This window comes from Heloderma suspectum, chromosome 5 (genome assembly GCF_057233095.1).
Source record: "Heloderma suspectum isolate Gila_16-S chromosome 5, 16-S_ref, whole genome shotgun sequence".
In the NCBI taxonomy this organism is placed as follows: domain Eukaryota; kingdom Metazoa; phylum Chordata; class Lepidosauria; order Squamata; family Helodermatidae; genus Heloderma; species Heloderma suspectum.
Window position 1 is genome coordinate 23,803,927 of NC_139462.1, and position 72,089 is coordinate 23,876,015.

General features: G+C 45.5%; 2 protein-coding genes across 3 annotated transcripts; both read left to right on the plus strand.

Annotated features, from left to right (window-relative positions):
- The first annotated feature begins 5,948 nt into the window (after positions 1 to 5,948).
- On the plus strand, positions 5,949 to 27,125 carry IBSP (integrin binding sialoprotein). Of its 2 annotated transcripts, XM_084860226.1 has the most exons (7): positions 5,949 to 6,002; positions 7,580 to 7,630; positions 7,729 to 7,800; positions 10,501 to 10,563; positions 22,135 to 22,174; positions 25,377 to 25,459; positions 26,544 to 27,125. In XM_084860226.1, the coding sequence occupies exons 1-7, from the start codon at positions 5,949 to 5,951 to the stop codon at positions 27,123 to 27,125; spliced, it is 945 nt and encodes a 314-aa protein (XP_084716352.1). The 2 variants fall into 2 exon arrangements, with proteins under 2 accessions (XP_084716352.1, XP_084716353.1); XM_084860227.1 differs by lacking the exon at positions 22,135 to 22,174 and having other exon boundaries at positions 25,349 to 25,459.
- Positions 27,126 to 37,666: 10,541 nt separating this feature from the next.
- Positions 37,667 to 48,073, plus strand: MEPE (matrix extracellular phosphoglycoprotein). The gene is made up of 4 exons (XM_084859751.1): positions 37,667 to 37,720; positions 39,502 to 39,555; positions 43,266 to 43,358; positions 45,995 to 48,073. Exons 1-4 carry the CDS (start codon positions 37,667 to 37,669, stop codon positions 48,071 to 48,073), a joined length of 2,280 nt encoding a protein of 759 aa, XP_084715877.1.
- Positions 48,074 to 72,089: the final 24,016 nt, after the last annotated feature.

The following is a 72,089-nucleotide window of genomic DNA, read 5'->3' on the forward strand; positions in this document are numbered from 1 at the left end:
TTAAAGGGGGCGGCAGGTGGGGAGGTCGTTCCACCACGGACTCCGAGGGGGGCGGATTCCGAAGAATCCGGCCTCACTGGAGTCCATGGCGGATTTCTCCAACATCCCTACGCAAAGCAGCAACACTCATCACACGTATAAAGTCTGAATGTGTGTTGGTTGTGCTGAAACAAGACCAGGAGAGAAGGAGCAACAAATGATAGGGCCTGCAACCTCCCCATACATCAGTGTGATGGCAACAGCACTTTGCAAGCCTTGCCTCGGCAGGAAGCATCTGCAGGTGAGGGCCCACCACCGCTGACACTGATGGCCTGGGGCCCGTTTTCCAGTGCTCCAATGAGTGCTGGGTAGCTGCCATTGTGATTGGCCACAGCACTCAGAAGTGACATTGCATCACCATGGGGCATTGTATGCAGTTACAATGGCGACTTCCTGGTACTCTTCAGAAGGATATCACCATCACCTTTGCCCTCCTCCTCCTCCTCTGGTAAGCCTTCCCACGTCATGCCATGTCCAGGCAGAAACCAGGAGGAGGAGGCGGGGCAACCTATTGACATGGGATTGGGGAGAGGCCAACAACAATGGGTTACACTAGATGGTCCCATGCTGAGGCCCCCCAGAAGTTGGCCCCATCACTTTGGAAGAGGGTTCTAAGGCAGAAGACTCAGTTTCCCTCTCCTACCTCTATGATCTTCAGCCCTCATTCAAGGCACTGCCATGTTCTGCAGGGTTGTCCATACAGGGTTGTCCATACAGATATATGAAGGCAGGCCTGTAAGCATCCAGCAGCAGAAATGGTGACACCTGCAAAGTAGAGAGGTGGGGGCTCTCTTACCTTTCTGTCCCACAGCTCTCTCACAAGGCACTGCAACAGCAGTCAGCATCTTGGCCAGCACAGCTCTCTCTGCCCCTTTTCTCACATGCTCGGCTCGGCGTAAGGGCTACCAGAGAATGGGAGTAGAGACTAGGGTGGCCACTTATGCATCACCCCAAAAGAGGAAATGCAGCACCAAAAAATGAAGAGAAAGGGGACACCAATTTGCAGAAAATTTGCATGTACTGATTAACTTGTATACATGCCAATTTAGAAATCCTTATTATAATTTAAATAGAAATGCAATTTCATAGTGGGGAAGACCTGTGTGCCTGCCTGTTCAGTCCACTCTCCGGGTAATAACTGGTGATGGGGAATTTCAGGACCTCTGCTCTCCCTTCTTAGGTTCTTTATTTTTAAATTGGGCATGGACAGAAAGAGCCCTTCAAATAGAGGACTGTCCTCTTGCAGCCCTTCAAATAGAGGACTGTCCTCTTGCAGCCCTTCAAATAGAGGACTGTCTTCTATTTTTTTTTAAAAAGGATAGATGGCCACTCTCAATGGAGAAGGTAGGAAGACCTTAGGTTGTAAGGTCACTGTATAACCTAGCCCACTTTGGCGCCTTATGAGAGTGACCAGATGTCATACTTTACAGAGGACAGTCCTCTATTTTGGAGGGCTGTCAGAAGACAGTCTTCTCTTTGAAGGTGTCCTCTATTTGAAGAGGTGTCCAGTCCAAGTCTGGTTTAAAGTGAAAAATACCATAAGGAGGGAGAGCTTGGGAGGGGCCTCAAAGTTGCCCTCAACCGTTGGCACCTGGACAACAGACTGAGCAGGCACACAGGTCCATTTTCTCTGCTATAGCGAGATGTATTTTATTTCTATTTAAATTGTCATCATTATTTCTACATTTGCATGCATAGATATACATTTACATTTGTAAATGTTATGCAAATCAATCTCCTCTTTTTTGGCAACATGAAAGTGGCCTTCTTCTTATGTTTCTTTCCCCCTTGTGTTCAGCCTGGAGCAGAAGTGGGTGGTGCCACAAGTGGAAAAGCACTCTGGGACGGGAACACACCTGTGGCCAGCTGGGGCACTGGCCTTCTTCCTCCTCTCTTCTCCATGCTCAGTCTGAAGCAACAAAGTGCTAGTGCTCAAGCATAGTAGAGGAGGGACAGAAAGGAAACGCGTTTCCCCTCAATTTTAAAAATACGTTTCTTGATCTTCTGCTCAGTTGAATACCTAGTACAGTTGCATGTAACATTGTGGTCAAATGAAAGCATTGATCCCATGCTACCTTTAACCACAGGGGAAACTTGAACAGGATTTTGAAGCACCAAGATGTTTATTTACCTATCGCTATGTGGTATCTGACCACACAGACCTGGGGCTCTTGAATGGGAAAATGCAGCAAGCTGTGTTTCTTGATCCTGTGGCTGATGGACCCGAAAAGATCCGTCAGCTTTCTACTGACAGCATGAGTGTTTGGATTTGGAAGGCAAAAGGGCTGGTAAATATATCAACTAGTCTGTGCAACAGTGCACAGTGCAAGCTAAAGCTGGGCGGGGTGTGTGTGTGTGCATTCTCGAACATTGATCTTCAACGGGTGGGTCAGGATCCACTACTGGGTGACAGCGTGATCTTAACTGGGACACAACAGCAATATAGATGGTGAAAAGAAAAGAAAAGAAAAGAAGGCCCCTAAATGTATGTTTGGGTTTATTGTGGGTCCTCATTCTGAAAAGATTGAAGAATGCAGTGGATACACAGCTGGACATACACCTGCCAGGGATTCCATTTTATGAAACAATTTGAATGAGCAAAGCTAGTCTATGTTCCTTATCCAATATTATTTACTCAGCATTCTCTTCATCCATTCCATAATAACCACGAGGACATTCAATGATCCTTAGCAATAAGGGACTAAGGGTGCGATCCTTTGCATGTTTAAACATGCTGGCTGGGGAATGCGGGGAGTTGTAGGATTTTTTTCTGCCTAAATGTGCATAGGATTGTGCCCTAAAATTTATTCAGGAAGTTAAGTAACCCTTCCAGGTAATTCCAAGCTGAGCTGAGTTTTAAACTCTGGTATCCAAATATAATAATTGATCCACCAGCCCACAATGCATCTGAGATGTTTTAGGCCTAAAATGTCTGTCTTTGGGAGGGAAGTGGATTCAGCGGGCATTTGGTGTCATTTCCAAATTCTGTGTTCCTATAATGGTATGTATATTGTAGTATTCAGGCAGAGCAGGACAGAGAACTTCACACAAGTATCAGGAAAACCAGTACCAGAGGTGGTATGCCTATGTACACACCAGTACACTATGTACACACTAGTTCTGGGGAACATGAGCGGGAAGGTTCTATTGCACTCATGTCCTCCTTGTTAGTTTCCGTAGGCAGCTGGTTGGCCACTGTGTGAACAGAATGGACATAATGCTTTGATCTGATCTGGCACGGCTCTTCTTATGTTTTAAAAAGGATCTTATCCAAATCTGTGCAATGGTATGACTTTTCTCTCCCACCCATCTGGCCATACAAAGATAGCTTAGTCCCATGGCAACCATTTTGTGGTGGTGCCCAGGACAGTTTCTCAAGTTGCCAAATGTGTCCACAGCTCAAAAGGGTTTCCTACCCCTTATTTAAAGTTATACAAGTCCCCTTTCTCCTCACAATGTCCATCTGAAGTAGACCAGGTGGAGAGACAGGGGCCCACCCAGTGAACTTCATAAATGAAGGTGGAAGTGACAGCAGCTATATAATGTCTAAACCTAACATTATCCACTGCACCGTACCTGCCCATTTCAAAATCATAAACAGATATAGATATTCCCCACACAAGTAATGTGTATGCGATGAATGGGTTGGATCCAGACTTAGTCATGCTTAGAGGAGACCAATCAAAATCATTACTAATTTACATCCCATTGATTTCAATGGGTCTGCTCTAAGTATGACTAAGTCTAGATCCGACTCAATGTGTGGAGTGGAGAACAGAATCACACTCACCTTCGTGACCTGCATACATCAATCCAGAGCTCTGCTGTGTTCAGAGCTCTGAATGGATGCTTGGAGGTCAGGAGTGGGCCAAATGGGTGTGATTTCAGTTCCCCTCTCATGATTCATTCCATAATCCATACATATTTGTTATGTGAACAGGGCTGTGGAAATGCCTTCAATCATATAACTCGTATGAATTTATTTACTTATTTGATATAAGTAAATACCCACTTTTCCACCAAGGAAATGGAATGCAAGGCAGCTGACAATAATAAGAACCACAGTTTTAAATAAAAACTTGGTTAAAACAAGCTGAATAAGCTGAAGCTGAACCCTGACAAGACCAAGGTACTTTTGGTGGGAGACAAGAGTAGATTGGGGGATGTTGACCTGGTGCTGAATGGGGTACGGCTACCCTTGAAAGACCAGGTCCGCAGCCTGGGGGTCATTTTGGACTCCCAGCTGTCCATGGAGGCTCAGGTGTCAGCCATGAGCCAGACAGCATTGTACCAACTCCATCTGATATGGCAGCTGCACCCCTACCTTCTCAACCATCTGCTCCCATTGTTAATACATGCCCTGGTCTCCTCTCGTCTAGACTACTGTAATGCGCTCTACGTGGGGTTACCCTTGAAAATGGTTCCGAAGCTGCAGCTGGTGCAGAACATGGCAGCTCGCCTGATTAAAGGCAGCCGCCGGCATGATCACATCACTCCAGTGTTGAAGGAGTTGCACTGGTTACCAGTTGTTTTCCAGGCCAAATTCAAGGTGTTGGGTTTGACCTTTAAAACCCTATGCAGTTCCGGCCCAGCCTATCTCAAGGAGCGCCTTAAGCAACACCAGACAGGCTGCTTAACAAGATCAGCCTCGGATGGCCTTCTCTCTGTCCCATCAGCCAGGACAGCTAGGCTGGTGAGGACGAGGTAGAGGGCCTTCTCTGTGGTGGCCCCCACTCTGTGGAACTCCCTCCCTAGGGAATTCCGCCATGCCCCCTCTTTAATGAGCTTCCATCATGCACTGAAAACTTGGTTATTCAAGCGGGCATTTGGGGTGGGTTACGGTATTTTTAAATAATGTTTTAATGTATAATTTTACTGTTTTAAATTGTACTGTTGTACATCACCCAGAGTGCCAGATGGGTGATTAAGAAAGTTAATAAATAAATAAATAAATAAATAAATAAATAAATAAATACAATAATAAAACAAAGAAAAACACAATAAAACGCACACACTAAAAGAATAAAAACAGCACCCAACCCAACAGACCAGTTTACATGCCAAAGGACTTCTTGAATACAAACGTCTTTGCCTCCTGGCCGAAGGGAGAAAGAGCCAATCTGGCCTCCACTGGCAGGGAGTTCCAATGCCTCAGAGTAGCCATCAAGAAGACCCTCTCCCACGTCCCCACCAAATGCGCCTCTGACAGCAGCAATACCAAGAGAAAGGCTTCCCCTGCAGATCCTAAAATCCAATGACTGTCTTCATATCTAATTGATTCTCTTGATTAATAGTTTTATTTTTATTTTTTTAAGGGGGGAAACAACATAGACACACAATACACATCATTACAACAACACATACAGGTATACACTAAAATACATCTAAGATTATAAGGTATCTACCTTCGGCTCCCCTTATACAACAAATGCTTATTATTGTTCTCTGCTTCTTATCTTAGTTGTATATCATACATTGAGTTCACAGACATTATCTCATTTCTCTCCTAATATTTAACAAAGAAAAAAGAGAGTTGACCATCTCAAAGATCAGAATCTGCATACATAGATATCATTTTTCTCTATTTCTTGTACAAATTCTAAAAAAAGTTTCCATGCTGACATACATTTAATTGTTAATCCTTCTTTAATTATAATAGTGGGTTTTGCCTTCTCTGCTAGCTCCATCGTTTTCGTGATCCACTTATTCGCAGCTGGTATTGTTTCATTCTTCTACTTTTGTGCATACAATAACCTTGCAGCCAGATACTTTTTTACTGGGACTAATGGACAAACACATAAAAGAGAAGGGAGGAACCCTCTTTCTCTATATGATAACGGCTGCAAGGTTATATCTAATTGATTCTCAAGTGTATTTTCTTTTCTTTTTCTTTTCTAGAAATCAGAAAAATGAGGACAGCCGTACTGTTTCTCTGCATTTTGGGAATAGCATGCGCCTTCTCAGTGAGTAAAAATAACCATTTATTGGCAGCATGTTTTAATTGTAAATCATTGTGACCGTTTTTACTTTATTTTATTTTTATAGCTGTAAGTCACCTTGAGCTCTTTTTAAAGTGAAAAAGGGACCGATACGTTTTTAAAAAATCAACCAATACATCAATCAATAATTCAAGAGACTGAGGGAGCAATCCTATGGCTGCTAGTCAGCAGCTAGACGGCCATAGGCTAAGTTGGTTTCTGGGAACCGACCTTCCCACCTCCTGTGCTGCCTTGCAGGCAGCTCGGAATGGCCACTCGCTCTGTGCTTAGAAGAGGAGAGCAGAGCGGCGAAAACAGGGCATTCGGGGGGGCGTTCTGGGGCGGGGAAGGTGGAAATGCTGGTACAACACATCGTATGTGTTGTCCAGCAGCCGCCTCCCCCACTCCGCCTTCCCGTGGCTAGACAGCTGAAATCAGCTGTCTAGCTGCAAATGCAGGGAGGCTGAAGCGTGGAGGGGACAATCCCCTCCATGCCTCTCCTGCCCTGCATTGGATAGGGGGTTGCCTCCAAGTTTGGAGGCGGACACCTATCCCCATAGGATTGTGCCCTGATAGAATGAAGTTTCTCACCTGTGTTAAATTCCAAAAAGATCACCAGTTTTAGGCAATATGCATATATGTCAAATCATATTTCTCATTTACTGCATTCTTTATTCACCCACCAATCCATCAGTTCATTCCTACATTTTATATAACACTTCTCAGCCCTTTTTGCATTACAGACCTAATACCTACAATTGCCCCAATCCAGCTTTAGTCTTGGACCACTAGTTTTGCTGCAGCATAACAATATGTGGCCTGGATGGGGCAATAGTCATCTACAATTCAGAGGGACCTGGATGGTCCGGGTGCACATCTGTATCCACATCAGTTATGTGCACAGTTGTGCAAGCTGAAATGGTAGGTGGATGAGCAAATAGGATGTCCCCCAATGGATCTCACTCAAGATATGTGTGTGTGTGTGTGTGTGTGTGTGTGTGTGTATAGATAGACAGATAGACAGAGACAGAGACAGAGACAGAGACAGAGATAGAGATATATGGTCATGGATTTCTGTCCCAGTCGCCTAGCCATAGCCTCCAACCCTGAAAGTTGTGGATGTGGGGGGAAAGACATGCCATGCTCCCCAGCGTTATCCATCGGGAAATAGCAACAGATTGCCACTTGGCATCCAAGGAAGAAGAGCATGACAGGTATTTGTTCCACATGGTCAGGGGAAATTAGAGACAGAGAAATCCCCTGGGATTTTGCAACAACAACTTATATCTCATAGTCATCCTCATAAAGCCATGATCAGTGAAAGCACTGAACCGATAACTGTAGTGGATGCATCACAAAACATAAGAATTGGAGAAAACATAAGAATTACAATAGAGCATCAGAACACACATCAAAAAGTGAGGTAGGAAACACTCACGTACTCCTGTCTCAAGAGCGTGCATGTTCTGGCTAGCTACCACTGAGGCCTGCACCCAAACCCAGGTAAGCAATCACAGAAAGCAAATCATATCCACCTGACGTAATCTCTTCTCGTCTTGCAGGCAAAAAAATTTCAAAGAAGATTTAAAGCAGAGGATTCAGAAGAAAATGCAGTATGTTGTAAACCTCATCAAATTCTTATTTTGAAATTAAACATGTTGAGATTTTTCTTAAATTCAACAAATTAAAATGTTTTTTTCTGTCCTGATAGGTATTCAAGAACCGATTTAGGAATTTCCTTTATAGATATCCCTACCTCTACTCATCTATGAAAAGATTTCAGGTAAATACAATTCCTTTTTTAAAATGTAGGGGCACTCCAAACCCAGTCCTTTAAAATGTTAACCCTGATTACTGAGGGCCTTTTAATTCTAATGAATACATTATAATAGTGCTGAAAGAGTGTGGCATATTTTACTGACATGTGACCACCCAGAAATTCACAGAACCATTGAGCTCACAAACTCCATGCGAAATTCCTGCTGTAATTTAATGCCCTTGCCACATACATAGCACACTGCAAAAACCAGTGGGGTTTTGGCTGGGTGCATTTGCCAGTGCATGCAAAAAGGTGGATTGTCTGTGTGGTGGCAGTTGCACACAAGATCAGCCAGCTCAACAAAGAGCCATAGGAAAGGAGCCTGGACATGTAGAAATTTGAAGCCCTCCACCCCATCCCAGCCGTGACCTCAGGGGTGATGGGCCAATGAAGCACTGCAAGAGATAACATTGGCAAAAATCACATGGCTCAGGAAACAGCCATTCTGTTTCTTACAACATCCTGTGCTCCAGGAAATATAAAAACAGGTAGTACAACCTTTATGTACAGTTTATATACAGCCATTACTTATAGATGAATTATGATAATTGTCTCTTGACCATGAGAGAGTGATTCAGGGGGCTGCTAATTACATGTTTTCAAGGATGGCTCATGTAAGAAACTAAAAATTGTCTTGCTTCTGGGAATGATGCCTCAGCAGAATGGTGGTTTGGCATGTCTCTTGGGTACAGAGATATTTTTGTGCTGATCCATGGCTTTACATTGTTGGAAAAGAACCCAGTTCATGCCTCTCTTGCCTGTCTCCTGGTTGCAACTGTCATGCCTCTTATGAGAACAAAAGAGGCCCAAATATCTGTAGACTTCCTGGGATGTTCTTGCTCGGGTGATCTTGATTGCTTGAATGTATGGCTTGCGCATCCATTAATGCTTGGGATGGGATAACATTTCCTGGCCTTCGATGCAGGATGCTATAGGTGTCCCCAAACTTTGGGGGTTGATAGTCACACTTGGAATTTTGAGAGAGTGTTGTGGGTGCTCTCACAAAATTGCAGCCATAGGGGGAGCTTGCCCATTCATAAAATGGCTACCATGGTGGCCATGGCTGATAACAAGTAACCTTCCCAAGAACTTAAGTACAAGCCAGAGGTGGGGTCTAAGCTTCAAAACACAAAACCACTTTTTTGAACCCAAATAAAGGTGGCCCATTGAGAGCATTGCCAAGGGGCAGATTGACAGATGAACTGGAAGGTGTGTTCCAGCCTATAGCACCAAAAAGTAAATATAAAAAAGAGAGGATCGGAAGGCATATGCCATTGGAAAGGTACCTTTTACCAGGTCATACCATTGTTCCTTCTAACTCAGTATCATCTGCACTGAGTGACTGCAGCTCTCCAGGGATTCATATGGAAGTATTTCCCAGCCCTTTCCATAAATGCTGGGATTTGAACCCAGGACCTTCTGCATGCAAAGCATGTGCTCTACCACTCAGCTATGGTTTCCCAGCTCAGCAAGCCTGGCCCTATGTAATCCTCCCGGAGCCAAATCTAAACTCCTCTGAGCTCTTTGGCTGAAAGCTGGATGGTGGATAGTGTACTTTTTTCACAATCCTTGCTCAGGTTTAAAAAAATGATTGGAGGAGGAGCAAATACTGAAGGTCAAACAATAAAGAGCTAGATTTTACACTATCAACAGAGCAAACCAGAGACCTTCTGGTTTTAAACTTTGAACCTAGAACCCTACACCTAGCAATCATGTGGTCTGTTAGTAGGTGCAGGTAGCCATCCCCTTACTAACTTTGTCCATTGATGTATGAGTGTGTCTATTATGATTTACTTGATTTATTACACTTGTAGATCACTCCTCCGTAAAGAAGCTCAGGGCAGTGTACAAGGGGTTTATCCCATTTGTCCTTATAATAGGCCTATGAGACAGGGTGGTTGGCCCAGGACATTTTGCTGCATGAAACAAAGTAGCAAATGGCACTGCACCACCCAAGCCAAGGTGCACAGTACCCAAAGCCAGCCAAGTTATTCTGGAACACGAGGCAGAAAATCCACAAATGCCTCTCCCCATCCCTGGCAGTAAAATTACAATAATAACAAATTAAATACGAATTTGCTGCTGTTTCATAGTAACAACCCAAAACAGCTGCCTAAGAACCAGTTACATTAATTATGTAGTTGTCACTGAGCCATATAGTTTTATTTACTTTAGTGTAACTGTGCTTGGCCCCTATTTGGATCAGTACCAGCACACACCAGGAGGGGGATGATTAAACCTAATGGTAGGGCTGGCCCTGCTGTGAGATAGGTTAGCCTGAGACATGGTGTCAAGAGTAACTCCAGTGACTTTCATGGCTGAGAAGAGAAGACATTTGAACTCAGGCCACTTCATTATACATTGGCTCTGTCTAATTTGCATGTGGGTGGGAGATTCAAAAACTCCAACCATTACTTATCTTGAAACTGAATTATCTTGAGAGTTTCCTCTGTTTCCTGACTTTATAGTTTTCATTTCTTCCAAGTACATTAAGGGAACAGCTAGTGACAGGCCTCCGAAGCGCTCAACAGCCAACATTGATTTCAGGGGGAATAACATATGTTTTGGAGAACAGCAATGGATCACTTTCATGGGTATATAAGTATACAGTGTTACTTTGCAATAAAAATATTGGAACTGCCTTAGAATTGTCTCTCTTTTCAGTCTAACAGTGACTCATCTGAAGAAGGATATGGTGCTGATAGTTCAGAGGAGGAAGAAGAAGGGGTAAGAGACATGTTTGGCTCTGGTCAAAATAAACCAAGAGGCATAAGAAAATAACCAGGATTGTTTTTATAGACTGTACTCTGCGAGTGTCCATGGTGAGGATTACTAACTGCCCACAAGTTTCCATTTTGGTTTGCTGCAGTATTTTTGAAGCCCCAAGTCATCTAAACAAGCAGTAACCCTTGAAGACACAGTGAAAATGTTTGGGATCCAAAAGAGACAGACAGGACTTTTGTCCATTTATCCAAGCACAATTGCTGTTGCCCTGAGGTGAAACTTTAATAATATTTTGTTCATCGGTGGTTGTTTAGATCCACAGTGATTCTTTGAAAGGACAACTGAGGCCTGCATAACTTCTGAACATAGCCCACAAGCCATGAATTACAGCTGGCAGGTGGTTGATAACACTTCTGTTTTTGTAATCCCTTGCAAGCAGCAAAAACAGGAGGTTTATCAAACCCTTGGTGGACCTCCATGCATGGCTGGTAGAACATTTGCTGTGGTGGGTCACACAGTATGGAGTCCTGAATTAAGGAGATTAACTGCGTAGATCAGTGGTAGAGCACCTGCATTGCATGCAGAAGGTCCCAGGTTCAAATCCCAGGATAACTGTTTTGTGTGTGTGTGTGTGTGTGTGTGTGTTTTCTTTTTCCTGGGGGATTTTGTTGTGGTTTTAGGGGTGGGTAGCCTGCCTGATAGGTGGGAGCGAGGGGGCATGTGTCCACCTGATGGAGGCAGTGGGGGGAGTGTTGGGGGCCAGAAGATACTGAGGCTGGGCGGCAGGCACTGGCGGAGCGCTAGGGGCAGGCCATGCCAGGTAAGGGAAACAAGGGAGAGATGTGTAGTATCTGTCCCCTGCTCCGGGCCTGTCCAGAGCCAAAGGATGGCTGGGGGAGGCGTGACCCCATCTTCTGGCCTTCGTTTGCTGCTCTGCAATGCCAGGTCTGTTACCCAGAAAACCTCCCTCATCCATGACATGATCCTGGATGAGGGTGCAGACCTGGCATGTATTATGGAGACCTGGCTGGCCGAGGCTGCTGCTCCAACCCTTGCAGCCATGTGTCCAGCTGGATTTTCGTATGCACAGCAGCCGAGGGCTGGGGATCGGGGAGGGGGAGTGGCTGTTATCTACCAAGAGTCCTTGGTCTTCACCAGACCCCCTCTCCGGGAGACCAAGGTTGCTGAGTGCATGTACTGGAGGTTGGGCCCGAAGGGCAGTCTGGGGATTCTGCTCGTGTACCGTCCACCCCGCTGCACGACTGACTCCCTGGCTGAGGTGCTTGAGGTGGTCTCTGATGTGCAAGTACAGTCCCCTAACTTACTGGTGTTGGGAGACTTCAACGTACATTCAGAGGCCATCCTCACAGGAGCACCTCAGGACTTCATGGAGACCATGGCCTCCTGGGAGCTGCACCATATTCTAACTGGGCCCACCCATGTAGCTGGTCATGCACTAGACCTTGTGTTTGTTTCTGGAGAAGTGGGGAGTGATCTAGAAGTCGGGGGTATATCCACCACCCCCTTGTCATGGTCAAATCACTATCTGGTGACGTTGGACTTCTCGGTTCCACAACCCCTCCGCAGGGGTGGAGGACCCATTAAAATGGTCCGCCCCAGGCGTCTTATGGATCCAAATGGATTCCTGAACGCGCTTGGGGATTCTCTGGGGCATGCCAACGGCCACTCGGTCGAGACCCTGGTGGGTGGCTGGAATGCCGCAATCACTGGGGCATTAGATCAGGTGGCTCCGAAACGCCCTCTCCCCCTGAACAGGGCTCGGACTGCACCATGGTTCAATCCGCGGTTACGAGCTCTGAAACAGGAGGTGAGACGGCTAGAGCGCCGGTGGCGGAAGTCTCGCTCCAAAGACGATCAGACACGGGCTAGAGCTGTATCTTCAGCCTATCACGTGGCGGTGAAGGCAGCAAAAAAGGAATATTATGCTGCCTCCATCGCGTCTGCAGAGTGCTGTCCCAGGAGGCTGTTCCAAGTGGTCTGGAGCCTGGTCGGTCCTGTGGCTCCGGAACCACTGGAGCATTCTAAGGCCTCCTGTGAGGCCTTGGCAAGGTACTTTGCAGATAAAATTGATCAGTTTAGGTGTGTTACTCTGCACGCTGTGGATACAGTTAGTGAGCAAGAGGCGGCCTGTGGCAAACTGGTTTTGTGGGATCGATTCCAGCTTCTTCCTCCTGATGAAGTGGACAAGGTGCTTTCATCGGTATGGCCGACCACCTGCTTACTTGATCCTTGCCCATCTTGGCTCATTATGAGCTGCAGAGAGAGACTGGGTGAGGGGATCAAGGCGGTGGTGAACGCCTCCCTTGAGGAGGGAGTGATGCCATCAGCCCTCAAGGAGGCAGTGATAAGACTGCTCTTAAAGAAGCCCTCCTTGGATCCTCAAGTTTTGAACAACTTTCACCCAGTCTCAAATCTGCCATTTTTGGGCAAGGTGATTGAGCGGGTGGTGGCGGTGCAGTTGAAGGCACACTTGGAAGAAACTGATTATCTAGACCCATTTCAGTCGGGCTTCAGGCCTGGGCATGGGACAGAAACGGCCTTGGTCGCCTTGGTAGATGATATGAGGAGGGCTCTGGATAGGGGTGAATGCTCCTTCCTTGTTCTCCTCGACCTCTCAGCGGCTTTCGATACCGTTGACCACGGTATCCTCCTGGACCACCTGGAGGGGTTGGGCATTGGGGACACCGTATTGCGGTGGTTCCGGTCCTTCCTCTCCGGGAGGTACCAGAGGGTAGCACTGGGAGAGGAGGTTTTGGACCCGTGGCCACTTACTTGTGGGGTGCCACAGGGTTCCATCCTCTCCCCGATGCTATTTAACATCTATGTGAAGCCACTGGGGGCTATCATCAGGAGGTCTGGGGTACAGTGTCATCAATATGCGGATGACATGCAGCTCTACCTCTCGTTTAAATCTTCACCAAGGTTGGCCGTAGAATCCCTGTCCAAATGTCTGGAGACGGTGAGTGGCTGGATGGGGAGGAATAGGTTGAAGCTGAACACTGACAAGACCGAGGTACTTTTGGTGGGAGACAAGAGGAGGCGGGGGTTGTTGACCTGGTGTTGAATGGGGTACGGCTACCCTTGAAAGACCAGGTCTGCAGCCTGGGGGTCATTTTGGACTCCCAGCTGTCCATGGAGGCTCAGGTGTCAGCTGTGAGCTGGACAGCGCTGTATCAACTCCATCTGATACGGCGGCTGCGCCCCTTCCTTCCCGACCATCTGCTCCCATCGGTAGTACATGCCCTGGTCTCCTCTCGTTTAGACTACTGTAATGCGCTCTACTTGGGTTTCCCTTGAAGACGGTTCGGAAGCTGCAGCTGGTACAGAACGTAGCGGCTCGCCTGATTAAAGGCAGCCGCCGGCGAGATCACATCACTCCAGTGCTGAAGGAGTTGCACTGGTTACCAGTTGTTTTCCAGGCCAAATTCAAGGTGTTGGTTTTGACCTGTAAAACCCTATATGGTTCCGGCCCAGCTATCTTAAGGAGCGCCTCCAGCAGCACCAGACAGGCCGCTTAACAAGATCAGCCTCGGATGGCCTTCTCTCTGTCCCATCAGCCAGGACAGCTAGACTGGTGGGGACGAGGGAGAGGGCTTTTTCTGTGGTGGCCCCCACTCTGTGGAACTCCCTCCCTAGGGAACTCCGTCATGCCCCCTCTTTAATGAGCTTCCGCCGTGCATTAAAAACGTGGTTGTTCAGGCAGGCGTTTGGGGTGGGTTAGGTTATTTTAGAAAATGTTTTTATTGTAGAATTTTATTGTTTTAAACTGTTTTTATTGTATGTTGTACATCGCCCAGAGTGGCTGGGTGACCAGCCAGATGGGCGATTCATAAATTTAATAATAAATAAATAAATAAAATCTCCAGAAAGGGCTAGGAATACCTCCCATCTGAAACACTGGACAGCCGCTGCCCGTCAGTGTTGACAATACTGGGCTAGATGGACCAATAGCCTGACTCAGTATAAGGCAGCTTCCTATGTCATTCAGAAGCAGAAAAAGAAAAGGGTGCAAGCCTGTTGGGATGGCCATGTGACTCTGAACTCTGAGACTTATGACCATCCAGTGCAGACCGGGAGGAGTGGCAGATGTGATCTTCACCCCTCCACTTCTCCTGCTCGGCATTTTAGCTAGCTGCATTTCAGCCACATCGGAGAGGGAGGGAAGGAGGCTGGAGAGTCCTAGGGATACAGCATAATCAGGCCTCTCCAGTCCCCCCCTCCTGGAATGTCCCCCTTTACGCCCTCTTTTGAGACCTTGGAGAGGCAGCTGGTGCAGTTCTTTCTGTACTGGCTGCGAGGCGAAGGGGAGCACCAATTCCCAGCTCCAAGGTGACTTCCCCCAAATCCAGGAATCTGAAATATCCTGTGGCCCCTGTGGATCAATGGATTTAAAATAGGGATGTGCAAACTCACCCCCATCCGGGTTCTCTGGACTCATGCCTAGCCCCTGCCCCCACTCGCTGGTCCCTGGTGCACTCGAGCCCCTCCCACTCTTGGCGAGCAGCCCGCACTCACCCCAGCAGCCTCATTGAGGTCTGCGGTCACCATTTCTAAAAAAAACAAAATGGCAATTGCAAAAATGCGCATGTCTTTGTGTGCGTGACATGCGCCTTTTTGCAAATGCTCATATTCTCATGTGTGAAATGCACATTTTTGCAAAGGCATGCATTAGTGGGGTGTACGAAACCCCCTTACCTTTGGTCTGTGGGAGTCTGCAGGAGTCCACAGGGGTGGGGAGGCGATCCGTTCTTCCCCCCCAGAATCCTCACAGGCCCTGGTCAGCTCCGCTCTGCGGTGAGTCCACAGAGCTGCCGGCTGTCGCTGGCCACTGGGACACAAATGGCGTCGGTGTAGTGGATGCCATTTGCATCTTTCCCGTAATAGGCTACATAAAGTTTTACATAGCCTATTACTGCAAAGAACAGGGATGCAAATGGCGTAGTGGGCGCCATTTGCGTCCCTGTTCTTTGCAGTAATAGGCTACGTAAATCTTTATGTAGCCTATTACAGCAAAGAACAGGGACACAAATGGTGTAGTGGATGCCATTTGCATCCCTTCTCTTTGCCATGATAGGCTACATAAATATTTATGTAGACTATCATGGCTAAAGCAGGGATGTAAATGGCATCCGCTACGCTGGACGCCATTTGCAGCCGAGTGGTGGATGGTGGCAGTGGATGGACCCCCCTGGCCGGCGGCAGGTAGGTTCCATCCTGGGGGGATTTCAGGGGGGTGGCGGGGGGGGGGTAGTCCATTCCGCCACAGACTCCAGGGGGGCGGATTCTAAAGAATTCAGCCTCATTGGAGTCTGTGGCGGATTTGTCCACCATCTCTACATTAGTGTGTGCACAAACATTTGCATTTTCCCTAAAATACGCATTTTCTCACATACACTAATATGTGCATTCGCAAAATGCGAATTTCCACATATGTGAATATGCACATTCGCAAAATGCACATTTTCGCATGTGCACAAATTTGCGCATTTTTGTGATCGCCATTTTATTTCTCAGGAAATGGTGATTGCAAAGCTCAACAAGGCTGCCAGGGTGAGTGCAGACCCCTCGCTGAGTGTGGGCAGGGGGTGGGCAGGGGCTCGGCGAGTGGGGCTTGGGTGGGTGTGCGGGCAGGAGCATGTCCACCAGATTCCTGGACTGAATTGGACGCCCATGCCATCCCTAATTTAAAAACATTTGAAGTGGCTGAAAAGTGCCCTGGTTAGTTGTGTAGCATATTTTTGAAAAAGTATTATTAGAAAAAGTATTATTACTACCAGTTCTTGTTGGCTATCCCAGTGCCTTTGCACTCATTGGCCAGAATACTGGAAGGTTCATCTCTTACTGAGTGATTGATTAAAATATGGCCTGTCCAACCTTCCTATGCCTCCACAAGTAAAGGGACTAGAAACTTGCTTTTAAAAAGAAAAAGAAAAAAGAGAGAGCTGGAAATTCAGGGAAGGGGGCCCAACTAATATGTGAACCAAAACTCAGTTATCCTTCAAAAGTCAGACTTCTCTGAATTTTGCAATTGAGTTCTCCAGTTGAAAATGCGTATTAGAGAAGAGTGCAGGAAAGAAATGCATTCATTAGTGAAAATAGCATTCAAAAACTGTATTAGGGAAATTGCTTGCAAAATGTGTATCTTAGGCAAAACTGCATACAAAAACGCGTGTATTTGGGGAAATGCACACAAAAATGTGTGCAAACGTTCTGAAAAATCTCAGTGTTTGGGACAAACTGAAGATCAGAAATATTCTCAGCATTCAGAACGAACTGAATTTAAGACTGGAAAAGTGAGAAACTGAAATTTACAGATTCATCCATCCTTAAATAGGTATGAGCTCTGTAAGTGAAACTGGGCACAGTCCAGAGAAAGTTAGGCATGTCTAACAACCATTTTGTGTAATTAGCAGAATCTAGTGGTATAGCTTTTCCTGGATTTTATAATTTCAGATTGCAGGTGGGGGTATTTTATTGCACAATTGACTGCTCCTATTTAAAATAGGGATGTCATAGAATTTCACCACGAATCTTGGGGAGGCCGAATGCCAGCGCATTCGGCCCCCCGAAATCGGTGGCGAAATGGTCTGCCACCCCCCTGCACCCCCCCGGGATGGGACTTACCTTGGGAGAATCTCCCTGGCAGCGGCAGCTCTGGCGGCGGTTAAGTGGCGGCAGTGGCCGGTCTTCCGACCGGCTGCCACCACCGCCATTTCCAAGTAAAAAAAAAAAACGTGATAGGCTACGTAAAGATTTATGTAGCCTATCACGGCTAGATTTTAAAAAAATACTGTGATAGGCTACGTAAATGTTTACATAGTCTATCACGGCTGAGTTTAAAAAAACCCAAAAAACCGCGCGTACGCAAATGGCGGCGCCCACGGGCGCCGCCATTTGCGTTCCTTATTTTGGCATGTCTAGTCTACGTAAACATTTACATAGACTACGGCAAAAATAAGGGGAATGCAAATAGCGTAGCGTCTACGCTATTTGCGTTCCCCTTATTTTTGCCGTAGTCTACGTAAATGTTTACGTAGACTAGATGTGCCAAAATAAGGAACGCAATAAGGAACCCATGGGCGCCGCCATTTGCGTACGTGCGGTTTTTTTTTTTTAACTCAGCCGTGATAGGCTATGTAAACATTTACGTATCCTATCACAGCTGACTGCAGGGACACAAACGTTGGCGGCTACGGCCACCGCCATTTGCAGACCCAGCCGGCCAGGATTCACGGCGGGAGGGATGGGGCGCCTCCCCCCCGGCCAGAATTTTGGGGGGGAGGGACAGGATGCCTCCCCCCCTGGCCAGAATTTCGGGGAGAGGGACGGAGCACCTCCCCCCCACCGCGAATCAAATTTCGTAAAAGGTAAGTGACTTTCGTACATCCCTAATAAAAGCACACATCTCCCAACATGAAGAAAACTAGCACTTCAGGGAGAAAGATTCCTTTTCCCCTGGCGTGCTCCCTTGCTCCAGCCTCAAATATGCAATACCCACACACCTACAGCTTCATAGAATCCAGGAAAAGAGCTATCACTGGTCTTCGGTCGCATTGTAACCAATAGGACTTATGCAGTTATGTCCCCTTATGCCAATGGGCCTAAGAGATGCCTTACTTTCTTTGTATCATGCTCAAAGAGTCATCCACAACAAGACCCACCTCAGTCAAACAGAAAACAAGCCCATCAACACAAAAAGGGGCATTATGTCCATAAAGTGTGATGGCCCCTAACATAGCTCTGGGCCCAGGAGTGCATTTGGAGTGTTTGGTGTTGTGCATCTTCTCCGTGTTAGTATTTACCTCAGGATCATGTTGGCTCCCTGAGAGCTGATATAATCTCCTGAGTAAATATGTAACTTGGTATACATGCTATTTGGGAAACACATACTTTACCTGAATGGTCTATAATAGCTTCTTCAGTTCAGTAACTTTATTTTTTTTGGGTCAATATGTGCTTGGACACAAGAGTATTTATAAAAATGAAAATCTGGCTTAACTTGAATGTCATAAGTTACAAGGGTGCCACTATGTCCTATTGTATTTCTTTCTGGGCAGATGTATTCTCCCTTGTAAACTCAGTACATGCATCAGAACCAGTTGCTCAAGACACATTTGGCTCTATCATTGGCCCTTATGGGTCTAGACTATCAGGTTTTGATTTCCACAATGGATTACCCAACCTTTTGATGATTCCCTGATTACTGGGGTAAGGGTCAGCCCAAGATATTCTTCTTCCTCAGGCAATGAAGCAAATGGACATAATAGAAGTCTACAAAATTATGCATGGTGTGGAGAATGTGGATAGGGAGACATTTCTCTCCCTCTCTCATAATACTAGAACCCGGGGTCATCCCATGAAGCTGATTGGTGGGAGATTCAGGACAGATAAAAGGAAGGACTTCTTCACACGGCACACAGTTAAACTAGGGAATTCGCTACCACAGGATGTAGTGATAGCCACCAATTTGGATGGCTTTAAAAGAGGATTGGCCAAATTCCTGGAGGAAAAGGCTATCAATGGGTCTTGATGGCTGCAGTATCAGAGGCAGTATTCCTATGTACACCAGTTGCTGGGGAACATGGGTGGGAGGGTGCTGTTGCGCTCATGTCCTACTTGTGGGTTTCCTGTGGGCAGCTGGGCAGCCACTGTGTGAACAGAATGCTGGACTAGATGGACTCTTGGTCTGATCCAGCATGGCTTGTCTTATGTTCTAATGGTATCTCCCTCAGTCAGGTGCATAGTATCCAAGGGCAGTCAAATTATTTATGCATCTGAGGCTGCAAATCCCATAAGTGCCTTCCTCCCTCTCTTGTAGGATTAACAACAACAACAACAACAACAACAACAACAACAACAGCAACAGCACATTAAGACTGTGACCCTATACCCACTTTCCTGGGAGTAAATGTAAATAACTAATATTGGCTGCTCTTTCATGAAACCCAAATCAGCTGCCTGAGGCAGTCACCTCAGGCTCTGCCCAATGGTAGGGGCCAGCCTGGTTGGTTATTTATTTATTTCATTTCTATACCGCCCAATAGCCGAAGCTCTCTGTGAGGCCTTGCTGTTGTGGCTTGCCCAACAAAGTCCTTTAGAAAACGATGTATAGGCTTTCTCTGCGGCTCCAGCTCTGGTGATTTGCTTCAGAGTGGTTCTTTACCTTTCACCAAGACAAGCTAGGGTTGCCAGATCTCATGAGGCCCTGAGATGCAGGGGCAGAGTCTGGAAGTTAAAGGGCAGTACCTGACAGATCAAGGGGTGGAGCCTGATGGAGTAGGGCGGAGCCTAGTGGTGTCTGGTGGGTCAGGGAAAGTGCTTCACTGGTGAAGCAGCCTGACAGACCCAATGGGTGCTAATGCAAGTGGAAATATCAACTGCCTAAGAATCACACAGGAGTGATAAGAAACAAAGCCTTTTTATTAGATAAACCTGCTTCACACTTCTTGGCTTGGATCCGACCCTTTTGTTCATGAATGGAAAGAAAATTGGGCTCAAAACAGCGGTCCTTCCATAAACAGAACAAAAAATTAGGCTCCAAGACTCCTGCTGTCTTTCTCGCTCTTCTCCCTGTGTGTTGTTGTGCTGAGTCACCTTCCTGATAACTGTTCTCTCGCTCTCTGCTTTCACCTGTCTCATGGACTTCTCTCCTATTCTACTTTTCTAGCTTTCTTAGGGCACAATCCTATGCATGTTTAGACAGCATAGCTGGCTGGGGAATGCTGGGAAATGTAGGACTTTTTTTTCTGTCTAAACAAGCATAGGATTGTGCCTTAGAGCCAAACTAAATGTTCTTCAAATCATGCATAGCAGAGCTATGTGTGATTGGCTTATTTACTTCAGTGTAAGCATGCATGGCCTCAATTCAGATTGGGACCATGACGTTTTGGGAGGGCAGGTTTTTAGGTCGCCCCACGACCCACCCCATTTTCATCCCAAAATTCCACCCCCCTCCACTGGGGGTTGGGTGGAATTTCAGGACAAAATGTGGAGGGAGCTTAAATCTCCCCTCCAAGAGCACCATGGCCGCATGTGCCTACACTGAAGTAAGTAAGCCAGTCACGCATACTTCTGATATGTGCGATTTTTGGTCCTTACTGCATTCCACGTACAATAATGCAAAAGCTCTCGGCACAAGCAGAAAATAGCACATCTCCCAGAATCCTGGCCCCTCAGGATGAATTTTTACTCCTTCCCCTGCAGAAAAAGGCTAAAATACTGATGTTTCACATTTACTGAATGACAAATTGTTGTTGTTGTTGTTGTTTAAATATCTGATGTAAGCTGCCTTGAGCATTTTCTTTTTAAATGGAAAGGCAGGATTTGTCTTTATGAACAAATAAAACAGAATAAATAAACCTGACACTTGGCGTCCCGAGTGATAACAAAGGTTTTAGAGGTAAAGCTCTTTCCTCACCCTGCCCTGCCCTGCTGCAATAACCGACTCATTGCACATATAAGAGGTAATTCTCCTGTGTCTGTTCTTGTGGGGAGTGGGAGCCGAGGGGGGGGGCATCTGGATCAATGGGTGTACTGTATCTCCTGCTGATACTATAATATGTAGCGAACGAGCTAGTAGTTCTTATTTTCCTCAGAAGTGTATAGAAAAGCGCTCTAATTGCTTTGCTAAATCCGTGTATTTTTTTTAAATCCTAAAGGTGGGGGGGACAGGCTAAAATTGGGGTTTAAAAAAAGAAAAACAGAAAAGTTGATTTGCAATGTGAGGCTGATGTTTCTCTAGCTACTACTGTTGTCTTATAAGGGAAAATAGGAGGAAGAGAGTTAGTGCAGTCATTCTTTCTTAGATTACAAAGAGGCCTTGCTCTGAGTTGCTCGTGAGATTTGTTTTACAAAGAAAAGGCCTTCTGCGATGAAGTTGCAATAAGTGAAAAGTATTTGTTTCCTGTGGAACTAGGGGGTTGGATCCAACTTTGTTGTTGCGCCTGTGGAATAGATACTGCTGGCAGAACAGGACTTCTGCGTCCTCTCCTCCCCCTGCAGCCCCCCCCCATGACTTCCAAATCTCCTCTATAGGGTCCTCCAACCCTTTGGAGCAGATTTGGAGGGTGCTCAGGGGCTGCATGGAAAAGGAGAGGATGCGGCAGCCCTGTTCCACCAGTGGTATCCGTTTTGTGGGCTCAGTGACCAAGTTAGATCCAACCCTTTATTTCATGGTGGGGCAGAGGTTGCATGGATTTAAGCTTTGATCTGAAAGACACTTAACTCCTTTGAAAAAATTGTTTTGACAGTACTGGGGAAAAGGTGGGATATAAATATAATAATAATAATAATAATAATAATAATAATAATAATTTGCAAAATCAAAAGGACAATGGAACAGTTCCCTTGGCCCCTTCTCCAATGTACTGAAGCCTCCATGTGAGTGAAAGAGCTCTCAGTTCTGACAGTTGCTACAGGGTCTGGGGAGCTTCATTCCAGCCCTCTCAGCAGTATTATTGCTGCTGCCACCTCTGCTCACCTTTTCTCCCATCTTGGCATGGCCAGACTTCTTTGTATAGGGCTTTCCTTGTTCCTCCACGCTGCTGCCTAAAGAAGCTAGGTACTGCCAACGAGGACAGAACTGGTAGCGTTGGTGGTGCTGCCGTGAAGATTGAAAGAGGGCTTTTCAGATGCCTGTGGTGTCTGCCACAACCAGTTGCTTCTATAGAGACCTGGAGGCTTCTATGTACAAGTTCCAACATGTGCAAAATCAGGAATTCAAAAAGTGCTATTGTCTTCCTTGACTCCGTTTCAGTATTTTTACTCCTGGCTATGTCCTGCCTTGACATAAGCAGAACCTCAGCAACATTTAAATAAGCAACAAAACTATAATTGCCATTTTATAGAGGTCATGGTGCCCTCTAATAGCTATCCAAATAGCCAGCCACACCATGCAATTTTGCAAGTTCTCTCAATAGAGGGAAAAATATGTAGGTTTTTACTGGCATTGCATTACATCTTATTTTAAGTGTTTTAATCACCTGATCCTAAGAACTGCTACACCAGCACATAAGAACTTTGCTTGGTCCAACCAACAGCAATGTCAGAGCAATGTTGCAAAACAGGACATTATGCCAGCCTTGCAGTAAAGCTATGCCAGCATCACAGGCAGCTGTGCCAGTGCAAACATTTGAGATCGAGGTTCATCCAGGACTTCAGATTCACTTTCTCAGTCCATCCTTCAAATATCTGGTTGTGGGTTTGATGACAGTTACAGCAGAAAGTGTCCTGTACTAACATCTCTTACTACAGCTAATTTAAATCTGTAAATTGGTTGTGCATTCATAATGTGACAAATGGAAATCTTGCCCATTAAAACCAACCCTTCACCATAATTACACATTTGGCAGAGCCCCTGTCTGGGGACCTGAATCTTTCCAGAACAGCTGCGAAGCAATGGAGTGAGCAGGTGATTTGCAGTGGGCTTGCGGCAGGTGCTTTTCTGTCCACTACTCATCCTCTGTGACTCTCTCCCCATCGACAGCTTTTCCCTCAGCCAGGATTCCTGATGCATATTTCCTGCATTATGGGGAAAAGCAGCTGGGCAGTAAGAGGGTTGCAGGGAAAATGCATCGGACAGGTGAAGGGTTAAGAATCCCCTCCTACCTGCTACTTTTCCACTGCAAAATTGGTCCCTCAACCTGCTGCTTTGCACCTATTCCACAAAGACCTGTATATATCAAATATACAGTATATATCTCAAATGTATAGTTCTGGCCTCAAGCACACCCTTATAAGGGATTGATTAATCTAGAATAAAAAACAGACACTATTTGTGTTCTCACTTAGGGAAGTCCATCACTGGGAAATCCAGTTCTTTTTTGGCTTGACAGAATTCTGTGGCCTGTGTGACTCATTTAGCATCTGCGAGCCAATCTGCAGGCTGGTCTCCGAACTCAGGGGACTTTTTGGACTTTTTTTTGTGAGGGGTGTGTATGCTCTGCAATTTGCACAAATTATGGCCGAATTTGCACAAATTCAGTTGTGATTTGCACAAATTGCTCAGAAATTTGCGCAAATTGCAGAATCTCCCCCCCCGTCCCCAAATGCACAAAACTCCCAGAAAATCTGTGAACCGGTCCGATTCTCTGCAGATTGAGTCAGGTGCTGCAGTGGGACCTGAAACAAAGTCTGGGGGCTGAGCCTAGGAAAACTCATCAAACTTCACCCCACAAACAGATTTCTACAACATCCCAATTATCATCATGTCCAATGTGTAGATTAGGATCATAAGTATGACTAGCAGCCATTGATAATGGCTACTAGTCATGATGGCTATATATTATTGTTGCAGAACCCAGAGTCAGAGAGACCACGGAGTGAAGGAAAAAGAGTTTCTTTATTTAACGCGCGGGCTTAAGGCTGGAATCATTTCCAAAGAGCCAGAAGCCCCGATTTACATTAGCACATTGTTTTTATAGATATTGTGACACATAGGAAATGGCTCCTCCTTTCCCTCCCATATGGGGTTGCAGTCCTCAACATTTCTTCTCCTAGCACCATTGTTTATAATACAAGAACTGGGTTATAGGGTAGCCGTGATAAGCAGAGAACAGAAAAGAACAGCAGAGAACAAGATATACAATTGTATGACCTTTGACAAGATAAGGAATTCCTGTGTCTCGTCAGCTTACAACAATATATTCAAGGGAGAAAGAGCTCAGCAAGAACATGAAGCATGAGACTGCATGAGGCTACTTAGTCTGACCCCCGATATGGCTGCTACATTATGAGTGGGAGGGTGCTATGGCATCCTCCTTGTGGGCTTCCCAGAGATCTGGTTGGCCACTCTGATTTAAAAAAATAATGCTGAACTAGGTAGGCTTGTGGTCTGATCCAACACAGCTCATCTTGTGTTCTTATTACTCCACCATTCAAGCATTGTTTGGCCAGGGGGGCGGGGGGATAAACTTTTAGCATGCTTTAAAAAACACACAGTTAAAATGTGTTAACTGTTCCATTTTATGTAATTGGGAACAAACAAATCCTTTTTAAAAAATAGTGTTTGGATCTACCTGCATACATCTCTCTCTCCATATATGTGTGATTTTTCTGTCTTATGCAAACACACACACACTCCTGAAAAAAAGAATGTTGAGCTATGTTGATTCCAAAAAGTAATGTAACATTTATCACATACCTTTTGATGAGACCACCAGCTTTTGAGTATCGCAGAGCTCTTCTTCATATTGTGCAGAAAGAGCAGCTTTCTGTCCTCTCTCCACACCATTCACAATCTCAGTGCTGGCTCTCAGTTTTTGGGGCCCTTGGCAAGACACTCTCCTTGGGCCCCTTCTCTCAGTGAGTCTACCTTCTCACCACCATTGTCACCAGCTGCTATGGCTCTTCGTCCTCTTTCTCATCATTGCTACCATTTGCTTGCCTGACAGGCAGAGAGACAGGGAGCAAACTGGCAGTGGCATCTCCTGCTGCTGCTTCTCACCATCACTGTGGTCTGGGCCAGAGCAAGAGGCAGGTGAACAAGCAGTTGCAAAGGCGAAGATAAGGAGCAACTCCAGGGGGCTCTTGTCAGTGGGTCCGTGCTTGGATGTGGGCCCTTGGCAGGTGCCCAACTGTTGATGCTGACCTTGCACAACCTGATATACCATTTTGACAAACATTAGAAACACAGTGTGAAAGGAGAGGGAGAGTGGCCCATTCTGTAAGCTTATAAGACAGCTACTGCTCAAAGGCCTGTGTTTTACTCCACTGCATCTATGGAAGCTGCAATGACATCTGAGTTTTCTGGTGCTTCTTTTATCTACAGGGACAGTCAAATGCAGGAAACAACGGAGAAAACAAAGGGGCCACAGAGGCTCCCACTGCACCAGGGACCGAAGATAAGAAGGGTGTTAGTAATGCCAAACCACCTGAGCAGGTAAGACTTTTAATACACCTACAATAAACTGAGAACTTCAACACTCTATAGTGTACAGGACCAGATCTACAGCTCGTGTCATATTGATACAATCCCATCATGGTGACACTACGTCCCCCTTGCACATTTATACCTCTTAGCACACACAATTATATCTGTTGCGGTATTTTGGATAATGCAGAATGAAAAGCAGAAAATAATGCTAGAAAAATGGTATACAGAATACATAATGTGCCCCCAACAGTTATCAGTGCACTTCAATACTAATAAAAAGCACTCGTGTAGATTTAGCCCAGGCTGCTACCTTCCTTAAGCAGTCTGTTGCCTCAAACCATCCCATACAATGGGATGCTTTCCTCCCAATGAAATCTTTCCTCCAATTGCAAATAGCTGGTGCAGGGGGTGGGGGGAGATTTGGTCACGTGTGGTTTGGCCTGTAGATTCCCATCCCAAGAAGCCCTAAGGTTCTGCATTCTTATAAGGGTTGGCCACTGTACCTTCATATCTTGTCCCAGAAAGGTCTTTGAGCCCCTTTCAGCGGTTTCAAGAGTTGGGCTGTCTTGGAGAAGGAAAATATAAAACCACACATCCAAGGCCAGCATCAAGGGTACACATGGTTGGGCATTTGTTGAGGGCCCACACCCCAGCAGGGGCCCACTGGATGTTCTGGACAACTCCCAGAATTCCTGACCACTGGTTGGTCATGCTGGCTGGGGCTGATGGGAATTGAAGACAGAAACTTCTGGAGGACACCAGGCTGGGCAAGGCTGGCCTATACCCATAATCCTCTATGCCTTGAGCATGATAAACTTGAATAGTTGTATGCTGAGAATGTGAGGTTATGAAGGGTCCTAGCCTTAGAGCAAGGATCTGTGCTAGAAAATTTCTCAAAAGTGCTTCTGAGTGGCAAAGTTGTATCATACAGAGGCTCAGGCTGATTAAATTCACAGTTGTTTGGAATCACATGTGATGTGATCAAACTATATCCATTTGTATGTAATGTTCTCAGAACCCATCCTTAGATCATACATTTTGGACTGAGTGGTTCCTCTGTAACTGGATTATCTTTAATGTGTCAACGCAGGTGCCAGTAGGAAAAGAGCCTCTTGAGAAACCCGGGAAAGGAGGTGCTACAAAGGCCGAAAAGGACAAAGCTCCAGGAAAAGGTGGGAAGAAAGAAGAAAACAGTGATGAAAATGAGGAAGAAGAAAATGAAGAAGAGGAGACAGTTGATGAGAATGGGAGTGGCGTTAATGGGGCAAGCACCAACAGCACTGCAGAAGCGAATGGAAATGGTGGCAACGGGGAGGAAGAAGGGGAAGAAAACAGAGCAACCACCGCCGTTCCCCCCACCCTGGTCACCACTGTCATCCCACCCACAGAGGGGTATCAGGACCAATATGAAACCACCACAGAAGGGCAGTATAAGACGTCCCCTGGAGATCAGTGGAGATATGACACCACGACTGAAGATCCGTGGGCATATGATACCACCACCACCACTGCTGTTGATGAAAATCATGGCTATGAGGCTGGAAGAGATTACTATGGGAGCGAGAATGGCTACCCCCGCGGAGATACTTTCAGAACATATGAGGATGAGTACAGCTACTATAAAGGGCACGGCTATGACGTTTATGGCCAAGATTACTACTACAATCAGTGAAGAAAATCAGCCATCTCTTGGCATGGTTATTAATAGTGTTTTGCATGGCAATTGTTCACAAACGTCTACTCAGGAAGAAGCATCACAATATAACATGGTGCTTGTTAAGCAAGATAGAAGATTAATATTTGGCATTATTGCTAACTATGAAAATGTGCTCTTTTTGTCTGTTTTTAAATGTGTGCTTTTGACCAGTATTCACATATCCATTGTGGACTTTTGTAGGGTTTGTAGATTTTTTAAAAAAATCATGATGCAGATGAATATGATGTGTCAAATGGAATTATGTTCAACTTGAAGTTTGTTGCCTACTGTATTTGCTCCATCCATGTGTTTCAATTAAAGCCAAGATGGGTTTTGAAACAGTGTACAGATTGGATTTGCTCCAAGTAAAAATAAAGAAGAATTACATGGTCAAAGTAACTTCATTCTTGTGTTGCCTTTGGAAAACTCAGAGCAGTTTCCATGGAAAATCTGGAGGGTCTCCCACCCAGGTCCTGACCCAGATTTAAACCTGCTTAGCTTTAACACTATAACCCCTCAGTGCAAAAATTATGGATGTAGGACAGGGGAAAGATAGGAGGCCCCTTAGTGAAATTGCATGAAAACAAGAGAGAAGCAGTTCTCAAAGTGAAGTTCTCAAAGCAGTTCTCTCAAAGAAATATTTATTCCATGGAACTGGGCAGAAGAAATGTTTCAGGTACTTTGAGAATTACTTCTCCCTTGTTTTTATTAGCCAGGGGTGCAGCACCTCAGGCTCAGGGGACAAATTTGGCCCTCTGGGGATCTCAGTCTGGCCTTCTGGGGTCCCTCAGGAAGCCAGGCCCCCTCCTCCTGGCCCCCTCCCCTTTTCCCCAACCATCCATCATTTAGTGGCTCTCTGGCTTTCATGCAGTTTCTCCCCCATTCTAAAAGGTTGAAATGTCTCTCCTAAGGATTAGTTACTGACCATGAAAGCTTTTAGCAATGCTGGCATTTTTGGTGTCTTTTTTTTTACCCTGCCCTTTTTGCCTTTGGCCTGACCACTGGAATCCCCCCCACAGCTTCTCTGAAATGGAATTTGGCCCTTGGAATGAAAGAGTTTCTGCACCCCTGCTGTAAGGCATCATATGCCTTCCCCTTTTGTTGGATTTGTCCTTAATGAAAACCACACACACCGCACGTCCCCTGACTTTAACTCCATGTATGAATGTATTTATTATTACTTTTATATCGCTTTTTTTTCCTCTTGCAAGGAGCCTAAGGTGGTTTGCATTTTATCCTCCTCTCCATTTTATCCTCACTACAACCCTGTGAGATAAGTTAGGCTGAGTGTCAGTGACTGGCCCAAAATCACCCGGTGAGGTTCATGGCCAAGTGGGGACTAGAACTCAGATCTCCTGAGTCCCAGTACAGCACTCTAGCCACTGAACTACACTGGCTCTCATGCCTCTGATAGCCTTCTAAAAACAGTAATTAATGGGGCAGTCACAAAAGAGGCTGATCTCCCTCTGCTCCCTGGAATTCAAGACTGATGCCATCACTGTGTGCCCCCCACACCCACACACATGCATACCAGTGGAGGCTGGTGGCTCCGATGTCAATGCAGTGGTGAATCCGCTCTGGGTTTCATTCAGAATGAGCCAGAACTCCATAGGAGCTATCCAAAGTGCTTCCACGCCTTGGATACTCCTTTAGAGTTCTGACTGAAACCTGGAGTGGATTCACCACCCCACTGACATCAAAGCCATCAGACTCCACTGATGCATACCCTTTCTGATGTATGTGCATTCACAGACATGCACAGTATCATCTCCTATATTCATGAAAAGGTTCCAGAAACATGCAGCTGATTTACACCAATGTAATGTCAGTCTAAAAAAAGCCCTATATGGTCTAAGCAGAACTTGTATGGTTTAATTTATAAAATGTTTCTTAAGGTCAACCACTGACCAGGGGTAGTGGTATCATTTCAGGTTTCACTAGAGAAGAGATTTGGGGAGAATTCACAGCAAGTTTCAAAGGCTTTCAGATACATGCCAGATTACTTGTGTATATTAAGACCATAGTGTTGTGGCTACTTTTAAGACTTATAATAACCCAAGCTGTATGTTCTGCCCAAGAATACGATCTGAGACACAAGCGGAGGGACCACTCCTGGCCCTACCTAAATGTAGGGGTGTACGAAACATACTCACCAGTATGCTGGGGGGGTCCGCGGGGGGGAGGTGATCCGTCCCTCCCCCCAGGATCCTCCCCGGCTGGCTCCACTCTGCGGTGAGTCCACGGAGCCAGCGGCTGGGCCTATCCGCAGCCAGACTTCCAGCTGCTGCCACACAAATGGTGTCCGACGTAAAGATTTACATAGCCTATCATAGCAAAAGGGATGCAAATGGCATAGCGGATGCCATTTGCATCCCTGCCTTTTGCCATGATAGGCTACGTAAAGATTTACAGGACGCAAATGGTGTAGTGGACGCTATTCGCATCCCTGGTCTTTGCTGTGATAGGCTACGTAAATCTTTACATAGCCTATCATGGCAAAAGGCAGGGACGCAAATGGTGTCCACTATGCCGGATGCCATTTGCGTCCGAAGACAGACAGCAGCGGATGGACGGTGGCAGGTAGGATCCGGCTGGCGCAGATTCCCCCGGGTGGTGGAGGTGACTCTTTCGTTCCGCCGTGGACTCCGGGGGGCCAGATTCTTAGAATCCGGCCTCATTGGAGTCCATGGTGGAATTTTCCACCATCCCTGCCTAAATGGCACCTTAAGTACAAGATCTTCCCTTTTCATACTCTTGATGTTTGAGTATGGCCAAATCTACAGATAAGCTGTAGTCAGAGCTGCAGAAAAGAGAAAACCAGTGCATATCCTCCATGTCTCCTTGTATATTTACATACATGTATCTCCCCTTCAAACACTATAAGACAGCTTTCCCCAACCTGGTGGCCACCAGCTGCTTAGGACTGCAACTCCTAGCATTCCTGATCATTGGCCATGCTGGCTGGGGCTGATCAGAGTTGAAGTACAAAAAGTCTAGAGGGTACCAGGTTGGGGAAGGCTGTTACAGGTGTTTACTGTGGGAAGACACAGTTGACAAGCAGCAAGTTTATTTACAATGTAAAATGTGAATCAGCCCTTAGTCTTGGGGCTACTACCTCTCATACTAGGACCTCTCTTCCCCCAAGTAAATGGACCCTAGGAAGGCATACAAGTCTTGGCTTCCCTCATCATTGTATGCATGCACTGTTTTCTACCTGGTCAACAGGGCATATGATGTAATGGTGGACAGCAGATGCTCAAACGACCATTGTACACATTAGCAGTAAGCACAGAACATTTGCAGCAGATAGAGAATGGAAGTTGGCACATTCCCAAGGAAATGAAATCCTGTTTTTATGCAAAACACCCCCAGGTAATAAGCATGAAGGACTTTTCAGTAGAAGAAATGGTTTGTAATATTATTTTGCGTTGTAGGATGGTTTTTGTAAAAGTTGCTATTGGAAAAAATCAAAGGAAGTGTATCTTGACTACCACCAGCACACACAACTAGGCTAGATTCTGTGGTTAGCAGCTATGGGCATGGTTAAAACATAGAAAGTGAGGAAGCTGCCTTATACCAAATCAGATGATTGGTCCATCTAGTTCAGTATTGTCTTCACTGATTGGCAGTGACTCTCCAGGGTTTCCAACTCTTTCCCAGACATGCCTGGAGACGTTGGGGGATTGAACCTGGGACTTTTTGTATGCAAAGCATATGCTCAACCACTGAGCTATGGCCCTTATCATGCTTAGACTAAAATATGATCAGGACAGGAGTCCAGGAGGTATACCAACAGAACCATTAATTCACCGTCATGGTCATAGAATCATAGAATCATAGACTAGCAGGGTTGGAAGGGGCCTACAAGGCCATCGAGTCCAACCCCCTGCTCAATGTAGGGGATTGGTCAAGAGATATACTATCAGATATCTGGTAGGTTCTCCTTTTAATGTGATAGCAAGTTGTTAGCAGGCAAGGTCACAATGGTATACGAAGAACAAAGATCAGATAAGGGAGCAAGGTATGGTAGCAGAAATGGTAGAACAGAAGTCTTCGGATCAAGCGTCTCCCTGAGCGAACCAGGAGTTTTCAAAGTAGATGCTATGCTCAATCAATCTGTAATATCATTTCAAGGCTGACAGCTGGTGTAATATCTTGTAGCATTCAGAGGAAAGAAAGCACTATGAAAATGTGAACTGAACTCTGGTTCTGGAGGCCATAAGAGCATTAGAAATACCATTTTGGTCTAAACCAGGGATGGCCACCAAAATGAGAGGCCACGGCCCAAGATTGGTAAAGAAAGAGTTGTGTGAAGATGTACTTCCTTGTATTTTGTGTTTGCTATGGTTGACCAATGTCATATTTCTTCAGACTTGGTTGTAGGACCATGGCACATTGGTTTCAAACCTGCTAGGGGTACCTGACATAAATGGATCCAGATGAAACCATTTGCAATTTCTACGTGCTGAGAACCTGGTGCCCTTAAGATGTGTTAACAGGCTATACGCTGGGTGGGGGTTGCTGGCAGTTGTAGTTCGACATGTTTGGAGAGCTCCAGGTCGGGGAAGGCTGGAAGAGACTATCTAGAATCAACAACAGGAGCTGGAGAGAATTAGAGCATGTGTGAGAGAGTGAACAGTAATGCCTGCACTATAATAATTTTTTAAAGCTTTCCCTATGATACACATCCACCATATTTCATGTCTTAGGTGTTGCCATAGCAAAGATGTAGGCCAATAAAGTAGCTGTGTATCATGATCATTATGACTGTAATGAAAGCAGCAAACTGCAAAACTAGTATATATTAAGAAATCCGCCTGAGTCTAAACAGGGATTATGGGCAGCTGTCTCACTATAAGAAGTATTTTATCTCCTTTTTGCATATGCTCTGTATTAATTTTAATGTCCCAGCAAGTGTTTAGGTTTTCGTGTGACTTCCATGGTGCTACCATGGCAATCGAATTGTGTACTGTATTCTTTTCTTTCTTTTATCCACCATTCATCTTATCCTTTAGCTTAACTCTGCTTAGTCCAGGGGTATGTTTACTTACCTTATTTCAAATCTGCTGGATGCATCTCAGAAAAGGGTACGGTCTCTGAATGCTCAAGCAAAATAGGCTAATTAGTCTCTAAAGTTTCCACAGCAGTTGTTTTTTGTATACTCAATAAAAGCAGTAATTACTTTGAATTAGGCAAAAATGCCTTCCTGGTAGTCAAAAACACAGAACATAATAGCTCTGACTCACTTGATGTAATTGTCCTCTTTTTAAGTTAATCACCTTCCATTTAACATCCTTGATAAATAGGCTGGAAGTTACAAAACCACACATGGAACTATGCATTACAAAGAATACAGGGCTTCCGCTAAAAATGGTGACTCTGTGTCAAGTTCCCCCATCCCCTCTGTAACATCAGCTTACCCCAGGTTCTGGTGTCACAACAATGTATTTTCTCTTCAGATGGATGTGGAGTAGGGGTGAGGAAACAGAAAGTCACATCTGTTGAACTAGTTGTTATGTGGGGATGGGGAGAGAGTGTCACAGCGCTGCCATTTATAATGGAACGTGACACAGGGCTGCCATTTGTAGTGGCAGCCCCCATGTTCTGTTCTTTATACATGTACACACACTACACACACACACACACACACACACACACACAGAGTTCTGCCCATATTGTTAAATGAAGAACTGGAAGCCCCTGTCATAAAATCCCATTCTTATTATCAAGCACCTTGAATGGTGCAATAGATATTTATAACCTGCATTTTGTTTATTCAACTAGATGGAACATTAGGTGTCTGACTTCCACCACAAAAACTTTTTTAGATTAAAACTAACCCTCCTCCAGTTATCTGTGGGCAAGTGCTAAAAGCACTCAGACCTGATTGGCTATTGCTATTGTAATATACTTTAAAATTCAGCAAGGTGGCTGCAGATGTCTGCTGGAGATATCTTGTCTTCAGGAAACACGAGGTAATTTCCACACTTCCATCCTGCAGCAATCTTCCTTTTCCTTTGACTCAGCTAAATGTCATACTCTGCCTTCCATCCTCTAACTTTGCAGATCTATTACTAGCTTGAATGCTGATAAATGGAAAATTGAACCATAGATCAAATACTGAACCCACTTATTTTATTAGTAAGAGCCTACATAAGTTTGTTAAAATGTTGAAAATACAATTCGGGATTTCAGTCTTCACCTTAAAGCAAGCATAGCCTTGTGTATAGTGCCTTTCAGGTAAACAGATACAATCTGTGCAAATATCTTAGGGGGCTACTGTGTTATTACTGAAGTGCCAGACAAAATATATCTCGTTTATTCAGATTTTTGGTAGGTACATTGATTTGTTGAGTTTTCTGGGTTTGGGCTTCTTTTTTGTTTTGCGGTTGGGGGGTGGGTTGATTCAGTGTGTGTTTTGTCTCAGGTTGGATCTATCTACCACTGCTTATCTCACTGCTTCTTTTGTTGTTTATGTATAATGTTCCACATGTGTTTTGATTTTATCTGTTTTATATTTTTATTGGCATTTTGTTGAGATTGTATTGAACCACCTCTGGTGCCAACCAGGGCAGAGAGACAGCACACAAATTTTAAAAACACAACAAAAATAAATAAATGTGTCATGGATGTGGCTTAACATGTGGAGTTTTGGTGAGTTAGCTTAACCGTGCAATCCTAGATGTGTCTACTCAGAAGTAAGTCTCATTGAGTTCAGTCAGACTTGCTCCCAAGAAAGTAACTATAGGAGTCAGCAGCCTAAATGGAGTGTAGCTGTGTAATCTTTTGGGCTTGAGCAATCAAGAGAAATACCTCTGCACAGTTGACTTCAGGTATTTTGTGTATCTTCACTCACAGAATGAAAACTGATTCAAGAATTAGGGGCATAATGTGCCCCATTAATCCCAGATGCTTCAAGGAAAATTTAACTCGACATTGGGGGCGGGGGGAAAGTTCAGCATAAGGAACATACTTAGCCAGTACCACCTGGGGCAAACAGTTACTAGTTGTATCCAGTTTAATCAGTTGTTCATACACCATACATAACTGCCCTGATCCAGTGGTTTGGATGTGTATGTAAGGGCTTTGAAATGCACATTGGATTGGATCCGGACTAAGGTGCTGCAATCCTATATTCACTTATCTGGTAGCAAAACCCATTGAACACAATGGGGTTTACTTCTGAGCAAACATGCATAGAGCCAGTGTGGTGTAGTGGCAAGAGTGTTGGACTGGGAGCTGGGAGATCCGGGTTCTAGTCCCCACTTGGTCATGGAAGCTCACTGGGTGACTTTTCACACACTCTCAGCCCAACCTACCTCACAGGGTTGTTGTTGTGAGGATAAAATGGAGAGGAGGGGGATAATGTAAGCCGCCTTGGGTTCCTTGCAAAGGAAAAAAGGCAGGATATAAATGTAATAAATAAAATAAAATAAATAAATGCATAGTATTACCCTGTAAGTTTGTTGAACTTGGGTCCCATTGAAAGTCATTCATGACTTAAGCATCATGGAGTGCAGCTAACTAAGATTGCAATGCTATGCACACTTGCCTTGGAGTAAGTCCATTTGAACACCTGAGTAGACATGCATAGGGTTGCCCTGTTAGTCTGCCTCCAGCCCTTGGTGCTTTGACCAGCCAAGGAGTTCTCTTGAATCCTATCAATTTGGTGGGATGTTCCCCAGGTGCAGTTCAATTCCCTGATCTGAAACGGAGCTCCGTATTATCATCAGAGCCACAGAGAGCTTTAGCTTCCGGACATATCCAGAATGCTAAGTACCGCATAGCAGAAGTTTCTCCTATTTGTTTTCCATGTACTCATGGCTTTCAGTCTTTGGCACCAGTGTTGTGGGCTGAAATTATTCATTACTGGATTAATTAGCAGATCAAAGAGACACACTTTAAATGTGTGATTAATTAATCAGCTAATTAACCTACTGATTGATACTTCCAGCTTAAATTCTCAGAGCTAAGAAGTGAGCCACAATAGATTTCCTGTTGCCACCCAAGAGGAGAAATCAAGTAGTTGTGATCCAGCAAAGCAGCACCACTGATGCAACTGGGACCTTTCTGTTCCCAGCTACAGAAAGCTAAATCTTTTTGTACCCCCACCCCACCGCTTCACCTCATTGGTAGCTATCAGACAGTTGTAGTTGTTGGCTGAATCAAAGGCTTCATGTAAGTTTTGTAGATACGCAACATTTTGGCCCCAAGGGGCCAAAAGGGCCACATCAGGTGTCTGACAGGGTGCCAGGGGCCACACGCACATGCACACGCATGTGTGCACACACACAGTCACGCTCGCACACACTCACGCTCTCACACACTCATACAATTACACACACACACACACAACTCATTCATTCACATCACATCCCCCAACCTACACACAGAGACACTCCCCTGCTTTCCCTTTTTAGCACTAGATACCCGTTCCCTTATCCCCAGTGCTAGCACTAAGATGGGAAATGCTGGTCAGTGACCCTACAGCTCTGTGGGTCAGGTGAACACAGTGGAGAGAGTAGTCTCAGGATTGTTACAGCTCTTTGAAGAAACAGGCTGAAACACGTTGAACTTTTCATCAATAAAATCGTTTACAGCATCCTGAGATTATTCTCTCCGTTTGTGCTCATGGCTCCACAGGCCACACTGGAAGCGGCCAAGGAGCACATGCAGCCTGCAGGCCACAGGCTGTGCACCCTTGATCTAGAAGAAGAGTCAGTGGCAGAGTAGATGCACTGGATATATAAAGCACCCGGTTAAACCCCTGGCAGCTCTAGTTAAAGAGTCTGAAATAGTAGGTCTGGGAAAGACCCCCTGAGCAAGACCCATGAGCAGGAATGGGGAATGTGTGTCCTTCCAAATGCTATTAGACTGCAGCTCCCACCAGCTGTAGCCAGCATGGCCAATGGTCAGAGTTATGGGAGTTGTAGACCAACAAATCTGGGGGAAACAAGGTGGGGAAAGGCTGGGACAGAAGTAATGGACTAGATGAAGCAACCCTGGCTCAATATGCAGCAGCTCCATACATCCGTAAAGGTACAATCCTATGGATGTTTAGACAGAAAGAAGTCCTACAACTCCCAGCATGCCCCAGCCAGCCACGCTGGCTAGGGGATTCTGGGAGTTGTAGGACTTTTTTCTATCTAAGCATTCATAGGATTTCACCCTACAGCTGCGGTCCGATGCACAAGAACACTGTGGCACTTACCTGGTTAGAAATCAGAGAATTGCTAATGTTCATATGGAGAACCAGTGTGTTGTAGAGGTTTGAGTGTCAGATAAGAACTGGGGAGATCTACGATCAAATCCCCACTGAGCCCCAGAGTACGCTGGGTGCCCTTGGGCCAGCCACTATTTCTCAGCCTAACCTACTAACTCACAAGGTTGTTGTGAGGATAAAAATGGGAAAGAATGATGGATGCCACCCTCGAAAAACAGTGAGCTATAAACAACATAAATCAAGGGTGGGCAACATGGGGCCCACATGGGGCCAATTTTACAGCCTCCTGCTCCACCCCCTCCCCAAATTCCCCACGGCAGCAGCCAAAACAGCAGCACTTTTTCTAGGAAGCAAAGTGTGCAGCATGTGCAGAATCACGCTCCCAGAAGCCTCCCGGGTGTGGAATTCAGTTTGCAAACAAGGCATGCGCTCACTCCCCAGGGAGGGCGATTCTGCTTGCAAGCAAGGCACATGCCTTTGATGCCTTGCAAAATCGTTGTGTCCCCCTCCCCCTGTTTTTGCTGCTACTGCAGCAACAAATTCAGCAGTGGCAGCAGCAATTTTGAAAGGGGTGGATTATGGCCCCCACTGGGTTCCGGAGAGGGCAATGTGCCCCCCCAACCCCCAGAAGTTGTCCAGCCCTGTAATAAATAAACAAACATGTACGGCATTGAGCTCTGACTTTTTCTCTCTCTCTCATAATACTAGAACCTGGGGTCATCCCATGAAGCTGTTTGTGGGAGATTCAGGACAGATAAAAGGAAGGCTGCTTCACACAGGACAGAGTTAAACTGTGGAATTCAACCCCACAAGACGTAGTGATGGCCACCAATTTGAATGGCTTTAAAAGGGGGTTAGACAAATTCCTGGAGGAGAGGCTATCAATGGCTACTAGTCCTGATGGCTCTATGCTGCCTCCAGTATCAGAGGCAGTACACCTATGTACAACAGTTGTTGGGCGACATGGACAAGAGGGTGCTGTTGCACTCATGTCCTGCTTGTAGGTTTCCTGTGGACAGCTGGTTGGCCACTGTGTGAGCAGAATGCTGGACTAGATGGACCCTTGGTCTGATCCAGCAGGGCCATTCTTATGCTCTTATGTTCTTTTCTTGCAAACCAATGCAACATGTTGATTCTGATTCCTAGCTTCAATCATTTCAGCCAATTCTCCATGGAATAAGTGATTTGCTTGTGATGGTGATATTTGAGCCAGTGATCTAGACCACTGGTATTAAAGATTAAACAGCAACGTTTCTCAGTTGTTCTATTGCTCTGAACTTAGGAACTTCTGATGATGAGGGCTGCTCTGCTCTACTTGTCTTTCTGTGGCCTAGTCTGGGCTGAATCAGTGAGTATGGCTACCTTCAAGCGTCAATCCTATACACACTTTCCTGGAAGTAAAGTCAATGGGGATAACTTTTGAGTAGACATGCATAGGATCACACTGCTGGTCTACGACCTATAGGGGTGCTCTGCAGGAACGGGCACCTTTTGTTCTTCTATGAAGGCACGTGGTGCATTGACCTTGAGGAAGCTAGGCAGGTCTGGATCTGATCAGTGTCTAATGGGAAACTGCTGGGATCCCAAGGCATGCCGCCTTGGCTTCCATGCAGTGGAGGCTGGTGGCTCTGATTTCGCTGGGGCTGTGAATCCATTCTGGGTTTGAGCCAGAACCAGCCACAACTCTAAAGGAGCTATCCAAGGTGCTGAACCCAAAATAGGTCCAGCACCTTGAATAGCTCCTTTAGAGTTCTGGCTGGTTCTGACTCAAACGCAGAATGGATTCACAGCCCCACCGAAATGGAAGCCACCAGCCTCCACTGGTCCCATAGAAGTTAAGCAGGTTAATTAAATGTAATAAGGTGCAATCTTGTGCATGTTTAGACAGAAAAAAGTCCTGCAGCTCCCAGCATTACCCATCCACCCTATGCTGCCTGGGAAATGTTGGGAGCTGCAGGACTTTTTTCTGTCTAAACATGCATAGGATTGCAAAGGAGAGTAGACTCAATGGGATATGTATTCATAGCATCTGCTTCAGGAAGCTCACCGAAACCCAATCACCAGCAGGCAGCAGCATTTTGTAGAAATGATGGCAGAGCAATCCTGGGTGGGGGAATCTGTGGCAGCGGAACAGTCACTTCCTAAGCAGTGGTGTAGTGGAGTCAGGGCTCACCAGGATGCAGCACTAGGACTTTTTTTTATTAGCGGCGACACTGATGTCATCTGCCACCCCTGTTTGCTCTGAGTTTAGCTGCAATCCTCACAGCAGCTGGGAGGAAAGGAATTTTCCCAGCAATTATATATTGTTCCTTGCTGCAGTGGCTTGGGGATGGCTTGGTCTTGAATGTCTAATTGACCATTCAAGTTTTACAAAAGACCTGCTCCTGGTGAAGATAAAACTGCTAGAACTGGTGTCTTGATATGGATGAATTCAGCTGCCTGAATCACTGGATTCTTTTGGGGGTGGGGTGGGGTGGGGTGGGGGTTATAGGGGCTGTCATGATAAGCACCTGTACTTCAAAATGTGCCACTACACCACAGTTGCAAAGCCCAGGTTTGTGGCAGCCAGATCAAAAAGTAGTGGTTGGGGGTTTCCTTGACACCAGTGGGAGGGGAAATTACCACACCTGCTCCAGTGGTGGCATAATATTGATTTCTTTTTGGGAGGAACAAGGAGGCTTTGGATCCTGTGCATCTAAGGACTTCTCTAAGGCACTGGCAAGACAACATTGGTGCTACAGCTGTGCCAGGGAAGCTTTTCCCCAGCATACTGGGAGTTCCCAGGGGTTTCTCCAGTCCAGGGGATCTAAGTTCCATACCGGCAGAGCCCCTGTTTGCTCTCAGAGCAGCAGTTCCACAACATCTTACTGTCTGTCTTGTCTGGATGTTTTGCATAACCTCTTACCTGGGACAAGTATAAGAAAATACTTAGTCTGGTCCATAAAGGCAGTATGAAGAGCAAGAGAGGGTCAGCTGCTGTGGAGCAAAAAACTAAGAGTGGTGGGGATGCTTCTCTCCACCCCACACCCCCATCCCCGCTGTAGCAAACCCTTTAGTAGAACACAGGAAACAAACAAATCCAGAAGTTAATCATTTGATGTTCTGTTTCTCCCCCTTATTTTCCTCCAGGAGCATCAGCTGCTTTCCAGGAAAGCTAAGCAGAAGTGTGCAGGAGAACACCAGGTATCTCAGTCAAGTACTATGGTGAAAATATGGCTTCCCTCAGCTTCTGTTCATTCACAAATGGAGGAAAGCTCCATTGGCACAAGCAGATATGTGGGGAAAATGGTGCACTTCAATGGTTTGTTCCCCATTCTGAGCTACAATCCATAGCAAAGATCTTTGACTAATCAGATTTATGATTGAATCCAAATATCCATTGTTTGAACAGGGTTGTGGAGGCCAGGGGCTCTTTCCACCACAAGGCCTTCAGTCTTTGGAACCAGCTCTCTTGGGTGACCCATCTTAGCACAACTTTGCCGCCAAGGAGAAAGTGATGTCATGTCTTCCTATTTGTTGAAGCATTTACTGATGTGGAAGTGGGGTGCAGGGAGGGAGGTGGTGGGCTCTCCCACACTGGAGACATTCAAGATGAGGCTGGACAGCCATCTGTCAGGGATGCTCTGACTTGGATTCCCGCACTGAGCAGGGGGCTGGACTCGATGGTCTTGTAGGCCCCTTCCAACCCTACTATTCTATGATTCTATGACAGGGTGCTGGATGGTTTAAAGATTTGTCACTTTTTATTAGTCTGAATGCAACATTTGAAATGGCTTCTAGAGTGCTGGATTTATTACTGCATTTCATTCTTTGTTTTGTACGTACATTGCTTAGAGGTGGTGGGTGTGTTTTTTTAGAAATACAGAGGGTATTACATTAAAAAAAAAGTAACCCTATGTAGAACAACACAGTGTGGATTAATTCCTCCTTGCTACAGTAATATTTGATCCCCTTTAGAATCATTTATGATTTAAAGAGAATGGGTGGGGAGGAATTCAACACAACTTCTGGTTAAACATATATCTTGCATAACTAGATTGCCCAAATTCTGAATGCTAGCAACACTGTGGAAGTTGAGTGAGAAATCCTTTAAAGTCAAGAAACTATCTAGGGATACTCCTACCTTTGGAAGGAATAGCTAAATTGAGTTTTGTGTTGCCTTAAAGCAGGGAGGAGCAACCCACAGTTGCAGGCCGCATGCTGCCCATGGAGGCCACCCATGCAGCCTGTCACTAGGGGTATTGGAGAAATCCACAACACAATCAAATGAGTTCAGATATCTGTGAATCTAACTGGTGGATTCCACAGCAGACCAGCTTTTCCCAAGTTGCACAGATTCTGTGGACTTGTGACTGTTTTTTTCTCTTTTTTTCACTTTCTGGAATTTTACACAAATTTAAGGCGCAATCCGACTTCGGAGGCGACCGCCTATCTGAAGCAAGGCAGGAGAGGCACAGGGCGATCGTTCCCTCCACGCCTCTCCTGCCTTGCTCTTTTTCGCTAGACAGCCATTTTCAGCTGTCTAGCGGCAGGGGGGCCAATCGGGAGAGAAAGCTGCCATACGACCCATAGGATGTGTCATACATGCAGCTCTGCTCTCCCCGCCCCAGAACACCCCCCAGCCCCGCCCTCTTTCAGTCGCTCTGCACTCATCTTCTGAGTGTGGAGGATGGGGCTTCTCTGTGCTGCCTCCAAGGCAGCACGGACATTGGGGGAGGAGGTCGGATTTCCGGGAACCAACCTCAGAGCATGGGCTCCGGGGTTGGTTCCTGGAATAGAGCATATCCTATGGCGCTCTAGACAATGTCTAGTGGCCAAAGGATTGCTCCCTTCATTATAGAAAAATACGTAAAATAAAAAAATACCAGATGAAAATGTGCCTTTCCCCCCATAGGCTAAAGCATGAAAATGCACATGGGGAAGAATTGGGGGGGGGGATTTGTGGATTTTCACAAATGTGAATTTGCACAGATGCAATTCTGCGCAAATTTGGGAAACTGAAAAAAAATCTGATTCCGTCAATGAGTGGATGAAGGAATGAAAGGCACTTGGCAATCCACAAAATGCAGACAGAACAAATTTTACAAAATCCGTACATCCCTACCCACAGGTGATCTACCTTCCAATTCCCACTCTCTGCATTGCTGCTGCTGTCACCGCCCTGGCAAGATCAATTCTGCTGGGAAACAGGGCATGCAAAGAGAGTCATCCCCACACATCTTTCCAAGCGGGATAGCTGCGATAAGGGTAGGCTTTAAACTTGCTCCTCTCCCAGGATTGGAGAGGGGAATAGTGGGGGGGTGGGGGGGGCTGTGCACATACACGTGCAGCTGTTTGCTGCCCACCCATGCCTTAAAGAATAATGGTGTAGATTTAAGGCACAATCCTATGCAAGTTTAGAAAAAGTCCTACAACTCCCAGCATTCCCCAGCCAGGACTTTTTTCAGTCTAAACATGCATAGGATTGTGTCCTTATTGTAGTACAACTACAAGCCTGAAAATTATGCCTGAAATTTACGCCTGAATAAACGGATTAGTCTTTAAGTTGCCAGTAGTTTCCCTTGTGATTTTACTGTAACAGACTAAGCCCTATCCCTTCCCTTGCAATTCAGAAGGAAGATTAAGTATGCCCTCTGGTGGATGTAACCATTTCCAGAGGGCTAGCTGTGTTTTTCTGTTGCAGCAAGAACAACGGAATCCTATGGCACCCTAAAGGCTAACTAATTTGTTATTGCGTACGCTTTCGTGGACCATAGTCTACTTCATCAGATACATGGAGTGCTATTCTAAGTTAGCTGGTATAGACACACATGGGTATAGAGAGAAAAGGTAAGCAATGAGATCGGAGGGAAATGAAATGCAAAGATTACAGGCTGTGATCATTATGTTAAAGCTTACATGCATGTGCAATAATTACAGTGACTGAGATGAGAAACTTCTTCTTGCTTCATCTGACTAGGTTGTTTCCCAAACTTGAACGGGTGGATGTGAGATTCACCAGATCAAGAGAGAATACAATGGCTTTAAGGACAGACTCCACTCAGTGACAGATGTGCAAACCTCTACCAAGTGTTTAGGGCTTCAAGGATTAATGTATGGGTAGTGGTCCCTGAAACCTTTCTCAAGCCAGGCAACACAAATTTATTGCTCGAACAGTCTAAGAGAATAACAAGCTTTAGCTAATATGAGGCAGATTACAAACAGCCCTAAATACACACAAGTTATAACCACTAAGAGTATAATGAAAATAAGAGCAAGCATGTTTTCAACGTGGTGAAACCTAGGTTCTTCTCAATCTAACAGTCAATATCAACGTTTCATATTTACCTAAATGGAAGGCAAGGTGGGCGGAGCCAGCTTACGCACGGAGGGCGGGTTTGTCGTTCTCCCAGGATCTCTCTCCCAAACAAATCAAACCCTGGTCTTTTATAAGTCCCATATAGTTAATGACCTCATTCTTAGTTTCAGACGTGGTCTTACCACCATTCCCATTGTTGTCAGTGTAACCGGGCCTGCCATTGACACCAGTAACACCGAAACAAAGGTATCCCTGCTAAACTAAGCATCTTGCTGCTTTCAGTACTTGACCGTCTCATTTGTGGCAGCCTTCCTTCAATTCCAAGGATACATTCCATTACTCATAGTTATCTCATAATACACACACATGGAACTAGTCACGTCTACATTCTTATCAGTTCTACACAGTACAATGCATATTCCGCTACATGACCATTCACAAAAGCAGTGTTGATGCTAACACAAAAAATATCCTAACTTTTGTGATCTTGATCTGTTGTTTTTGTTTTCCTAATTTAAGAATCACGCTTAGCTAAAGCAATTAGAAGGACTGAAGTATCCAAGAGTAGTTTTAATGTCTTATTTTCTGTCCCCAGATAATAGTCAAAAGTCCTCATTCCAAGCATGGGTTTTACATATTTAATTATGTGTACTCATCTTCAGTGCTGAACAACCAGACACAGATTAAGGTAAAATACTGTTTTGGTTCATTCTCCTTATTGATGGCCTGCGTTTTTGTTTTTGTTTGTATTTTAGTAGTATATCAGGATTATATTATTCTGTTCAAGAACTCCCTTGAGATTGCCATTTCCAGCACCTGCAAAGTTCATTCTCATGGCAGCATTCCAACAGCAGTTTACAAATTTTAAAACGTTTGGGGGGCAAAGCACTTATCAGTCCCCTGGCTTCAGAATGACACTCTGTGCTTGGGATGCAAAAAAGCTTGAGATCTTAAAAAGCACACACACCCTTCCTCTGGCTGATACAATGCCACCAAGATGACCACCCCCACAGTTTTTGCACCGTAAGCTGTTCTTAATGTCAATATACAATATGAGATAGTAATGGACAGCACAGTGGGAGAAATTAATTTTGTTGAAAAGGCAGTCTTGTGGTTGTTGCTGTTTATAAACATACAAGTGAGACCTGCAACAAAATGTTGCAGTGTGGCATGCTCCTGTTCAGGTTCCAGCCAGCCATGCCCTCTTCCAAGAGACTGCATTCCATTCCATTCCATTCCATTCCACCTCCCACCTCCATTTTTTCCCCTCTCAGCCCACTGAGCATGCTCAGTCCTCATTTGGCTGTTTTGGGTACCCTCCCCCTTAGGATTTTCTAAAGTATATTTCTATTTCTGCAAAACCTGGGGCTTCCCCAAGCCTGCTGACACCTCCCTCTCATGTATGGATGTTGCTGTTTTGGCTACATAAGGATCCACACTCAGAGAATGAGTCTGCAATGTCTGTATAGCAGGGGTAGGAAACCTCAAACCCGAAAGCCAAATCCAGCCCTCTGGGGTTCTCCAAATGGACACGCCTCTTTCCTGGGACTGCTGATCATTTGGTGTTTTCCCGGCTTCTGTGCAGCCCCCCCCCCCTTCTAAAAGGTGGAAATGCCTCTCCTAAGGCTTAGTTCCTGGCAGGAAGAGCTCTAAGCTACAATATGCTGGCATTTTGACCCTGCCTCTTTTGGCTTTAGCTCAGCTCCCTTTGCCTTGAGCTCCATCCACCACTTGAATGCAGCCCCCCCGAGAGGTTCTTTGAAATGAAATCCAGCCCTCGGGCAAAAAGATGTTCAATACCCCTGCTGTATAGGATAAACCTGCCTCATACTGAGTCAGACCATGGGTCTGCCCGTCCCAGTACTGATTCTTCTGACTTGCAGCAATTTCCCAAGGCCACAGGCAAAGGTTTTTTTCCATTCCTGCTATCTCAACTAGAGATGACAGAGATTGAAACTGGGACATGGAGAGCATCTGCCCTACCATTAAACTATTGACCCATGCAGTGCATGGTCTTTACATTTACATGAAAGCACACAGACAATATATACAAACAACATATAACTAAAAATGACATTGAACTGTCAGTCATAACTAAAGACACATCCAAGACAGATTAAAACTCATCATGTGCTGCCAAATGCCTGGGAAAAGAGATAGGTCTTAACCTGGCGCCAAAAAGATAGCAATGTTGGCGCCAGGTGGACCTCCTTGGGGAGCTTGTTCCACAGATGGGCGGCCACCACTGAGAAGGCCCTCTCCCTCGTTGCTGCCTTCCAAGCTTTCCTTGTTGGAGGCACTCAAAGGAGGACCTTAGATGTTGAACGTAGAGTACGGGTAGGTTCATTTTGGGAGAGGCGAAGCACCACTTGATGCTGCACTCATCTTACTGATGAACACTGATTTCAACATTCCTGTTAACCACTGAGGCCCTCACTTTTCAAGGAAGATTGCTTCCACACTAAGGTCTTTTAGTGCTTTTCCACAGTCAGCTGGAAGCACTTAATATGGTGCTATTTTATCCAGCAAAGCGAAGAATCTTCTATGTTTACCCAGAAGTAAGTCTCGTTCAACAACCCCCCCACCTGTTAATCAAAAGCTTCGTACTTGCAGTTCCTGTCCCTTTTGTTTTTTTCTGTTAGTTCCCTCTCATTTTTCTTTTCTTTCTTTTATTGCAAATGTGTGCTATTTTGCAATAAAAAATGAACAGAACAAAATCATAAGAGGACATCAATAATTGAAGTCCCCCCCACAAAGAGGAAATCAATAATTGAAGTCCCCCCCCCAAAAAAAACCCCCAACAGATGATATTTAAAAGTAATGAAAAGGCTATTCAAGGGGAAATGAACTGGCTATTTATTATCAGTAATCCTGCTGCTATACTGAACAGGATCCAATGAAATGAACATGAGTAGCAAACAGAAAGCTTTTAATTAAAAGCACTGTAGCCCTAAAAGTTATAAATAGTACAATGGCAATTCACACTGGACAGAATGGTTCTACAACCGTATTTTAAATTTAAAAAATCGTCATAAGTCAAATTGGGGGGTACAGGGAGAACAAAACACAGAAATACAACACTTTGCCAGTGACATTGTCTGGATTTTCTATAAAAAGTTAGTGAACAAATGATGGCAATTCCAGACAATTGTTGCTGTGAAAACAATCAAAGGTAGCAGCCCCCCCACTCCATGCCTAATACATTTGCTTGGCCATTATAATATGATTAATAAGTTTTGTCTTACTTGCTAAAATAAAATGATGCTACCAAATAACAGCACTTTCTTGTCAAACTAACCACTTCCTTTTGGAAATGCAATTTAGAAAGAAGACAACAACAAGAACATTTCCAGTGCTGCTCATGGGTTTGATAAGAAAAATGGACCACAAAAGCCTATTCACAATTTTACTGACAAAGCAAAAGAGACAAGTGATGTGCAGAAGTCCTTAGTTGAAACAGAAAATGACAGAAAGCCTGAGGATAAAAGAACCACTGAAAGCAACCAGAATTTGAATGGACATCATGGAAATACCAGAAACTGGGATCTCCATAAGCATCACTTAGAGTCCATTGTAGACAATGAGATTCCTACAGGAGATACCATCACTGAGACAGATGGTAGTGGGGATGATGGAGATTTTCCAGGTCATGTTGACGCCCATCATGACATCCTTACTGGCAATGAACATCATGGCCAAGGCAAAGACTACCAAGTCACAAGGGGTATCGACAACAATACACTTTGGGGAAAAGATAAAGATGGTAAATCTGGGACTTCTAGTAATACCAAGCTGTCAAAAGATGGTTATATCAAAACTGGGGCAAAAGAGAATGAAGCCAGTGCAGTTCAGGAAATCAATCCTTACTCATACATTCCTAAGAAAATTAAAGAGCCACAGAGGAAAGATTATTCAAAGATTACTTTGAATGGCAAAACCAGTGTCACCGATAAAGAGCTAGCTAGAGAAGAAGATGTATACACTGATCTGTTAGACAATGGCAAAAAGGGTAATCTTACTGCCAAATCACATGGTCATCTCAACTTGCAAGGCAACCTTTCTAGAGATCTTCTAGGGAAAACAGAACACATAATGGGAAGCAATTACACCAATGTTTCAGGCACCAATGGAATTAAAGTGGCTAATGAAAAAGATATTAGCAATGCTACAGTGCATAATAAAGGCAAAGATGAATACACTATGATCACTAAAGAACTGAGTGGCCAGAAGGATCGATCTGGCGCTAGTACAAAACCGCATAAAAAAGGTGAAGTAGGAGATGATATCATCAGTGGCAGCCAGGTGGAAGCAGCTAGTACCATCAAACTAGGTGAAAAGGATGGAGTGAGAGAGGATATCATTGACGGGAAGCCCAAGAGCCAGATGGAAGGTGCTCGTGTCTCCAAAACACACACAAAAGAGGAAGGTAATGTTGCCAGCACAGGAAGGCTGGGCAGTCAAGTGGAGGATCCTGTTTACACTAAAGCAGGTAAGACAAACAGAAGTGGAGCTATACTGAGTGAGAAACTTAATGGCCATGTGGATGAGTTTGGAGTTACTAAATCAAATCCAAATGAAGTTACCTTCCTTAGAATAATTTCTGGCAGCCAAGTATCAGGACCTGGTAAAATACAGCAAAGCAGAAAAGGTGCTAGTGAAGTTGATATTACTCAAAGAAAGTCTAATACAGGTGAAGACATTTTTGGTTCCACCAAAGCTCATCAAAAAGAATTTAGCAGTCCTGTAAAAATAAACAGAAAAGCTCATGAAAGCTCATTGGCTGACCCAGAGATGCATGAAAGAGACAAAACCAGTTCTGGTATTACATTTCAAGAAGTCAACAAGGACATTGTAAAAGGAAGTATCAGTTACAACAACCAAGTCACTGGAACTGCTATAGATTCTCACAGAAAGGCAAAACACTATGGTCAAAAATCGATTCAGCACAAAAGTGCCCTGTCGTTATCTCATGGATCTCATAAAAATATGCAACGTACCCTTGATGTTCCCAAGAGTGACAAGCTCAAAGCTGGTAAGAAAGTTATTATGCCAAGCAAAAAGACAGCTAAGGCCAATACTAGAACAGATGGAGGCAACACAGCTAAGCAATATGGCAGGTATTTTAGCAACTTGAGGGGAAAGAGCAGTCGTCGTGATAAAAAGCATCATAGAAGTGATAGCAGCCAATCATCCGAGAGTGAGGAAAACAGTTGGAATGACAGCCGCCGGTCATATGAAGACTATCAGAATGACAAGCTTGACAGTTACCAATCAGCTGAGATTGCTGAAGAAGACCTATCAGCAGGGAGTAACCAAAGTGATGACCATAGTCAAATGGAAGACCAAAAGTCCAGTTCCCAAGACGATTCTCGGGAGCACAAAAGCACTGCTGAAATTTCTTAAATTTGTTTTTTAAAGTGCAGAATTGCATTTGAAACATATATTACCTAGTATTGGTACATATACACAGGCCATAATTAAGTGGTATTTTTGTAGTGTACTGTCAGAGTTACAGTGCTATCCAACACATGCTTACTCAGAAGTAAGCCGCGTTGAGTTCAATGGGAGTTGCTCCCTGTTTAGTCTGTATAGAATTGCAAACTAAGAGTCATTATTAGGCTGAGCTGAAATGACTCACAAATGTTTTCATTTATGCTTGTGTTTTGCAATGATTTTTGTGGGGAGACTCAGCAAAACTGTGACATTATTTGTGTAAACTGCCCTTACTATCTGTCAGTTCCCCTCAGTGATGTTATTATCCTATGAATGGAGAATATTCATCATAACTCTAGTCATGATAATGTCCTCTGAAAGTATTAAAGTAATCACAGAATGTATATTTTTTCACAATAACTTTGGAATTCACATTCTTTCACAGACACAGGAAAAATGACGTTGATAATGTGATATTGAATTATTATCTGGAAGAACGAATAGAAGTTTTGTTTTATTTTATCAATTTTCTTTGGGTAAAACATGCTATGCTGTATAACAGATGCTATGATGATATTGCTTACCAATAAAATATTGGAAAAATCCAGCTTTTAGTCAGCTTTATTTCTTATTCCAGGGCAATCCCATGTAAATGTAACTCTAAGACAATTGATCACATTTCTCCAATTGATTTCAACACAAGATTTCAATATGGGAATGAAAAGTGCTGGATTATAGTTGGATTGTGCCCGGTGTAAAGAACCTCCTAATTTATATTCAGGCTTTGTTAGAGCTGTGGGGAGCTGATTCCATAAGCAGACTCCTATATTCATTTGGATTCTGCTCATGGGATCATTCTTGTAAAAGTTTACACAGCAGACCGACAACGTGCAAATGGTTATACCAGAGGTAGTTCCAATCGGTGGTTCCAATGGGTTCCCCCCCACCATTCTAAAAGTTTGAAATTCCTCTCCTAGGGCTCCTTCACACAGAGCTTTTAGCCTGCTATTGAGATTGCTCTCTCATGGAGGTTTGCGGGTCCTTTGCATGACGTCGTCAACCACCAGGGCACATCCAGAGATATTTTCTGGTTATTCCATCTCAAAAAGATCTGGAACTAAACAACTATCTTTTTAAGTTGGGAAGTTACGCAATTAAAACAGCCACTAGATGGTGCTGTTTCATTGATCTCTATGGAACCTTGAAATTAAAAGCTTCCCCTCTCAGCAATCATGTGGTTGGTGTCTGGGAGCCGCTGTAATGCAGAAAGGCTCTACAACGGGAGGACTGCGGGGTTTTTCTTTAATGTAATGGCAGCCCTAAAGCTTGGTTAGTGGCAACATGAGCTTTAAGCTAAAATATGCTGGCATTTGGGGTATTTTTGTCCACCCCTTTGCCTTCAAGCCCAACCCCTTTGCCTTAGGCCCGCCACTGGAATGTGGCCCCCAAGAACTTCTCTGAAAGAGAATTTGCTCCTCAGGCTGAAAGAGGTTCTGTACCTCTGGCTTATACAATATCACCCATGCACGTGAGCACTCCTGCTCATGGTACGTGACTCCCCACCCCCACCTGAGCGATCAAATTCCAAAACATGGCTGTAGAAAAATGGTGCTTCTTGCTCCCATGAAATACAGCTTATCCTTCATGTTTGTTTGTTTTTCCTGTGGGGAGATGCTAGTAGGGATGGGGGAGAAATTCATTTAGATTGCATTTTAATGCAAACTTCCTTTGAAACTTAATTTTAAACCAATATGCAAACCAGAACGCGGTTATCCTTCGAAATCTGCTATTCTCCAAATTGTGCGATGGGGCGGAAAAATACATACAAAAATGCATATATTTCAGTGCACACAGAAATGCATATATCAGTGAAAATAACATTCAGAAATGCATTTTATTAGGATGATCGCTTGCTAAAAAAGTGTATATTAGACAAAACTGAGCGCAAATATCTATGTAAGAGAAATGCACACAAAAATTCATCCAAATCTTCATGCCTTTTTTTTTTTTTTTTAATCTAAAGCCTTGGGATGAACCGAATTTAAGACTGGAAAAATGAGAACCTGAGCTGAGAGCAACCAAAATTGACAGATCTGACAATTCTTGGAAGCTGGTGTCATGACTTTTGGATGGAGGTCTGTGGCACCACTGTCAAGCAAATCAGTAGTTCATTTTCCCACGCTATACTTCTGTACTGTTTTTCCTCCCCCTGCCTAGAGGCTATGCACTGAAACTAGGTATGGGCGAATGAGCAATGGTCAATATGGCCAGGATTCTCCAAACTCTGTCTTGTCACTAGTCTTGGACCCAATTCTTGTTCACGTTTGCGACTGCTGCTCAATCTGTGCGAACAGGAAACTTGCATAAATCAAGCAGCGATCGAACAGGAGATTTGCACAGGTTTCCCCGAATTTGCGCAACTTTCCCTAAATTAGTCTATGGAGGAAAGTGGGGCTAATTCACGCTGTGGAGAAAATATGCACAAATTAGGAAATATGCGCAAATCAGGAACAAGATGAACACGAGCATGTATTCAACAATTTACAAACATTTTCGGTGGATATGTGCTCATGCTTGCACTCACATTCAGAGCTACAAACAAGGCATGATCACATGGATTGTGAGCAAAATGAAATTCTCATACATTTGCACTTTGTACATTTAACCGCCCCACCCCCAACCTTAGCAGCAAGGTCCTGGCTAAGGGGTGACTGGAGCTCCAGGAAGCACATAGGCCAGGGCCACTTTGCCCACCCTGCATCTTTCCCTGTGAGGGAAGGCACAACATGGAGAAAGCCCATGCACGTTGGAGCCTGACCAAGGCACAGGGTGGAGATGTGCTCCTCCACTCCATGCCTGGGTTGGGCTGGCTTTGCCTGCCCCATACCTTCTCCCATTGGAGATAGACACAGGGTGGGCAAAACATTTAGTGTGTCTCTCACCCACCCAAATTGGGAGGGTGAAGGTGATGCTAAGTAAGGGGACGGGCCTGCAATGGGAGCAAAAGGCCAGAAGGGGAGCCTCTGTGGGCCGGATTAGGGTCATGGGCTGGAGGTTTCCCATCCATGATCTAGTGCATGATCCCAGTTTGGCTGGGATTGCTTCAAGCGGAAAATGAAACAGAGAAACCATGGCCACTGAAGTAGAAGCAGAGAGAGGAAACAGTGAGAGAAGGGTGGCCATGAACAGTTCTGAACAGCTACTTTAAAAGCCTAGTAGTTTTTTTTAGGAGTTGCCCTCTTGAAAGCACTTGGGAGGCAGAGGAATTGAACGTGGAGAACATTTTGGCTCAGCACTAGTGAGATGTGCCAGGAGCTCTTACATGGGTGGATTTCACTGAGTGGGCACCTCTTAGTCCTTATATCACCTTATCTATGTTCAATATGGCTCCCTCTGCTAGAGAATTGTGAACTTTGCAAGCAAAAGAAGCTAATTTATCTCCTAAGGATGGCTCTAAATATGGCTCATTGCTAACAAATGGTTAGGAGTGACTGGCAAGGGTAGGAAGACTGATATCACGTTCATGGCCTCAGTTATCTATACAACAAGCTTGTAATGTAGGCCAATGCTTTTGTTGTTCAGTCGTTAAGTCGTGTCTGACTCTTCGTGACCCCCTGGACCGTAGTAACCCAGGCCTTCCTGTCCTCCGCTCTCTCCCGGAGTGTGCTCAAGTTCATATTCATTGCATTGGTGATGCTATCTAGCCATCTCATCCTCTGCCGTCCCCTTCTCCTTTTGCCTTCAATCTGAGAGAATAGTGGCTTTCCTAAGACCCTTTAATAAGTTCATGACTCAGGTGAGATTTGGCCTGGGGATGTCCCAGTTTACACTCTTAATCACTACATTATGGCAACTTCCAATATTGTACCACTGAGAAAAGATTTTTAAAAATAATTTTTCTGTTGATCTCAGGGGAGTGGGGGAGAGAGATAGGATCTTTTTAAACTTGATCTGGGCCCTGTCTTATTTCAATGGGGTGAGGGTTGGGGGGAGAAAGGTCCTTTGCCCAGCCAGCTATAAAGGTGTTGCTGTTGCTATGTAATAAATGAAACCTGCAACAAAATGTTGCAGCATGGAGTGTTCCTATTCAGGGTCCCAGCCAGCTGGCCAGCCCTCTTCCGGGTTACTCCATAACATCCTCTCTCCCTCTGTTTTATACACACACACACACACACACACACCTCCAATAGTCAGCCAGCATTATGTGCCCAGTGAGCATGCTCAGTTCCCACTGCCCCTTTAAAGGAACATTCTAAGGATGTTTTGTACTTCTGCAAACCTTTGGGTTCTCTCCAACCTGCTGATACCTCCCTCTTGTGTGTGGACAGTGCATTTTCTTCTAGATAACCAGCCACACTTAAGGCGCAATCCTATGCATGTTTAGACAGAAAAGGGCCTACAACTCCCAGCATGCCCCAGCAAGCCAGCCATGCTGGCTGGGGCATGCTGGGAGTTGTAGGCCTTTTTTCTGTCTAAACATGCACAGGATTGTACCCTAAGAGAATGAGTTCGCTGTTGGAACAAAGGATTCAGCCATTTGCTTATATAACAGGGTCTAAAAGTAATGTAGGGGTGAGGAAAATAAAAATGGACTAACCTTAGCTGTTATGGATGCGTGCTGCAAGTGAGAGCATTTTTACACAGAATCCCAAATTCATTGGATCACAAGGCTCAAAGACAGAAGAGGAGGGTGAGACTCAATTCCTGCTGCAAGCTGGAATCCTCTGCACTCATACCCCAATTAACATAGATAATCCCACGCACAGTGTCCCACAAGAAGCAATGAACAATGTACCCCATACCATCATAAGCAAGTGCCTTCTACCAAGGCAGACCAATGGTCCATCTAGTTCAGCACTGTCTACACTAGGGGTGCAAATCCACAGGCCTGGGAGCCAAATCTGTGGGTTTGCCAGAAGGCAACGTCCCCTTCTCCTGGCCTGACCCCCTTTCCCCCTATCACCAATTGTTTGGTGGTTTCCTGGCATTTGTGCAGTTCTTCCCTCATTCTAAAAGGCTGAAATGCTTCTGTTAAGGCTTAGTTCCTGGCAGACACAGCTTTATGCTTAAATATGCTGGTACTGGGGGCCCTGCCCCCTTTGCTTTCAGCCCTACCCATCACTGGAATATGGCCCCTGAGAGCTCCTCCAAAATGGAATTCAGCCCTCAGAGGTTCAACACCCCTGGCCTACACCAACTGGCAGTGACTCTCTATGGCAACTTTCCCCAACCAATGGCTGTGCTCACTGGGAATGATGCAAGTTGCCATCCAACACATCTGGAGAGTACCACATTGGGGAAAGCTTCTCTGGGGTTTCAAACAGGAGTTTTTCCCAGCCACATCTGGAGGGCAGATAAAAGGAAGGACTTCTTCACACAGCACATAGCTAAACTATGGAATTCGCTACCATAGGATGTAGTGAGGGCCACCAATTTGGATGGCTTTAAAAGGGGGTTGGGCAAATTCCTGGAGGCGAAGGCTATCAATGGCTACTCGTCTTGATGGCTATGTGCTACCTCCAGGACCAGTGACAGTGAGTCTGTCTACACCAGTTGCTGGGGAACATGGGTGGGAGGGTGCTGTTGTGCTCATCATGCCCTGCTTGTGGGTTCCTGGTTGACAGCTGGTTGGCCACTGTGTGAACAGAATGCTGGACTAGATGGACACCTGATCTGATCCAGCAGGGCTCTTCCTATGCTCTTACGACATGGACTGAACCTTTCTCCATGCAAAGCATGTGTGCAGGGTACCACTGAGCTGTAGCCATTCTGGGAACAGTGGGGAAAATAGAGGACTCCAGCAAAGTGATCCAAATCAGACAGCAAGAAAACATGCCCATGGATGCATGAATAAGTAGTAATAATGCCTAGAGCTGTAGATACAAAGAAATGGCTGCAACTGAAATTCCCACTAGAGGGCAGGCATGTCTTGCATTTTGGAATCTATTTAAGCTTTCTGGATGCTAGTAAAATCATCATCATCATAAATGCTCCCCAAGGGAGGGGAGAAGATGAGTTGGGAGAAAAGGGGGAAAGCCAGTTGTAGCTAGAGATCATTTGAAAATGTAATTGTGTATTATTCAGTAACATAACACCCTGCTCTTCAATCCAATAGCGCGGCTTACCCTCAATATGGGTTGGATTCAGATTTAGTCATACTTAGAGTAGACGCACTGAAAACCATGGGACATAAGTTAGTTCGACCCAGTGAAATTATTTAAAGGACTATAGCAGTAGCAGTAGCATCGAGTGCAAATTGCAGGTAGCCTGCCTCAAATGAAGTGAATTCTGGCTATGCTTCCTAACCTCACTTAAGGCACAATCCTATGCATGTTTAGACAGAGAAAAGGCCTACAACTCTGGGCATTCTCCAGCCATATTTTGCTTAAAAACAAACAAGTTGTGCACTCCACACACACTGTGTTTTCAAGCAAAATTGCTGCTTTTTTGCCACTGCTGATGCACCACCAAATTTTGTAGCAAATTTGGTGACGAGGGGGCTGGGGTGCAGCCCCCAGTCCAGTTGAGATGTGGCAATACAGTACCCCTGATCCCCAGAAGTTGCCAATTCATAAATGAATTTCATAAATGAATTATTGGGCTCCCCCATTAACTTGTGGCTTACCCTAGAGATATGCATCTTTCTGAAAAGGGTGACCATTGTCTGCTTGAGATCTGCGCATTCTTGTGGTGTGGATGGGGATACACATCTGCCCAAACATTATAGTGTACAACTGGCCGCACATGACAGGAGCTGTGCTGGGGTCATAGGCTGAAATAAAAATGTGAAGTTTCACCCAGAATTCTGAATTGTGCTTGAGAGTCAAGAAGAACTTAATGAAATCTCTTCCTCCACACGACCCCCTCTGGTTCTTTTTGTTTATGCTACTTGGTCTGCAAAGATGCTTTGTTTTGGATGAAACCCTGAAATAACCCAAGATAACCTTGTTGAAAAGACCAAACTGGTTGTGAGAGGTTTTGCCACTTCGATGTTTCCTAGAACTAAAGAGAAAATAACCTCTTAGGGACTACCTCTTACTCACATAAGAACTGACCAGTTCTTTGTGTCTTGGAATTGACAGGTATTTTTGTAGACCTGTAAAATTATATATATTCGTGTCGAATAATGATGTCTGGCCTGCAGTTCGGTGTGTGTGGGGGGTGTTTATTAGCACGAGGAAGGACTGATGGAGCTGAACAACTTTTGTCTGCCTTATGTGGCAGACCTACTGGAGGATGGGGGGTGGCAATAGCATTTGTCAGTGTGCTGACAGCAGGGCACACAGTTCAAGAGAGAGTCCAATTAAAGCAACGACAACAACAACACTGCTGTGACAAGTATGTCTAAACAAACATTGCCAGCATGCGCTTGGCCACAGTCCCACCAAAACAAGTCTGGAACGCTCTCATACGTGGCTTTCTTTTCTTTGTTTTTCATTTCCTCGAACACTGGAGGGAGGGGGCATGTCTGTGTTCGATCATAAGGGGTATCAGTGAAAGCCTTTCCAGTTCTGTGGTATTCAATTTTCTTGGGAGTCTATCCTTCTCTTCTTTAGGGGCACAACACACTAGGTATGGACAGACTCACTCAAGGAGCCATCACTGCCCCTTGCCCTGGAGGGCTTGGCGAGCAGTCCAGGAGCACCCCGACCTGATGCTCCATATAAGCAGCCATTTTTACAGACGATGGGGTCTAGATTTTCATGTATCTAATGTTGTGCACAATGGCAGCTGTAAAGGGCCATTTCTGCAGCATTAGATATAAGAAAAGGGTGGGAACAGCCCTTTGTGGCCAACGTTGTGCGCAGCATTAGATATACGAAAACCGAGAGCCCCCATCTTCCATTAAAATGGCTGCTCGCATGGAGGATGGGTGGCTCCTGGTCATGAGCAGATGTCTCTGGTAAGTCCTGACAGCTCGCATGGCTTGGTGGGCAGAGGTGGTGGCTCACCGAGCCAGTTTCAGGGGGCCGAGAGTGGGGGGGGGGAGTCCAATGGACTCCCAGGCCCAGTCGGGTACTGACAACATCTCTACAACACACTTTTGCAACACAGTTTATGTGCCTGTGTGACTATATCCTTCAGCCTTTACAGCAGGAGCCAAGCCATGCCCTGAGTTTGCAAAAAGTCTGGCTTGTTCCTGAATGTGTCTCGTTTACCGCTCTTGCATAGAACTGTAAAAGTACCAAAACTGTAAAAGTACCAAAGGTGTGAGAAGCCAGAGCAGTGGTGCCAACAGGGTGGGACTTTGAATGTCCAGGGCCCCCATTCAGCTGGATGAGCAGGAGGAACCCCAAATGCAGTGAGGCTATCTTCAGTGAAGGCTAGTGGCTCTGATGCCAGTGGGGCTGTGAATCCACTCAGGGTTTCAGCCAGGACCACTCAGAACTCTAGAGGAACCATAGGATTCAGCACCTTGAATAAGTCCTTTAGAGTTCTGGCTAGGGATGTACGGATCCCCTGACTTCGCATCCATGGGGGGGGGGAATCTGCTGGGGGGGGGCCGCCGCCACCAGTTGCAGTCTGATCTTTTTCCTTTTTTTCCCCCATAGACGTGATAGGCTATGTAAAGACTTACGTAGCCTATCACGTCTGGGTTTAAAAAAAAACAACATCCGCCGCCATTTGCGTTCCTTATTTTTCGCCGTCTTAGTCTACGTCAATATTTATGTAGACTAAGATGAAGAAAAGAAAGGGGAACGGAAATAGCGCCCACTACGCTATTTGCGTTCCCCTTTCTTTTCTTCATCTTAGTCTACGTAAATATAGACGTAGACTAAGACAGCAAAAAATAAGGAATGCAAATGGCGGTGGCCATAGCCGCTGCCATTTGCGTATAGCGATGTATGAAAATTCCGCCACGGATCTCGGGGAGGCTGAATGCCAGCACATTCGGCCCCCCGAAATCGGTGGCGGAATGGCCTGCCCCCCCGCCCCCCCCCGGGATGAGACTTACCTTGGGAGGATCTTCCTGGCAGCGGCGGCGGCAGCGGTGGCGGCGGTTCGTCGGTGGCGTCGGCTGCAGCGGCCGGTCTTCCAACCGGCTGCCGCCGCTGCCATTTCCAGTTTTAAAAAAAACAAAAAAACAAAAAAACATGATAGGCTACGTAAACATTTACGTAGCCTGTCACGGCTAGGTTTAAAAAAAAAAAGTGATAGGCTACGTAAATGTTTACGTAGCCTATCACAGCTGACTTTTTAAAAAACAACAACAACAATGCGCGTATGCAAATGGCGGCGGCCATGGCCGCCGCCATTTGCGTTCCTTATTTTGGCACGTCTTAGTCTACGTAAACATTTACGTAGACTAAGACGGCGAAAATAAGGGGAACGCAAATAGCATAGATGCTACGCTATTTGCGTTCCCCTTATTTTCGCCATCTTAGTCTACGTAAATGTTTATGTACACTAAGACGTGCCAAAATAAGGAATGCAAATGGCGGTGGCTGTGGCCGCCACCATTTGTGTACACGCGTTTCTGTTTTTTGTTTTTAACTCAGCCATGATAGGCTACGTAAACATTTACGTAGCCTATCACGGCTGACTGCAGGGATGCAAATGGCGGCAGCTACGGCCACCGCCATTTGCGTCCCTGCTAGCCAGTGGCCGGATGTCTGGCTGCTGGCGGAGCTGGCCAGCGGCTCCGCAGAATCGCTGCGGAGCACAGCCAGCCGGCCAGGATTCCGGGGGGGGGAGGAACGGAGCGCTTCCCCCCCGGCGAGGATTCCGGGGGGAGGGACGGAATGCCTCCCCCCCAACCATAAACATAATTCGCGAAAGGTAAGTACCTTTCGTACATCCCTATTTGTGTACGCTTTTTTTCTTTCTTTTTTTTACCCAGAGCCCTCTGCGGCCGGAAATCCGGCTGCAGACGGCCCTGGCCTTGGCCTGGCCGGCTGCTCCGCGGAGCCAGTGCGGGGCACAGCCGGCCGTCGAGGATTCCGGGGGGGAGGACCAGATCGCGTTCCCCTCCATCGAGGATTCTGGGGGGAGGGACAGAACGCCTCCCCCCCCATGAACAGAATCTGCGAAAAGGTAAGTGACTTTCGTACATCCCTAGTAAATAGAGACGTGTAGCCTATTGTGAGGAAAAACAGGGACGCAAACGGCATAGCAGACGCCATTTGCATCCAATCACTTACTTCCGGGTTCCGCACAGATGGCAGAAAGGAACCGGCCGGGGGCAGATATTCGGTCCAGAGAGGCACAGGTAAGTGTGTTCATTCTGCTGCGGACTTCGGGGCCCCAAATTCACTGGAATTCGGCCTCATTGGAGTCTGCGGCGGATTCTGCGGACATCCCTAGTTCTGGCTGGTTCTGACTAAAACTCAGGGTGGATTCACAGCCCCATCGACATCAAAGCCACCAGCCCCCACAGTTGCCCACCCCTGATTTAAAGAGAGGAGGCCTGTAGCACCATAAAGTCTAGAGTTTAAAATTCTCTAACTGCACCACTGAGCCAGATAGGGATGGTGGAGAATTGCACCACAGACTCCAATGAGGCTGGATTCTAAAGAATCTGGCCCCCTGGAGTCCGTAGCAGAAAGGATCACTCACCCCTGCCTCCCCGCGGGATCCGTCCGGGTCGGATCCTGGTCCATGTTGAACCTGCGGAGCCGTCCGCCAGCTCCGCAGGGCTGGAGAAAGTCGATACGGCCGTAAATGGCTGCATTTAGGCTAATTGACCAGCTTTACAGCCACAAATGGTGCCCACTACGCCATTTGCATCCAAGGGACTGACTTACACAGAGATTCGGCACGGCAATGGCTGCCGGCCGTATCGACTTTCTCCAGCCCTGCGGAGCTGGTGGCCGGCTCTGCAGGGCTTTGAAGCAGAGCCGGCTGGACAGATTCCGGGGGGGAGGAACGGATCACCTCCCCGCCGTCGAGGATTCTGGGAGGAGGAACAGATTGCATCCCCCCCCAGTGGACCCCCAGCGGACTGGAGGTAAGGGATTTCATACATCCCTAGAGCCAGATCCTAATTCAGGCATTTGTGATTTATGCTGAATTTGCAAAAAATGAGGCCGACAAGCTCTAGCCCCCAATCTATGTGTGTTTATCTGTATGCCTGTAAAGGGGCCGAGTGCATGCAGGTATGCATGGACGGGAGCCATTTAGGTATTCAAATGAACACAATGGGTGAGGTGCAGAGCTGAATACTGAATGTCCATAGATGCCATCTTCTGTCTATGGACATTCAGTATTAGGCCTGAACAGGGCTTAGATATACCCTAACTATTGCCAAGGGTCAAACTGTGTTACAGTGACTTTTGGAGTTACCAAAGAAGCACTATTAGCCTGGGAACATTTCCACAGGGAGCAAATGTAGATTCAGGCTCTGCAAATTCCTTGGCACGAGTTCACCTTCAAATAATGCCTGGCAACAAGGGATATAGAAGAAATCCATTTCAGTTCATTTTTTATCAGGATTTGCCCAGTTCACACCTTCCGGATCAAACAAGGACTCAGGTGCAAACCTCAAAGTCTGTACATTTCCGAGCTTGTAATGTGATTTACGGACACATACACCCCGCCCCCCCATGCATTCAATAGCATGTGTTGTTGTTGTTGTTCAGTTGTTCAGTCGTGTCCGACTCTTCGTGACCCCATGGACCATAGCACGCCAGGCCCTCCTGTCCTGCGCTCTCTCCCGGAGTGTGCTCAAGTTCATATTCATTGCATCGGTGATGCTATCTAGCCATTGGGGGCTAGAGCTTGTTGGCCTCATTTTTTGCAAATTCAGCATAAATCACAAATGCCTGAATTAGGATCTGGCTCTAGGGATGTATGAAATCCCTTACCTCCAGTCCGCTGGGGGTCCACTGGGGGGGGATGCAATCTGTTCCTCCTCCCAGAATCCTCGACGGCGGGGAGGTGATCCGTTCCTCTGCCGTCACCTTCTCCTTTTGCCTTCAGTCTTTCCCAGCATCAGGGTCTTTTCCAGGGAGTTTTCTCTTCGCATTAGGTGGCCAAAATATTTGAGCTTCAGCTTCAGTATCTGCCCTTCCAATGAGCAGTCAGGGTTGATTTCCTTTAGGATGGACTGATTTGACCTCCTTGTAGTCCAGGGGACTCATAAGAGTCTTCTCCAGCACCACAGTTTGAAAGCATCAATTCTTCGGCGTTCAGCCTTCCTTATAGTCCAGCTCTCACAGCCATATGTTACTACTGGGAAAACATTAGCTTTGATTAGACGGACCTTTGTCGGCAAGGTGATGTCTCTGCTTCTTACTATGCTGCCAAGGTTTGCCATAGCTTTCCTCCCAAGGAGCAAGCGTCTTTTAATTTCATGGCTACAGTCACCGTCTGCGGTGATCCTGGAGCCCAAGAAAGTAAAATCTGTCACTGCTTCCATTTCTTCCCCTTCTATATGCCAGGAAGTGATGGGGCCAGATGCCATGATCTTCATTTTTTTAATGTTGCATTTCAAACCAGCTTTTGCACTCTCCTCTTTCACCCTCAACAAGAGGCTCTTTAGATCCTCTTCGCTTTCTGCCATTAGGGGGGTATTGTCTGCATATCGGAGGTTGTTGATAATTCTCCCAGCAATCTTAATTCCTACCTGTGATTCATCCAACCCAGCGTTTCTCATGATATACTCTGCATATAAGTTAAATAAGCAGGGCGACAATATGCAGCCTTGTCGTACTCCTTTCCCAGTTTTGAACCACTCGGTTGTTCCATGTCTGGTTCTTACTGTTGCTTCTTGACCCTCGTACAGGTTTCTCAGGAGACAGGTAAGGTGGTCTGGTACTCCCATCACTTTCAGAATTTGCCACAGTTTGTTGTGATCCACACAATCAAAGGCTTTAGCATAGTCAATGAAGCAGAAATAGACATTTTTCTGGAATTCTCTTGCTTTCTCCATGATCCAACGAATGTTGGCGATTTGATCTCTAGTTCCTCTGCCTCTTCGAAACCCAGCTTGTACTTCCGGTACTTCTCGGTTCGCAAACTGCTGAAGCCTAGCTTGTAGGATTTTGAGCATCACCTTGCCGGCATGTGAAATGAGTGCAATTGTGCGGTAGTTTGAACACTCTTTGGCATTGCCCTTCTTTGGAATTGGAATGTAAACTGACCTTTTCCAGTCTTGTGGCCACTGTTGAGTGTTCCAAATTTGTTGGCATATTGAATGCAGCATTTTAATAGCATCATCTTTTAGGATTTTAAATAGCTCAGCTGGAATACTGTCATCTCCGCTAGCTTTGTTGTTACTAATGCTTCCTAAGGCCCACTTGACTTCACTCTCTAGGATGTACGGCTCAAGTTCAGTGACCGCACTATCATGGCTATCAGGGACATTCAGATCTTTCTGGTATAGTTCTTCTGTGTATTCTTGCCACCTCTTCTTAATCTCATCTGCTTCTGTTAGGTCCCTGCCTTCTTTGTCCTTTATCACGCCTGTCTTTGCACAAAACGTTCCCTTGAGATCTCCAGTTTTCTTGAAGAGATCTCTAGTCTTTCCCATTCTGTTGTTTTCCTCGATTTCTTTGCATTGTTCATTTAAGAAGGCCTTCTTGTCTCTCCTTGCTATTCTCTGGAACTCTGCATTCAGTTGGGTATATCTTCCCCTTTCTCCCTTGCTTTTTGCTTCCCTTCTTTCCTCAGCTACTTGTAAAGCCTCATCAGACAGCCACTTGGCTTTCTTGCATTTCTTTTTCTTTGGGGTGGATTGAGTTGCTGCCTCCTGAACAATGTTACGGACCTCCGTCCATAGTTCCTCAGGCACTCTGTCTATCAGGTCTAATCCCTTAAATCTATTCCTCACCTCCACTGTATATTCATCAGGGATATGATTTAGGTCATACCTGAATGGTTTAGTGGTTTTCCCTACATTCTTCAATTTAAGCTGAAATTTTGCAACAAGAGGCTCATGATCTGAGCCACAGTCAGATCCAGGTCTTGTTTTTACTGACTGTATAGAACTTCTCCATCTTTGGCTGCAAAGGACATAATCAATCTGATTTCGATATTAACCATCTGGTGATGTCCATGTGTAGAGTCGCCTCTTGTGCTGTTGGAAAAGAGTGTTTGCTATGATCAGCGTGTTCTCTTGGCAAAACTCTATTAGCTTTTGTCCTGCTTCATTTTGTACACCAAGGCCATGCCTGCCTGTTATCCCGGTGATTTCTTGACTTCCTACTTTAGCATTCCAATCCCCTATGATGAAGAGGACATCTTTTTTGGGTGTTAGTTCTAGAAGGTGTTGTAGGTCTTCATAGAACTGATCAACCTCAGCTTCTTCGGCCTCAGTGGTTGGGGCATAGACTTGAATTACTGTGATGTTGAATGGTTTGCCTTGGATTCGTACTGAGATCATTCTATCGTTTTTAAGATTGTACCCCAGTACTGCTTTTCCCACCCTTTTGTTGACTATGAGTGCTACTCCATTTCTTCTAAGGGATTCTTGCCCACAGTAGTAGATATGATGGTCACCTGAATTAAATTCGCCCATGCTTGTCCATTTTAGTTCGCTGATTCCCAAGATGTCGATGTTCAATCTTGCCATCTCATGTTTGACCACCTCCAGCTTACCTTGATTCATTGATCTGACATTCCAGGTTCCTATACAATATTGTTCTTTACAGCATCGGATTTTCTTTTCACCACCAGACACATCCACAGCTGAGTGTCCTTTTGGCTTTGGCCCAGCCACTTCACTCTTTCTGGCGCTACTTGGAAATACCCTCTGCTCTTCCCCAGTCGTATATTGGACACCTTCCGACCTGAGGGGCTCATCTTCCGGCATCATATCTTTTAGCCTTGTGATACGTTCCATGGGGTTTTCTTGACAAGGATACTGGAGTGGGTTGCCATTTCCTTCTCCAGTAGACCACATTTTGTCAGAACTCTCTGCCATGACCTGTCCGTCTTGGGTGGCCCTGCACGGCATAGCTTATGGCTTCACTGAGTTACGCAAGCCCCTTCGCCACAACAAGGCAGTGATCCATGAAGGGGAATAGCATGTGTACATTTGAAAAATGGCATGAAAAATGCATACTTCTGAAAAAAAATGTGCACAAATACACTTTAATCAATGGGAGAAGAAGGCGTGCATTTCAAAGTTGTGCACAATTGATGCACTCATTTGGGAAAATACGCAGGGATTTTCATGTGAAAAGAAAAATACAAAGCTTGCAATGTGATACGGACTTGAATCAGAGCGGGTTTTGCTGATTTGCACGTCCCTAATGAAGATTCACCCGCTGAAAGTGGAATGACTGCACTTTTTTTTTCAGCAGTGTGTAAAAATATCTTAGAAAATTTGGTTCATGAGCCATAGAATGGAACTGCTCAAAGGGAAGCAATGGTGTCATCCAATGATGACCAAATGGTTTTGTAAGTGTGGCGCAGGTCAGGCTCAAATGGAGCACAAGATAGGGCCACTCCAGTGTGCACTACAGTATTATGAGGACCTTTATTCATTGGGGTGTTTTTTTCCCTCTAGTCTAAGAAGCTGGAGAGAAATATGTACCATGCAAAAGGCAAGCAGGAGCATAGACCGGAGCAGTGGCGCCATTATTGCAAGACGTCTGGGCAGAGGTCCAGGGCCCTTCTCAGCAGAATGAATAGGAGGGTCCCTAAATACAGCGAGGCTCCCTTACCACATTTTTGAATAACTGGAGAAATTTTTGTTTGATTTATTTATTTAATTTCTACTCCACATTTCCACCAAAAAATTGTACTCAAGTTGGCCGACAATAAAATCCAGATTAAATGAAAAACCATAATTAAAACATAACATCATAACAACTAAATTAAAAGCACAATTAAAAACATGATAAAAGAAATAAACAGCACCAAACAACCCCACCTTCAGCAACAGATCAGCTTATAGGCCTGCCTGAATCAAAATGTCTTTGTCAGCCAGTGGGAGGAAAACAGAGAGGGGGCCAACCTAGCCTCCCCCGGCAGGGAGTTCTAGAGCCTGGGAGCAGCCACTGAGAAGGCCCTCTTTCACATTCCCACCAAACGAACATCTGATGGCAGTGGGACTGAGAGAAGGGCCTCCCCAGAAGATTTTAAAACCTGGGCAGGCTCATATGAGAGAAGACATGCTTTCAGGCAGCCATGTCCATTGCTTGGAACCCCGTCTCGCTTTTGGCTCAAAAGAATTCCACAGGGTGCCCAGCTCAGCTTGCATCTGTGGGCCGAGCCATGGCTTTCCCCCCGAACTCTGTTGAGCCAGCCATAATTTACGCAAATAGAGATATGTGGCTGCAAATTGTGAAAATTTGCATAATTTGCACAAATTACAGTTGCGATTTGTGTAATTTGCACATATTTCAGCCGCAATTTGTGTAAATTACACAAATTTGTGCAAATTGCAGTTAGAATTTGTGCAAATTTTTAAAATATGGAAAACCACAAACTTTTATCTGGGGGGCCGAATCAATGGAAACTCATCAAGTTCTACCCCCCAGACAGATTTCTCCAACATCCCTACTTTCAGGTAGCGCAGTCCCAAGCTGTATAGAGCTTTAAAGGTCACAACCAGCACTTTGAATTATGCCTGGAAACAGACTGGTAGCTAGTGAATCTGTTGTAAAAAGGAAGTCACATGCTCCCTGTAACCGACTTCAGTAATTTCATTTCATTTCATTTATTACAGTATATTTCTATATTGCCCCATAGCCGAAACTCTCTGGGCAGTTCAGAAAAATTTAAAAAACATTAAAATGCATTGTATAAAGTTTAACAGCCATTCACATATGGACATAAAACAGATAGCATACACAACAACAACAACATATATCTAAAACAATTTAAAACCATCAGCCAGAGACAATCCAGGACCTGACCAAAAAGACTCGTTATATGCTGCCAAATGCCTCAGAGAAGAGGGCAGTTTTTACTTGGCACCAAAGAGATGATAATGTTGGCGCCAGGTAGTGATGTCGTGGGCCCTCAACTGGGTCCAGGAGTCAGTTGCCCCCCCCCATGAGTCCTGGACTGCACCCGCCAAGGTGGTATCCTCTCTCACCCCCTGCTCACGCCTGCTCGCACCCTGCTCGCGTCCACCAGGATTCACCATGATCCCGTCTGGTGAGCACCCGCCATTTTCCCGCCTTTGTTGTGTGCACAAAAAGGAAGTAAAAAATGCACATATTTAAATATGTGCAGTTTGGGGGCCAGGAAAGCTTAATATGTGCATATTTAAATAAGCACTTTTTAAAACTTCCTTTTTGTGCACACAACAAAGGTGGGAAAATGGAGGGCGCTCACTGGACAGGATCGCAGTGAGTCTGGGCAACTCACCAAGCTTGTGGGTGGCCCGAGCACAAATCTGGGGGGGGCGAGCAGGGGCAGTGCTTCTGCAGGCACCCGGAGAACCTGAGCTGGGATGGATTCTCACATCCCTAGTGCCAGGCGGGCCTCATCAGGGAGATCATTCCGTAAATGGGAGGCCCCAATATGCCCGCAAAGTTCTGCACCAGATGAAGTTTTTGGATAGTTTTCAAAGGCAGTCCCACACAGAGTAGTAGTCCAAATGTGATGTAACTAAGGCATGCATGACCGTGGCCAGATAGGGCAACTGTAGGAATGTACAGAATTGGCACACTAGCCTCAGCTGTGCTCTCTCCTGGCCACCGCAGAGATGCAGACATCCAGGCTCAAGCTTCCAGAAGTCCATCCAAACTCCAAGCCTGAGTCTTCGGGGGAACGTAATCGCAGCCAGCACAGACAGAGTCCCTATTCCCTGATCCTCTTTTTGGAGACCTTTTTTTTCCTGTCATGTGTGAACTGGTCCCAGGCTGGCCCAAAATATTTTTGCTGCCTGAGGAAAAGGACAAACCATCCACCCCTCCAACGTAAAGAAACCAACTGGAATGAGAGCTGAATCTTCTTTCAAAACGGGCAATGGGATACCATCCGTCTTTCACCACAACTGAGTACAGCAGGCTATCTTAAGGGTGCAGGACAGACTGCATGGGGGGGGCATGTGTCCTACTTTACAGAGGACAGTCCTCTATTTGAAGGGCTGTCAGTGGACAGTCCTCTGTTTAAAAGGCTGTCCCACCCAAGTCTTGTTTAAAGACAAAGAGCCCTACAAAGGGGATAGCTGCAGGGGCCTTGAAGTTGCCCATCAGCACTTGGCAACTGGACAGCAGTCTGTGCAGCAGGTACACAGCTCATCATTTTCCCCACTATATTGAGAGGTATTTTGATTTAAATTATAATAACCATTTCCAGATTCGTATCTATACCTCTAAATTAGCATATGCAAATTTTATGCAAGTCTGTGTCCTCTTTGAGAGCCTAGGTTTCATAGTCTTGGTGCTATATGACACTGACAGATGGATAGACATCCCCTTTTATTATTATAGATCCATTGGATACAGACTAAGTTTAGCTGAAATCAATGGGACTTAAATTAAACCATCATTAACTTTTCACATTGGTATCAACATTGGAACCAACCATTGTGTCTAGCTAATTCTCATTACAGTTCCCCATTCACTTAGGGCATGATCCTATCAATTGCACCCTTCAGTGATCAGAAGCTCCAAGCTTGGAGGCATCCAATCATCCACTGCAGGGTGACAGGAGCAGCAAAGGCGGTCTTTGCCTCCCCTTCCTCCCCCCTGCAGCTTTCGCTAGACGGGCTTTTCAGCCCATTTCATGAGGGTGCTTCAGAGGGGGAGGGAAGCAGGATGGAAGAGGCTCAGGATAACTCATATCCTGGCCTCTCCACTCTCCTCCCCTCCCCACCTACCAGAATGACCCCTTTTCCCCCTCTCCAAGGTCAATTTTCCAACCTTAGAGTGGGCAGCTGACACAGTTCTTTCTGCACTGGCTGTGAGGGGGCAGGGGAAGGAGGGTGGGTCTATGACTCCCCTTTCTGAGGTCAGAATGCTGTCTCCCACCTTGAAAGGTGGAATCTGAACCATTCTATTGTCCCTGGGATGCTCGCCCAGGGACCATAGGACTGCTGTCTTAACTGATTGTCTTGCTATTGCACATCATGTTATTAAGCTATGGAGAATCTTCTTTATCTGTTCTGTCCAATTAAATATATTTCACACGAAGTCAACATTTTCTATTTCTTTTTTCCCTAGTGATCTGTAACAACTGATCAGAAACCTGTTACTTTATTTGGGACACTTCTCTGCAGTGACAAATATGTAATTTTTGCTCCCCAAAACAAAACAAAAACATGGGTATTCATGGACCATTTCATTAGCCTAACTATGACCCCTTTCCTTATAAGCTAGGATATTCCCTCTGGGGTTTCTGACCTGGGTTGCTCAGAAACTCAGGGAGAGTCATCTTGACAGCCACACACCTACTCACACCATGGGCAATAATTATAACTAAAGAATATCATCACCAAATGCCTTAAAAATCTTGCTACCAGTCATGGTCAGTGATATCTTAAGAAGAACAAATAACATCTCACCTTATGTTCCAAAAATAAAACACCATTGTAATTATTTCTCACCCTGGGTTTGTTAACCAGTAATCTAAATGCTTCATGGATCACTGCCTTGTTGTGGCGAAGGGGCTTGCGTAACTCAGTGAAGCCATAAGCTCAGTGAAGCCAGTGAAGCCACCCAAGACGGACAGGTCATGGTGGAGAGTTCTGACAAAATGTGGTCCACTGGAGAAGGAAATGGCAACCCACTCCAGGATTCTTGCCAAGAAAACCCCATGGAATGTATCACAAGGCTAAAAGATATGATGCCAGAATATGAGCCTCTCAGGTCAGAAAGTGTCCAATATACTACTGGGGAAGAGCCGAAGGTATTTCCAAGTAGCACCAGAAAGAGTGAAGCAGCTGGGCCAAAGCCGAAAGGACACTCAGCTGTGGATGTGTCTGGTGGTGAAAAGAAAGTCCGATGCTGTAAAGAACAATATTGTTTAGGAACCTGGAATGTCAGATCAATGAATCAAGGTAAGCTGGAGGTGGTCAAACATGAGATGGCAAGACCGAACATTGACATCTTGGGAATCAGCGAACTAAAATGAACAAGCATGGGCGAATTTAATTCAGGTGACCATCATATCTACTACTGTGGGCAAGAATCCCTTAGAAGAAATGGAGTAGCACTCATAGTCAACAAAAGGGTGGGAAAAGCAGCACTGGGGTACAATCTCAAAAACGATAGAATGATCTCAGTACGAATCCAAGGCAAACCATTCAACATCACAGTAATTCAAGTCTATGCCCCAACCACTGAGGCCGAAGACGTTGAGGTTGATCAGTTCTATGAAGACCTACAACACCTTCTAGAACTAACACCCAAAAAAGATGTCCTCTTCGTCATAGGGGATTGGAATGCTAAAGTAGGAAGTCAAGAATTCACCGGGATAACAGGCAAGCATGGCCTTGGTGTACAAAATGAAGCAGGACAAAAGCTAATAGAGTTTTGCCAAGAGAACACGCTGATCATAGCAAACACTCTTTCCCAACAGCACAAGAGGTGACTCTACACATAGACATCACCAGATGGTCAATATCGAAATCAGATTGATTATGTCCTTTGCAGCCAAAGATGGAGAAGCTCTATACAGTCAGTCAAAACAAGACCTGGAGCTGACTGTGGCTCAGATCATGAGCTTCTTATTGCAAAATTTCAGCTTAAATTGAAGAATGTAGGGAAAACCACTAAACCATTCAGGTATGACCTAAATCATATCCCTTATGGATATACAGTGGAGGTGAGGAATAGATTTAAGGGATTAGACCCTTAAATCTCTTTAAGATTTAAATAGAGTGCCTGAGGAACTATGGATGGAGGTCTGTAACATTGTTCAAGAGGCAGCAACTAAATACATCCCAAAGAAAAAGAAATGCAAGAAAGTAAAGTGGCTGTCTGATGAGGCTTTACAAGTAGCTGAGGAAAGAAGGGAAGCAAAAAGCAAGGGAGAAAAGGGAAGATATATCCAACTGAATGCAGAGTTCCAGGGAATAGCAAGGAGAGACAAGAAGGCCATGAACAATGCAAAGAAATCGAGGAAAACAATAGAATGGGAAAGACTAGAGATCTTTTCAAGAAAATCGGAGATCTCAAGGGAACGTTTTGTGCAAAGACGGGCATGATAAAGGACAAAGAAGGCAGGGACCTAACAGAAGCAGATGAGATTAAGAAGAGGTGGAAAGAATACACAGAAGAACTATACAGAAAAGATCTTAATGTCCCTGATAGCCATGATAGTGCGGTCACTGAACTTGAGCCGGACATCCTCGAGAGTGAAGTCAAGTGGGCCTTAGGAAGCATTAGTAACAGCAAAGCTAGCGGAGATGACAGTATTCCAGCTGAGCTGTTTAAAATCCTAAAAGATGATGCTGTTAAAGTGCTGCACTCAATATGCCAACAAATTTGGAACACTCAACAGTGGCCACAAGACTGGAAAAGGTCAGTTTACATTCCAATTCCAAAGAAGGGCAATGCCAAAGAGTGTTCAAACTACCGCACAATTGCGCTCATTTCACATGCCGGCAAGGTGATGCTCAAAATCCTACAAGCTAGGCTTCAGCAGTATGTGAACCGAGAACTGCCAGAAGTACAAGCTGGGTTTCGAAGAGGCAGAGGAACTAGAGATCAAATCACCAACATTCGCTGCATCATGGAGAAAGCAAGAGAATTCCAGAAAAACGTCTATTTCTGCTTCATTGACTACACAAAAGCCTTTGATTGTGTGGATCACAACAAACTGTGGCAAATTCTGAAAGTGGTGGGAGTACCAGACCACCTTACCTGTCTCCTGAGAAACCTGTACGAGGGTCAAGAAGCAACAGTAAGAACCAGAGATGGAACAACCGATTGGTTCAAAATTGGGAAAGGAGTACAAGGCTGCATATTGTCGCCCTGCTTATTTAACTTATATGCAGAGTACATCATGAGAAACGCCGGGTTGGATGAATCACAGGTCAGAATTAAGATTGCTGGGAGAATTATCAACAACCTCCGATATGCAGACAATACCATCCTGATGGCAGAAAGCGAAGAGGATCTAAAGAGCCTCTTGTTGAGGGTGAAAGTGGAGAGTGCAAAAGCTGGTTTGAAATGCAACATTAAAAAAATGAAGATCATGGCATCTGGCCCCATCACTTCCTGGCATATAGAAGGGGAAGAAATGGAAGCAGTGACAGATGTTATTTTCTTGGGCTCCAAGATCACCGCAGACGGTGACTGTAGCCATGAAATTAAAAGACGCTTGCTCCTTGGGAGGAAAGCTGTGGCAAACCTAGACAGAAGCAGAGACATCACCTTGCCGACAAAGGTCCGTCTAATCAAAGCTATGGTTTTCCCAGTAGTAACATATGGCTGTGAGAGCTGGACTATAAGGAAGGCTGAGCGCCGAAGAATTGATGCTTTCGAATTGTGGTGCTGGAGAAGACTCTTACGAGTCCCCTGGACTGCAAGGAGATCAAATCAGTCAATCCTAAAGGAAATCAACCCTGACTGCTCATTGGAAGAACAGTGTCAGGGTGGACACTGAGCCCATAGAATCCCAGAGTAGTTCTGATTCAGAGGAAGAGCAGTCGCTCCTGGGGGAGGAGCGCGCCCCTTTTTCCCAGGGCCCGCAGCTGACAGAGATTCCTCCCACCCACATTCCTAGATTAGAAAGCAGTCCAGGGAGTGACCCAGCACCGATAGCAGACTGGTTGGATGTGCGGCGCAGACGCAGAGAGCGGCACCAAATGGAGAGCGCGGAAAGGAGGCATAGCGCCCGGTTGGCGCTCAAAGAACGGTTGCGCCCAGAAGATCCAAGGGAAAAGGGGAGGGATTCTCCCTAGTCCTTATATTCAGGGGTCTGCCAGTAACTGCCTTTCAAACGGGGACCAACTGTTCCAACTTAGGGCATAGGGATGCTGCTGCTCAGATCTAGTTGCTACCCATAGAGTTATTAAGTTGTAAAAAGAAGAATAAAGCTTTGAAAAGAATCCCTTTGTCTGTGTCTGGACTTGGCTACTGGATTAGACTGAGAGAGCCCTCCAAGGAGCCCTTGACAGACAGATACTGAAGCTCAAGCTCAAATATTTTGGCCACCTAATGCGAAGAGAAAACTCCCTGGAAAAGACCCTGATGCTGGGAAAGATTGAAGGCAAAAGGAGAAGGGGACGGCAGAGAATGAGATGGCTAGATAGCATCACCGATGCAATGAATATGAACTTGAGCACGCTCCGGGAGAGAGCGCAGGTCAGGAAGGCCTGGCATGCTATGGTCCATGGGGTCACGAAGAGTCGGACATGACTTAATGACTGAACAACAATCTAAATGCTCAGTAATTGAAATGGTTCAGAAATATATGCATCTCGTGGTGTTGTAGAGTTTTCCTCAAACATCTCAGATGAACCTTTACTGGTCATCCGGGTGTCTGTGTGTGCTGAGACTCTTTCAGTACCCGAACTACATAGTTGGTGAAAAACGCAAATCAAATTAAGGTGATGATGTCTTCTATTAAACCAGGAAATGTTGGTTTTGAAAATGCTAGAAGGGCAATGCTAGAAGGCCACAGAAAGAGCTAAAATCACCTCAAAATAAAAGATCACCCAAATATTAAAGATTTAAAAGTCAACTGATGTTAAATTGGATATAAAAATGAGGTTAAAAGGCCTGGGGGAATTAAAAAGAGGCTTTGTCTGGCACTGAAAGGACAACAAGATAGTCCTCTCTAGGGAGCAAGCCTTTCTAGGGAGAGTGTTTCACAGCTGGGGGCCACCCACAGGCTAGCCCCGGAGGTGCTAAACTGCTGTTGTGCAAGCAGTGGGGGCCACTTGCGCAATGGAATCAGCACAGTGCAAAGGAATCCATGGGGGTGTAAGCACCCCCTCGGATACTGCCGCATGCCAGCTAGGGATGCTGGAGAAATCTGCTGTGGACTCAAATAAATCCGGATTCCCAAGAATCCGACCAGCGGGGTCCACAGTGGACTGGCTCCCCCTGCCTCCACACCTGCCAGACTCCATGCAGGGACAGCTTCCAGGTTTTAAAAAGACAAAGTCTGCAAATGGTAGCTGCCATTCACAGAC

Coding starts and splice junctions, on each gene's coding strand:
- IBSP (XM_084860226.1), top strand. CDS start 5,949: ATGAGGACAGCCGTACTGTTTCTCTGCATTTTGGGAATAGCATGCGCC. Junction 7,801..10,500: donor CATCTATGAAAAGATTTCAG/GTAAATACAATT, acceptor CTCTCTTTTCAG/TCTAACAGTGACTCATCTGA. Junction 10,564..22,134: donor CAGAGGAGGAAGAAGAAGGG/GTAAGAGACATG, acceptor TGCTGCCTAAAG/AAGCTAGGTACTGCCAACGA.
- MEPE (XM_084859751.1), top strand. CDS start 37,667: ATGAGGGCTGCTCTGCTCTACTTGTCTTTCTGTGGCCTAGTCTGGGCT. Junction 37,721..39,501: donor GCCTAGTCTGGGCTGAATCA/GTGAGTATGGCT, acceptor ATTTTCCTCCAG/GAGCATCAGCTGCTTTCCAG. Junction 43,359..45,994: donor ACAACCAGACACAGATTAAG/GTAAAATACTGT, acceptor AATGCAATTTAG/AAAGAAGACAACAACAAGAA.